The 60948-nt window shown below is 38.6% G+C and overlaps 13 protein-coding genes and 1 long non-coding RNA gene across 17 annotated transcripts in view; 7 read left to right on the forward strand and 7 right to left on the reverse strand.

Annotated features, from left to right (window-relative positions):
• LOC106399719 (probable starch synthase 4, chloroplastic/amyloplastic) overlaps positions 1–820 on the forward strand; it is a 4843-nt gene extending 4023 nt beyond the window's left edge. Inside the window, exons 4-5 of one of the 2 annotated variants that reach the window (XR_007323445.1) lie at positions 166–515; positions 600–820. The gene's annotated coding sequence lies outside the window, so the exon portion shown is untranslated. Of the gene's footprint in view, positions 1–165 lie in introns of both variants that reach the window. The other variant, XM_022703134.2, reaches the window with a different exon arrangement.
• Positions 821–1490: 670 nt separating this feature from the next.
• Positions 1491–2358, reverse strand: LOC106397119 (probable calcium-binding protein CML44). The gene has a single exon (XM_013837677.3). It carries the CDS (start codon positions 2121–2123, stop codon positions 1659–1661), a length of 465 nt encoding a protein of 154 aa, XP_013693131.1. The 5' UTR covers positions 2124–2358; the 3' UTR covers positions 1491–1658.
• A 2673-nt stretch (positions 2359–5031) lies between these two features.
• Positions 5032–5919, forward strand: LOC106408532 (glutathione S-transferase T3-like). The gene has a single exon (XM_013849284.2). It carries the CDS (start codon positions 5032–5034, stop codon positions 5917–5919), a length of 888 nt encoding a protein of 295 aa, XP_013704738.2.
• An 856-nt stretch (positions 5920–6775) lies between these two features.
• LOC106408533 lies at positions 6776–7465 on the forward strand. Its single transcript, XM_048757235.1, has one exon. It carries the CDS (start codon positions 6776–6778, stop codon positions 7463–7465), a length of 690 nt encoding a protein of 229 aa, XP_048613192.1.
• A 2969-nt stretch (positions 7466–10434) lies between these two features.
• Positions 10435–12615, forward strand: BNAC05G16880D. Its single transcript, XM_013841111.3, has 5 exons — positions 10435–10690; positions 10797–11653; positions 11742–11967; positions 12132–12220; positions 12338–12615. The coding sequence occupies exons 2-5, from the start codon at positions 10868–10870 to the stop codon at positions 12404–12406; spliced, it is 1170 nt and encodes a 389-aa protein (XP_013696565.1). The 5' UTR covers positions 10435–10690; positions 10797–10867; the 3' UTR covers positions 12407–12615.
• Positions 12616–12703: 88 nt separating this feature from the next.
• Positions 12704–20741, reverse strand: LOC106400736 (uncharacterized protein At1g21580). 2 transcript variants are annotated; one of them, XM_013841110.3, is made up of 10 exons: positions 15855–20741; positions 15350–15545; positions 15109–15259; positions 14908–15004; positions 14652–14726; positions 14204–14294; positions 13848–14121; positions 13730–13772; positions 13560–13663; positions 12704–13311 (listed from the first exon to the last, which is right to left on the reverse strand). In XM_013841110.3, the coding sequence occupies exons 1-10, from the start codon at positions 20620–20622 to the stop codon at positions 12922–12924; spliced, it is 6189 nt and encodes a 2062-aa protein (XP_013696564.1). In that variant the 5' UTR covers positions 20623–20741; the 3' UTR covers positions 12704–12921. The 2 variants fall into 2 exon arrangements, with proteins under 2 accessions (XP_013696564.1, XP_013696563.1); XM_013841109.3 differs by having other exon boundaries at positions 13839–14121.
• A 199-nt stretch (positions 20742–20940) lies between these two features.
• On the reverse strand, positions 20941–24608 carry LOC106401539 (protein kinase STUNTED). The gene is made up of 10 exons (XM_013842072.3): positions 24170–24608; positions 23990–24087; positions 23655–23904; positions 22884–23561; positions 22538–22786; positions 22292–22455; positions 22146–22225; positions 21896–22043; positions 21664–21813; positions 20941–21600 (listed from the first exon to the last, which is right to left on the reverse strand). Exons 1-10 carry the CDS (start codon positions 24321–24323, stop codon positions 21355–21357), a joined length of 2217 nt encoding a protein of 738 aa, XP_013697526.1. The 5' UTR covers positions 24324–24608; the 3' UTR covers positions 20941–21354.
• Positions 24609–28991: 4383 nt separating this feature from the next.
• On the reverse strand, positions 28992–31195 carry BNAC05G16910D (PLASTID TRANSCRIPTIONALLY ACTIVE protein 6, chloroplastic). The gene is made up of 6 exons (XM_013842138.3): positions 30639–31195; positions 30483–30551; positions 30283–30387; positions 29934–30053; positions 29540–29629; positions 28992–29425 (listed from the first exon to the last, which is right to left on the reverse strand). Exons 1-6 carry the CDS (start codon positions 31140–31142, stop codon positions 29309–29311), a joined length of 1005 nt encoding a protein of 334 aa, XP_013697592.1. The 5' UTR covers positions 31143–31195; the 3' UTR covers positions 28992–29308.
• A 336-nt stretch (positions 31196–31531) lies between these two features.
• LOC106401013 (epidermal growth factor receptor substrate 15-like 1) lies at positions 31532–38162 on the forward strand. 2 transcript variants are annotated; one of them, XM_048756792.1, is made up of 14 exons: positions 31532–32004; positions 32454–33051; positions 33115–33741; positions 34048–34266; positions 34353–34564; positions 34921–34995; positions 35070–35141; positions 35222–35320; positions 35423–35494; positions 35568–35682; positions 35953–36021; positions 36185–36467; positions 36619–36730; positions 36830–38162. In XM_048756792.1, exons 1-14 carry the CDS (start codon positions 31858–31860, stop codon positions 37802–37804), a joined length of 3675 nt encoding a protein of 1224 aa, XP_048612749.1. In that variant the 5' UTR covers positions 31532–31857; the 3' UTR covers positions 37805–38162. The 2 variants fall into 2 exon arrangements, with proteins under 2 accessions (XP_048612749.1, XP_013696886.1); XM_013841432.3 differs by having other exon boundaries at positions 32454–33741.
• Positions 38163–38586: 424 nt separating this feature from the next.
• Positions 38587–42921, forward strand: LOC106400555 (NAD kinase 2, chloroplastic). Its single transcript, XM_013840903.3, has 8 exons — positions 38587–39066; positions 39292–41115; positions 41231–41352; positions 41443–41584; positions 41678–41902; positions 42053–42127; positions 42275–42376; positions 42551–42921. Exons 1-8 carry the CDS (start codon positions 38836–38838, stop codon positions 42752–42754), a joined length of 2925 nt encoding a protein of 974 aa, XP_013696357.1. The 5' UTR covers positions 38587–38835; the 3' UTR covers positions 42755–42921.
• On the reverse strand, positions 42900–46267 carry LOC106400556. Its single transcript, XM_013840905.3, has 7 exons — positions 44538–46267; positions 44334–44389; positions 43933–44205; positions 43610–43846; positions 43391–43510; positions 43172–43300; positions 42900–43061 (listed from the first exon to the last, which is right to left on the reverse strand). The coding sequence occupies exons 1-7, from the start codon at positions 46120–46122 to the stop codon at positions 43041–43043; spliced, it is 2421 nt and encodes an 806-aa protein (XP_013696359.1). The 5' UTR covers positions 46123–46267; the 3' UTR covers positions 42900–43040.
• Positions 46268–47774: 1507 nt separating this feature from the next.
• Positions 47775–48517, reverse strand: LOC106398668. Its single transcript, XM_013839188.1, has 2 exons — positions 48180–48517; positions 47775–48057 (listed from the first exon to the last, which is right to left on the reverse strand). The coding sequence occupies exons 1-2, from the start codon at positions 48515–48517 to the stop codon at positions 47775–47777; spliced, it is 621 nt and encodes a 206-aa protein (XP_013694642.1).
• A 6166-nt stretch (positions 48518–54683) lies between these two features.
• Positions 54684–56095, reverse strand: LOC111206308. Its single transcript, XR_002658503.2, has 2 exons — positions 55226–56095; positions 54684–55127 (listed from the first exon to the last, which is right to left on the reverse strand). It is a non-coding gene; the product is annotated as an uncharacterized LOC111206308 (long non-coding RNA).
• An 832-nt stretch (positions 56096–56927) lies between these two features.
• LOC106401635 (auxilin-related protein 1) lies at positions 56928–60376 on the forward strand. Its single transcript, XM_013842176.3, has 9 exons — positions 56928–57650; positions 57723–57928; positions 58020–58210; positions 58320–58434; positions 58517–58614; positions 58962–59027; positions 59310–59399; positions 59504–59680; positions 59915–60376. Exons 1-9 carry the CDS (start codon positions 57139–57141, stop codon positions 59951–59953), a joined length of 1494 nt encoding a protein of 497 aa, XP_013697630.1. The 5' UTR covers positions 56928–57138; the 3' UTR covers positions 59954–60376.
• The last annotated feature ends 572 nt before the right edge of the window (positions 60377–60948 follow it).

Consider the following 60948-nt stretch of genomic DNA (forward strand, 5'->3'; position numbering starts at 1 on the left):
AAGTAGGGTTAGTGGGATTGTATCCTAGGTTAGTGGGGTTGTGGAAACTCTCCTCTACACGCTTAATACGTGAAAAGAGTATATACTTTTAGATATACTAAATATTCTTCTTAAACAGTTTTGTTAAGTTCACAAATTTGAATAAAATCTACCTTTTTTTTACAGGTACAATAAATCGCTGTGTTTAGCACTTTAGAAAAATCTCAAAAGCGATGAAAAGCGAGGGAAAGCGAAGGATTTATGTACCTCGCCTGGCAATGAGGTCCCTAAGCGATGAGGTCCTCGCTTTGTGGCGCTTAGCGCCTTGGCGCTAAAAGCGCTCGCTTTCTCGAACCAAGCCTTTGGTTGGTTGCATAACAAGATTAGTGCCACAGAAAGGAGTTCATCTAATCAGACATGCTATATACATAACGTTAGAGTTAGGTGGACAGTTTGTTCTCCTTGGTTCTAGTCTAGTCCCACATATTCAGTTTGTTCTCCTTCTTTTCTCATGGTCCTGCTCCTATCGATTACAGGTAATTTACTTCCTAATCTCTTTCCCATAAATCTCTTTACTGTTTCGGGTTCGTGAGTTTCATAAAAATGTAAAAGAAAAACAGTTTGGTCTTGCATGAGGAAGAGTTTCACAGGTTAGCCAACTTCACTAACGACCTTCTTGAGAACATTGAGGTATGTAAAGCTGAAGACTTTGACTAGTTTTAGACTCATACTTTGTCCCTACTTAACAATGTATTGGCTTGGAACAACATTGATTCATGTTCAGGATTACGGTGATAATGTACAGATTGATGGTTTTTATATCATATTTGTTTAAATTTTATGAAATCCGATTATTCAACTTCTAAAATAAAATTAAAAAAAAGTTTAATTTTTAAGAACCTCTTTAATGTTCTTCCATTGCACCATGTCAAATTTAATTACATAAGCAAGGGTTCTAAACTTCACAAACTACTAAATTAACTATTAAACTAATCATTAGAATCCATCATGGGCTCTAACCATTGGACATGCTCTAAGAACCGTCTCTTAGCCGAAATGTGTAAAAAAAATGTCAAATCATGAGTTAATAGCCTCCGCTAAAAAACCGGGGTTAATCACGCTATAAAAAAATTCCAATACAATCAAATGAAACAGCTGTTCAAATTATGTTATACGACAAGTCCATACATACTTGTTCGGTTGATATGCCAAGTCCTTGCCTCTTTAACAATTGTGAAAGGTATACTTTACATTTTTTTGTATACCTTATTGGTTGATCTAATTAGTTCCGAAAAACGTATCTAGTGCTATAGAATAGGTTAACTACTATATTGCATGACCCAAATTTAGAGTGTTTTCCAACTAATGTCATAAGATAACCGGATCATCTATTACCGAACTCTATAAGTCAAAGACAAAGTCAAACTTTCTACATGGCTATGCTTCTGTTTTAATGAAGGCTCGAACCCCGGATAGAATGTTACAGCACATTCGCAAGTCTTGCTTACAACTTAATCACAACCATGCAGGCTATACTTAACATATGATTATGCAAAAAAGTAACAGAGATGTATATGTTTTCACACTAACACATAACACATAAGCATATATACTTACTTTAAGGAGTTTACACATAGCACATAAAACATGTCACCGGACAATATACACATATGCAAGCATCACTGGACATGCAACATCATGTTCTTGAACTCTTCAAAATCAATAACACCATCAAGATTCTTGTCATGGGCTCGAATCATCCTCCCACAATCCCAACTCTTTGTCTCCTCCTCGAATCCGATCCGTTCCAACACCGTTCGAAGCTCCTCCGACGAAATATAACCATCTCCGTTCACGTCAAACACATTAAACGCCCCCACAATCGCATCATCATTATCAACAACACTATCGTTCTTTGTTTCCTTCCTATCTGAAACGGCGTCGTCGTAGAACCGAAGGAACTCGTCTAAGTCGAGACTCTGTTTTCCAACGAACAGTTCGAGTTCTTCGGGAGTGTGTTCGGACCAACCGAGTCTCTCTAGTATCCAATGAAGCTCGTCGAGGGTCACGAGACCGTCTTGGTTCTTGTCGAGCTTGTGGAACATTCTTTGGAGATCGTTTATGCTTATGAATGAACAATCCATATCTCTCGGTGTTTCTGTTTCTGATAGTTTTAGACCTTTTGGTTAGGGTTGGTGAAAATATGGGTACTCTGTTTCTGAATAAAGTTTCAAGCTCTATAGACTCTTCATACACACACACGGACGGGGAAGGTGTACTTGTAGACGGAAACGATTGAAGCGGGAAACTTCGGAGAAGATGGTTATGAAAATGACAATCGATTTTTTCTTCTTTCAGAATGACGTTTCTAGAAGAAAAGTCATTAAAACACGACATTTCTCTCATTGTTTTTTTTATAGAATTTATTCGTCAACTATGACATATATCTAATTGTCAATGAAAATATTTAAAGCTAATGACTCGTCTAGTTCTAATCTAATACTATTTGGTTCAGTTTATTTAATCTTGAATAATGGTGTGTCGTGTGATTATACTCGTTGATGATTTTACAATTGGAAAACTTACTAATCCAAATAAATATAATTTAAGATATTTTGATAGATTAATAGTATGTAGCAGAGTGTTATCATAACCTGATTTTGACGTATAGAATGTTCTGTAATGTTCTCGAGTTACGCGGCACTAAGACCATCCACATATAGTAGAGATTTATCACCGGCCACATACGTTACGTACGAACACATTCCAATTGATTTTTCTTTTGGAGAAACAAAAAACGACAATTTTATTGTTTTCATGTGTATAATATAAACAAAACTATAGTGTACCATCTCCAATTCCACACCATTCCATACGGTATTAAAATAAAAAAATCAACACAATAATAACACAAGGCTCTCTCAGCCCAGCTTTTAAAATCTCTAAAGAGGTGACATGTCAATAAATAAAAAAACTTAAAAGCCAATAGGAACATTTCGTAGTAACACATCAACTCCACGTATACTATACACACAAAAACTACAAATAGTCTCACTACTCTAACGTTCCAACTTCGTTTGCGAATACTTAAATGCAGTACTGGAAAATAAAATAAAGATAAACCCAATGCGCTTAGAAAGTCAACAAAAATTGAGAGGTGATTCAATCGATTTGAATGCTTTAGAGCAGTTGCAACGGGGCATGACAACGAATCCGTAAGCCCGGTCCGTTGCACTTTTTGGATTTTTTAATTAATATAAACCCAGCCCATTTGACGGATTGATCCGTAAATTGCATCTTGACGGACCCGGTCCGTGGGTGACGTGGCGGAAAGAGATTGGACGGAGGCGCGATTGTGTTTGGTATTGGCGAGAAAAAAATCGTCATTTCGACGAAAGCAAAGAAAAAAAAAACCTCTCAACTCTCTAGGGCGATTGTCGGATCCCACCTTCGCGATTCAACTCCGTCTGATCGTCAAGGTAAGTAGAAGCGTTTTTTTCTATATTAATCGAACTAGATTGTTTCCATTTATATTCAATAGAGTTGGAATCGTTTCGTATCAAAATTAGGGTTCGAAAAAAATCTGCGATTTGGGAATTTTTTATTTTCAATCGATTTGCTTTCGTTTCAATCGATTTTGTTTTGTTTCAATCGATTATTTTCCGTTTAAATCGGGTTTCGATTAGTTTTCGATCGATTTAGGGATTTGAAGACCCTTTTGGGTCTCGATCGATTTAGGGATTTGAAAACCCTTTTGGATCTCGATCGATTTAGGGATTTGAAAACCCTTTTGGGTCTCGATCGATTTAGGGATTTGAAAACCCTTTTGGGTCTCGATCGATTTAGGGATTTGAAAATTGTGCATTTTTTCCATTCGATTTAGGGTTGCGACTCTATTTAGTGTTGATATGTTCGTCTTTCTTATTGTTTTTCAAAATCAATGCTAATCTTTGCTTTTTGCTTGTCTCTTTCTTTGCAGGTTAAGGAAAATGGGAAGGTATAGCTATAGCCAGCCGTCCTCATCATCAGCGTCCATCGACATCACCTCACTTCTCGACGCTGAAGCTCAGTTGTACGCCGATGAAGCTCAGAGTAGCTTCGATAATGGAGAGCCGTTTCAGAACCAACCTCAACCTGAGGGGGATGATGGCATCCCGACGATCTGCTACTGTGGGAGTGAGCCGGTTGTTGCTACAGCCTACACGGAAAAAGATCCAGGCCGTAGGTATTTCACCTGCAACAATGTCGTTGATGGAGCCACTCACATCTGGAAGTGGTGGGATGACGCGGTCATGGAGGAGATGAGGGACTTTCAGACGGAGATAAGACGGCTTAAGGAAGCAGTTGCAGAGAGAGACAAGAAGCTGCTGCTGCTAGAGAAGACTGTGTACGACGCAGGAAAGGATACCACACGAGTTAAGCTAATGGTGTGCCTGCTAGTGGTCATAGGTTTGATAATCTTGGTTCTACATGGTAAGTTCTCGACTTATTTGGATTTCATTTTCAGTTTATGCGTTTGTATTAAAACATTTGACTGCCTAATGTTACTTGTTTGCAGGAGTAGCTTCAAAGGCTTCAATGGGGGAGTGTTCTATCACCTGTCCAATGGCCAAAAAAGTAAAGGTACTCTGCTTTTCTTTTCTATCACTTGACAATGTATATTCCGTAAAAAAAAAATCAAATAGTATTGTAGATTAATTGAATGGTTTTTGTAGGTAGATAAAAAACTAGGACTGTATTAATAAATGCTACTGATTTGCTTTATATCTTCCCAACCCGTGTGATTTGATTGGTTTTAAAGGTTCTACGTTTAAATTTCTGTAGATTAATTGAATGGTGTTTGGTTAAATAGCTGTTATAATACATAGGATTTAATTTTGCTACTGATTTTTGCCACTGATTTTGAATGGTATTTGGTTAAATTGCTTTTAGTTTGCTTCCTATCTTCCTAACTGCTCAGATTTGATAGGCTTTTATTGTATAATAAATTGGAACATGTATTACTTAAGGCTCTGTGTAACTACTTGAGTAACACAGAGCATTTTTACAGCCATGTCGGGTTATAGACACCTGCTGTACAGTCAAATGCCAGTAGATCTTGAATCACCCGAGCCTTTTTGGCTCGGGTCTCAAGCTCCTGATGATTCTCCTAGCGAAATCCCACCTGAGTGTCCTAGTCAAGTCCCTGGTCAGTCTCGTAGGCAAGTCCCTAGTCAGTCTCGTAGGCAAGTCCCTGAGGAGTCTGTTAAGACCTTTGCAGATAGAAGGAAATATTCACCCAAAGAGGATAGGATCCTTATTGGTGCTTGGCTTAACACCAGTAAGGACCCTCTCGTAGGCAACGAGCAGAGAGCTGTTGCTTTCTGGAAGCGTATTGTAGACTACTACAACACCAGCCCTCAGCTCGTTGGGGGAGTACCGCGAGAGGTTACTTCTTGTAAGCAGAGGTGGTCTAGGATCAATCATGAAGTATTCAGATTCACTGGTTGCTACAACCAGGCGCTGAGGGAGCAGAGAAGCGGCCAAAATGATGATGATGTGATCAAAGCTGCTTACGATATATTCTTCACCAAGTACGATACCAAGTTCACACTCGATCACTGCTGGAGAGAGCTCAGGCATGAGCAGAAATGGGCCTCCACTTATATGGCTAAGGATGGTGGAAAGGAAAAGCGGAGGCCAGTGGTGGATCTTGACGGACCAGAAGAAAATGTTGTTGGAGAAGATGAGGATAGACCAGTCGGGGTAAAGGCTGCGAAAGGTGCCAGTAAGAAGAAGAAGAGTGGTCGAGATGAGGAGTTGTCTAAGCTACAAGGCGTTTTGGAACTTAAGGAAAAACTGTCTAGAAATAAACTCCTTGATCGCTTGCTGGCCAAGAAAGAGCCATTGTCTGAGATCGAAACAACACTAAAAATGAAGCTTATGTCTGAAATGTTATGATGTGTACTGTGTGTTGTTTGAGGTCACTTGCAGGAAAAGTTAGTACTTGTTGTGTGATGTGTGTACTTGCTTAGTTGTTACAGCTAAACTAACCATTTTTTAAACGTGTTGTTGCAGGTAGTCACGGGAGGATAGGAGTTCTTTTGTTCCTTAGCTAATGTGGAGTTGTCACGGGTGGATTTAGAGTACTGAGAGCATTTTGGCATGTAGCTCCTGCTCATAAGTCACGGGTTTTCCCTTCTTGTAGTATAAGTACTCGGATATGTATCTCTTTCTCCTCAACATCAAAAACCTTATCATCAAAACCTTTGTAATATTTTGGAACGAAAACCATTGTAATATTTGTCTGCTACTTGCTTCTCTCAATCCTTTGTATCTATCTCATCAACATGCTTCTCGTACCATAACCATAATCAGGTTTCGCTTCTTGTTTTTTTTTTTTTCTTGTTTTTGAAAGTTATTACCATAACCATTGTAATAATAATCAGGTTTCGCTACTTGCTTCTTGTTTTTGTTTCATCATAACCATTTAGTAAAATTTAGTTTTAAAAGTTGCTAGTAAACGCTGGTTTTTTTAAAGTTATAACAAACTCCAATTGAATAGATAAAAAAAAATATATCAGATTCACTAAATAGAAGAGATTTTTCAAACTTAGAGGAAATTTGTATATTTTTAACTTATAAGGAAAAAAATAGAAGAGATTTAAAAGTAGAACAAATCTAAATATTTAAAAGTAGAAGGAAAAAAAATAGAAAAGATTCAAAAGTAGAAGAAATCTAAATATTTTTAACTTATAAGAAAAAAAAATATAAGAAACCTTCTAAGCAAATTATTATTTATCCAGCAGGATAAGCAATGTCGTCATCTTCGTCTGATGAAAATGATGAAATCGAGGAGAGATTGGATGATATTATCGAAGATTTCATTGACAAAATTTACGACGATATAGTGGAGGCCGAACCCATACCGCAAAGGACCCGTAGTTATACTGAACGACACCGCGAAGGAGGACAGCACCAGCTAAGCAATGACTACTTCAACGACGACCATTCGATATATCCGATACAAACTTTTAGACGCCGATTCCGCATGAATAAGGGATTATTCATACGTATTGTCGATGGCCTTGAACAATTCTTTCCATTCTTTCAGCAAAGAAAAGATGCAACGGGTAGGTGGGGTCTTACTGCACTACAAAAATGTACGGCAGCAATTCGTCTACTTGCTTATGGAAATTCGGCTGACACGATTGACGAATATCTCCGACTTGGTGAGAGCACTGCACTTTCTTGTTTACATCATTTCACTGATGGGATAATACAGTTATTCGGAGATGAGTATCTGCGACGACCCACAGCAGAGGATCTTCAACGACTACTCGATATGGGAGAGAAGCGAGGGTTTCCTGCGATGGTCGGGAGCATTGACTGTATGCACTGGGAGTGGAAAAATTGTCCAACCGCTTGGAAAGGACAGTACGCCCGTGGCCACGGAAAACCGACTATTGTCCTAGAGGCCGTAGCTTCACAAGATCTTTGGATTTGACACGCATTTTTTGGTCTTCCAGGTACCTTAAATGATCTTACTGTCCTCGATCGATCTCCTCTGTTTGATGACCTTTTAGAAGGTCGAGCTCCCAGGGTGAGGTACATGGTCAACAACCACATGTATAAGTTGGCATATTACCTCACAGATGGTATATATCCAAAATGGTCAACATTTATCCAAACTATCACACTCCCTCAAAGTCCTAAACAACAGTTATTTGCTCAAGTTCAAGAATCAGTCCGAAAAGATGTCGAGCGGGCTTTTGGAGTATTGCAAGCTCGGTTTGCGATTGTGAAAAACCCGGTTCGTACAATGGCCAAAGAGAAGATAAGGAAGATAATGAGAGCATGTATCATACTACACAATATGATAGTTGAAGATGAACGAGATGGTTATTCAATGCGGTACGATATTTCAGAATTTGAAGAAGGAACATCTTCCAGAACTTCGGAGGTCCTAAACGCAAACCCTACACTAAACGAAATCCCGACAATTCTCAATAATATATTTCCCAACCGAAATGATCTTCGTTATAGGCAAACTCATGAACGATTGAAGAATGATTTGATCGAAAACATTTGGAATTAATTTGGCGATGAAGATTAATAATTAGTATCTTTATATTTAAACCTTGTATCTTTTAATCCTTGTATCTTTAAATTGAATCCTTGTACCTTTTTATTTTAATTATGCAATTAATAAATTTTCAATTTCAATTTTATTTTAAAAAAATAATAATATTTTATTGTTAAAGATTCCGTCTTCGGGATCACCATTGGACGAGCTTTTTAGACTCGAATCCTTCACTGTTCAAACAAAAAAAAAAAAAAAAAAAATATATTAAACAATTGCCAAGGATCCCAATGTGGGGATGACCATTGCAGTGCTCTTATAAGCCCGAGTTGCATCACCGCTTTTATTTGCATAGTTTACAAGTCGAGTAGTGGTTTAATACTTCTATATACATTTATACATTCTTGAAGATATAAGTTATATATTATTTGTATAATTTTTCCTTTTCCAGAGCCGGGATGACATTGCTTACCAATCTCTTTATTTTTGAAAAGTGTGCATGATAGTTCTTTGTATCAGTAGATCAGACTTCCTGTGTGGTATGTTTGAGTTTACTCACAACTCTTGCCTCTTGATTATCTTTGATCATCTTTGTCAGTTTTGATTAGTTTAATAATTGCAGCTATCTATACCGAATTACTTTGTTCATGAAAAATATGACCTACACGTATGATTTGTTTAACTTATTGAATAATTTAATAATTGCAGCTATATACTGAACTACTTTGTTAATGAAAAATATATGATCTACACCTAAGGTTTGATTAATTTTGGAATGCTGTGTTTCTATTTTCACTTATGTTAACACTTTCACCATTTGGTTTGACCTCAGAATCACGTGCAGCCATTGTGATAAAAAAAAAGTATAGGAAAATGGCTCAAAAGATACCCGACTTATGTTAGCAAAAATAAAAAAAATAATGCTTGGTTTATGTCTTTTTATTCTTGGGTTATAATTGCTTTGACTATTTCCATTCTGATTAATTTGCCATCGGGAGTGTGAGATGGAAAATTATATATTTGAAAAACACGACGATTTGAAGAAGATCCGTAAATTTAGTTTGCAGCCTGCTTTGTGGACCACAAGCAAATGAATTTACGAATTTTCTCCAACATCCCAAATTTTAGTCTGAGAAACAACCAACTAGTCAACAGTGTTTGCAATATCCATGATTGACATCAAGACACAGAAAAATGAAGATCATGCACAAGATTAGAAGAGTAACTTGACTATCAAAGGTTGAAAACATTGAAAACTTTCTCTCTTTTTTTGCTTATAAATTTTGTTTGCAAGAATTAAATATTAGATTCTAACCATCAGTTTTAGATTGTAATATAACAAATTGCGAGTCAAATCGTTTACTAATAAATTTGCGGGAGATCGTTCAATGCCCGTAGTTTCACTTCCGATTTCAAGCCACATACATCTATAAAATGGTCGGTTAGTAGGAGTGGTGACTCTTACTACTACTAATCATTTCGTATTTCCAATGATTTGTCTATTATAAGCAAAACATTACGACCAAATGAAAAGCAATACATAATAATTAGTTAACAATTTATAAGTAAAACAATTTGTTAATCCAAATACAATTTGCAAGAGAAAATAAATCAAACCAAGAGGAACTATATTTTTCAAGTTTTATATATTTCAATCATATTTGTTCTAATTTATGTTGTTATTTTACACTATGAAAATGTTGCATATACCAAATTCTCCTAAAATCTCCAAAGCTAAGATGTAGAGAGTCAAAGTGATGCAGGAGGAGACTATGATGGTTCTCATGTGATAAAACCAAAAGACTCAATATCATCATCTACACTGAAGAACCCAATAACAAGATTTTAGTCCTGTTGAAAGAAAATAAAAGTCGGAGAATACCCGAAAAAGGAAAGCAGAAAAAGAAGTAGGGTTAGATAAAATATCCGTAAAATTTGATTTGATAAGAACCAAAGTATAAGGATATTTGTAACTCTATGAAACATCACATACTAATATATAAATTCGTAAAAATGAAGTAAATCACAAAACTACTGTTTTCGGAATATATATCTTGATCCATTTTATGTATATATATTTAGAGGAAATTATATGCCAAGTGAAAAAGTAGCAAATCTAAAAAAAGATCACGGAATATATTTACGAAATAGAAATTTAAGGTATTAGTAAAGAAAATTAACATGAAATCATTAGTTACATTACAAAAATAAACATTTTGGGTATTATTTTTTTTAAAGAACTGCTCTACCGCAGCGTAGCGCGGATATTTATCTAGTACTTTCAAAATTAGATAATGTTTTATGAGAGGAAATCCTAAGTTGTTTTATACAGAGAGACCGTTAAGGACAGAATCTGAGCCCATTTAAGATATTTAGGCCTACTCCTTTATTTCGGCCCAACATGAAAACATTAAAGGTTGTGTAGTAATTGAGAAGCGACAAAAGCGGAAACGCTCTCTTCTCGAGTTGGCGCTTTAACTACTGACTATCTACCTCACTGATTTTGACACTTGGAGTCCAGTGGGAGCCATGGCGAGATCTACGATGAGATCAGTGAATTGCTTTTTCTAGCCACTAAAGTTATAGTGTGAAATAGTTCTTTCTCTCCTCCTTTGATTCAACTGTTGAGAGATTTCTAGAGATGGCAATGTAAGTGATCTGTTTATAGATGCAGAAGTCCCAAATAGCTATTGAGTTTGTGTGGTCATTAACTATATATCTCCAATGTTTTCCCTCACATCTTGTTTTTTTACAGGACTGTGACATGAAGTTTTTTAGTTAATATATGTCAATTTTAAGGAATCTGATTGTGTTTGAGATTTTAAGATGAGAAACCTGAAGATGAGGCCTGTGAAGAAGGAGCCTATTGTGATTGACTTAGACAGTGATGACGATGAAGATGTTCTTTGTGGTGAAATGAATGACTGTATGATGGATATTGATGTTTCATCAGAGTCTGAAGAAGCTAATCCCTCCAACATGCAAATGACCTTTTCTTCTGCCGCTGGTGCTAGTGATGATGATGATTGCGACAACAAAATTGATGATCAGTATCTGAAGTTGTTTGATAGTCTCATGGACGATGGAAACTCATATCTGATAGATAATCCACTGAGGTGTATCAGGTATGAAGTAGATAACGGAGGATACGACAAACGCGAGTTTAAAGATAAGCACAAGAGCAGAGAAGATCAGAACACTGGTGGTCGTGCCACCAAGAAGAATGTTGTTGTGTCAAGGACTCCTCATCGTGTCCAAGCAAGTGAAAAGAAGACAAAGGAGTTTGTGTTGAAGAGAAGAGAGAGTCCTGTGAATGATAAGAGTGTTGACGCAACAAGTCATGCGAGGAGAAGCTCGCAGCACAATGTTGAAGCTCGCGAGAAGGAGATTAGGGAAGCAGAGATGGTACCTGATCAGCATTACAGATCTTATCTGACATCGTTAGTGGAGAAACGGAAGAGCTCAAGTAGTAATCCTGAGAAGGAGGTACGAGTGAAGTGTGAGGAAGATGTAATGTCACTGTCTGATTCCGACAGTATTGAGGTTGGTGATCGTCCGTTTGTTGATGAAGAAGATTCTCCGTTTGTGCCGTCAAAAAGTTATAAAGTGGTTGTAAGTATATTACCTTCATTCATCTTCGCTTTTGCCTCAAATAAAACCTTCTTTCATTTTTTTGAATCTTTTGTTGGTCTGTAATAAGGATTTGGAGGAAGAGAGCGATGATGAGGGTGACCAATGCAATTCTTGGTTTAGGAAGGAGATTATGAATGTTCTCAAACAACCATACAGTGAAAATGAGTTCAAAGAGCTTGAGCATGAAGCATCGCTGTGTAGATGGTTGATCAAATCCAAGGAACTGTTAGATGGAAGGGATTTTACTTACACAACGAATCAAAAGAAACCTTCATATCTTGATCAGTATCCAGGTTTGCTGTATACCATATCATATCTTCTTGGAAATTTATGCTTTGCTTCTAGAAACAATATGGATAAACTGATAGTGCTGAATCAAAAAGGATACCTTCTGCGTGCTTTCAATTTCAAAGATTTTGCTATGTGTTCTTTAGTTCATCTTTAGTTTTGTTCACAGAGTTCAAAAGGATGTTCGAGAAAGCTTTATATGGAGAGAATCGCCATAGAGCTCTGAACCTGTTGCGTGGCTTCATCTTTTATTTAACGGTATATGTGTGACCTGTTTATCTGTTATTTGAATCACGTTATAAAGAATAAAGATGCTTTTGTATGTGATCATCACTATACAAGGGATTTAATTGTTGGATGTTTTTGTTATCTCAGAAAGTTGCTCGCCATGATGCATTCAAACCATGGCTCGACCATGAATGTTCGAAGATCACATGTTACTGACAAAGACAAGAGTACCAGCTCTTCAACTGCATAAAACCGACTCCACTTCCAGTTCCATGCGAGACCCTTGTTTTAAATGTCATAATCTCGATTAGGCTTTGCTTTTATTGTGTAAAATTAACTTGAATCCTTTGCTTTTTTTGTGTAAAATTAACTTGAATCATTGTGTAGTAGTAGTAGTACTAGTTCATATCTCAAGTTTCTGTACTCTCCCCCTGTTTATTGGATGCAACTTCGACTTCAGATATTAAAATGTAAGTAAAAGTTTCAAGCGAACTTATAAACAACAAAAAGAGAGACCACCAAAAAACAAATGTATTCAAATTTTTGGATCGGTTTTACAAAAACATATGTACAATTCTTCTCTGTATGAAGTAGAGTATATATATAGAAGAGAACAAAAGCTAACTAACTAAAATACAAACAAACGTATCAGAAGACCGTGTAGTTTGTCTTTCTACCAGAGAAAGCTTACCTTTGTACTCGACCAAACAAAAACTGATACCTGTTTCTTCTTACCGCATCAAAGCTACTGGTCTGATTAGCTCGTATATTGAAGCAGGTTCTTCACTCTCACTGGAGATAGATTGCTCGTTGGCTTGATCATTGTTATCACCGGCTTCTTCCTCAGTAGCGCCAAGTGATATAAACTCAATGCCTTCTGTTCCAAAATCTTCACTCTCAGTGGGATGTCTATCCACTACCATTGGCTCAGACTCGGAAAAGAGTTTCTGAAGTGAGCCAAAGTAACGCCCACGGGCATTTTTCTCTGATGGTTCGCTTGGTCTTTTCCTCTTTCTTCCTTTGCCTTGGTTCTTGGGGTGGTGGAGCTTGCATTTCGATCCTTGAGAGCATGATCCAGTTGCTTCGAAATCTGGGCAGGTGTAGGAATGCTTCTTCCGACACTGTTACCATTATGTAGAGACAACAATTCGCAATCATAACTTAATCAAGTGTTTGTGAGTGGAATTCAAAGGGATAAGTAAAATAAAGCCAGAGAGGGATCTCTCTTTTCCTTATACTCCTTAATATGCTATTTTAATTCCTCAAAGACTTGTATTATAACGAGGATCGCTAAAAGATTCACTAGTAGTGCATAAGAAACGAGTATATGCTTGTAAACCGTGCAATGAATTTTAAGTTGAATCCTTACCTCGTCTCCGTCTGAACAGTATCCCTTTAAAAACCCATCACATATAGCAGCACTGGGGTTGACATGCACATGCCTGTATGGACACGCCTCATTGTTGCATAGCCCTGCATTATAGGTATTAGTACTGTGTGTACCTACGTAGGATCTTAGTACAGTGGGGACATTCTTACCTTGCAGAAAATAAGAACAATCGGGCATCCTTTCTGGAATGACCTGTGGAAGAAATAAGTCAAGCAGTTAGAGATTTCTGTGAAGAAATTTTCTGCAGCAATGACTTACTAGGACGACCTTGTGAGTCAATTTGCAATTTTCATTGGCACACAATCCATTCAAAAATTTGGTGCAAACTGCAATTTTCGAGGGGTCATGAACATAGGGACATTTTCCGTCATCTTTGTTGCATTTCCCGAATCTTGTGAAGAACTGGCAGTACTTCTTCTTCTTCTTAGCCAACCGCAACCGAACATTATGCAGGCTCCATCTGACCTTCTCATTTGCCAACGCACGGGTTCGTTTCTTTGGATCTCTGACAAGCTGGTTACCATTCCCAACACGTACATATCTGCAAAATTGAGTTCAAATGTTAGATTGAGGCTCCAGAAAGTGGAGTACAATTAGACATATTTGAATCAAGAATTACATACTCTTCATGGCCTATGACCAATCTCTTTGGGATGAACGGTCTTTTTGCGGCTTTTCCATTTTCAGTAGGTCCAGAGCACGGTGAATCAACATCTAACAAAAATCATTTCTTAACTCAGCAGAGAGATACATGAGGTCAAGACTCTCGTGCAACTAATGAAAAACTAACAGTTCCAAGCCTAGTGAGTTCCTCCGATCAAAACCTTGGTTGAGACTCATCAACCACCTAGATGGAGTGAATAAGAGCTAATACATGTGTGTGTATGTATGATCGGATCATCCATATACTACAGAATAAGAAGCTCAAGGTAACGGATCACTAACGCTGACTTTTCTGTCCCTGCTCGAGGTTTCTCTTTTCTAATTACACAGAGTTTCTCCAAATCCTATATGCTCATCTACAATATCAAACTATAGTGTTTATGAGTATTTAACTTTAGGATATCCTACCAGATATTCTCTGAAGAGTTCGCCTTGAAGGGTCCATTTTATAGCGAAGGGAACCAAACCTGAAAATGCGCTCCCCTGACGAACAGAAGTCGATAAGAAAAAAAACCTTGAGGTTTGCTGAAATAGAGGCTCAAGAAACAGCAAGAAAATAGACCCAAGATAAATGGAGGCGAAGCTTTATACGAACTGGCCAGGAGGCCTCTAAAAAGAATAGTTCGTCCAAATAACTGGCCATATCGTGAACCAACCAACTTACGTGTCAGATGGTTTCTGCTTGCCTTCCTAGTACTACTTTGTCCAGAATGCTTTTCATTTTCTTTCTTTGAAAATGCAGCCACAGCCAAAGTGGCTTCCTGTACAAACAGAGGAAAAAAAAGTTGTATACACCACTTTTTCGATTGTGCTAAAAAGGTGATTCTTCCAGACAGGCCAAAGACACTTCAGTGAAGAAACTAACCTCATTAGCTTTTCTCGAGTCTCTCTCAATGGACTTGGACCATTTTAAATGCGACCCACCAATACTTAAGACCTTGGATTTTCTAAGTGAATACCCGTTAGTTGATCTTGTGTATACAGTATGTCTCTTCCTCATCGTTGACAACTTTTGGCTGAAGATTAGAACGCCCTGTCATCAAGTTTGCAAGCACAAAAAAAAGCGTTGCAGCTCAAGGAACATGAGTACATTAGATGCTAGATACCTGGTGTTGGGAAAAGAACCATTTCGCAAAGCGGAGACTGAATTCATTAATCTTCTCCAGTATGTCACTCTTTTCCAAGGAACAAGTTGCGGCAAGATCCTCCGATAGCGCATGTGACTTGAGGGCAACCCTGACTGTGGATCATCTTGCAACCAAACCAGAGAAAATTTTGACCGCTTATATGGTCTCGTGACAGCTGCAAATAAAAAAAAGAGAGGACCAGTTACTTCAATTCTCGCATCTGGTTATGAGTGCAAAACCGCATAAAAATATGCAATATGAAAAACAGAATCTAATACGCCTGTTCGTAAGAAATCCTAGACCATGGAATGTTTATCCCTGGAAAAAGAAAAGGAATACGGCAAATGAAATCAATTATTCCTTCTCCAGGAAAAAAACATCCACTGTTCAAGATCTCCTAAGAAACATGCGTATCAGAATCAATATGAAAACAGTCCTGATAGATGCTCAAAGAGCGCTAACAGATATTTATTTCTTTACATACCAGAGTCGGAGAATGCTGAGCTAGAAGATCTTCTTTCCGAAACCATGGTTGCAGATGCTCGTGAATCTAATGCATCATCAGGTGAGTAATTGACACGGCTCTCGGAAGTCCTTACTAGCTGATTTTTATTTCGCTTGAAGTAGCCATCAGAGGTAGGAATCTGGCTCCTACTTGTACTATGAATATCTGAAGCTGCAACCAACTGATTTGCCTTCCTTTTAACATATACCGTTCTCTTCAAATCTGAAGAATCCAATTTAGGAGGAATTTTCTTCTGCTGGCAATCTGAGGCATAATCTGTCTGGATTGGCGTGTCAGATGTCTTAGATGTATCTCCACCAGAGTGCGGAGCACTAGCTTCCCCAGATGTAGCAGAATCCATGATAGACTCAGGTAAATAAGTTGTGGGGTGATCCATGCTGTAAGATAATGCACGTTTTCCTGAAGGAGCACCAATGGCATTTGATACTTTGGAGGTGCTGCTGTCTGAGGGAGGCTTTGACTGCTTCACAAGAGTGGGTATTTCTCCTGCTTTAACAAGAAAAGAAGCGTTACCTACATCAACACTACTGGCAGATCCTGTGCTTTTGTTTTCTATACGGTTTAACTGGATAGCAGATAAAGGCAGTCCAAGGGTAACACCAGGAGAATCCGAGGGTTTTCGAAGAAGGCTATTCCCTTTACGTACATAACTATTACTAGATTGGGCAGTCACTATGGGAACCTTCTGTTGTGTAGAAAAAGTAGACGATAAAGGCTTGGCAGCAACAAAAGAAGAGGCAGCAGGACTAGGCTTTCGATGCCAAGTGTGATGCTTATTGGGAGGGTTAGCATTTTTCTTAGTGTCAGATACAAAAGGCAGGGAACGGGGATAACTTTTCTGAGTAGAGTAACTGGATTTCTTTTTCCTCTTTTCTAATTCACACCTAGAGCTCAAAGATGTCTTATTCTGGGGATCCCGATCTGGCACAGATTTTGCATGATCGTTAACATGGGTCAATGCAAATTTAACATCTGCACGTGATGACAGATGAACTCCTGAATCACCAAGAATTTCAGTTCCAGAAACTTTTCGATCAGCTGACAATGCTTCACCATTAAATATATCAGTCTTAATACTGTTCTGTGAGTATTTCTCTTGACCGCCAACATCAGATGTTACATCAGCTTCCGGAGTTCTGTACTTAGAGGTTTCACCGGATGGCTTTGCTTTCTCTTTATAGTTGTTAGAGTCATCAGCCATAGAAACAACATGAGTTTCACTCTGTATCTGTCTGAACAGCTTTGGAGAGTTGGATAGAGAATCAGATGGAACTGAATCCCCACAAAAAGCAACAGTATCAGCTCCTTGAGTTCTGTACTCACTTGTACCACCAGAATGCTTGGATTTCTGTTTATCTTTGTAAGTTTCATCAACTGTAGCAGCAACATGTGTTTCACTCGGTATCTGCCCGAAGCTCTGCCCCGGTGAGCTGGATAAAGAATTACATGACAACACTGAATTCCCAGTAACAACAACAATATCAGTTTCCAGAGTTCTGCACTTCGAATTTCCACCAGAAGGGTTTGTTTTCTTCTCTTCTTGAGTATCTATAGCAATGTTCTCAGCAAAATTATTTTCCTCATGCATGATGCCACCTTGAGATGCACTGTAGTTAGTTTGAATAGATTCTTTGTTTTGTATCTGCTCATTCATTGCCATCAAGGGAGAAATATCAGATACTAAGCAAGCACTAACCCTTGAAGGATCCTCTTCCAGATTTTTCTTCACAGCGAGATTCCAGACAGAACCAAATGCACCAGATGATCCACATCCCCGACGATCTTCAGGTAAGAACTTGCTTACAGTTGAGCATGGTTGACTTTCGTGGAGACCAGATTCAGCATTAGTAACAGATTCATTAGCAGACATGCCATTAATTCCAACTGCAATGTTTGTTTCAATTACCAATGCAGGCGAGCAAGGTAAATTACCATAGAAAGTGGAATCATTTTGGCTGACGTCTCGCTGAACAAGCCCCACGCTTGAACCATCAGTAATATCTTTGTTCAGAGAAACATTTGGCTCCGGTAAACAAGCTTTCAAACTTCTATTATTTGAACCACTTAACTGATCTACAGAAGGAATCTCGGCAGGATGATGAGATGCTAAACCAAGGTCTTCATCAGGCGCAAGTCTCTCGGCACTTACATTTTCCATACACACTGCCATAGCTAAATCTGATTCATCACTGCGTGGATAGCCTTCAGTTCTCTCAACAGGCAACACAATTAATGATCCCTTTACATCAACCTCTGAAAGAGATGAAGAAGTACCTTTTACACAGGCTTTTTTACCTTCATCACTGTTCAGATTATCAGCCATTTCTGCAACACTACTGAGAGGCGTAGTTTCCACAAATTTTTTTCTGCTACCATTCTCAACTGATGGGTTGACCGTGTTTTCACAATGAGTAGGATTTTTACTTCCGCTCATATCAGGTAAGTCGACTATGGTATTGGTATGGGTACATGTACCAATGGTAAAACTGTGAGCATTAGCAAGATCCCCTGAAATATTATTATTTGCATTAGCAAGCTCCGTTGAAACACTAGGAATTTCCAGAGAGGCAGAGGAAACTAGACCCCAACGGCAGTTATTTTCAGGACACAAGGAATCTACATTCTTACTGATCCCATTGCTACCATCTTCAATACTACCAATACCTAACTTCCCCGTCGCCTGATCACCAGGGTCTTCTCTATTAAAATAGATGGATGCGTCTCGAGATGACTTTTCCAAATCTTTATCCACATAACCTAAAGATCCAACTGATGAGCCAATGAATGCACTTTCTTCAAACCCTGTATTTACCTCCTCTGTTGGTACATTCCTTGATGATGAACAATCCATATCCACATCTTCGCAAGGATGAGACTCAACACTACACATGGACTTACGAGAAAAACCAATTACTGCTTCAGAATACTCAGAGATATCAGCGGCTGTTGACAATGGTACAAGTAATTTAGTAGGAGACCTATTGGTACTCGCCTTCACAATGTCTTCCATCTCCATGACCTTCAGCGGAAGAGCCTCACCAGTATTACAACCAGTTCTGTCCAGCACATCTTGAGACTTCAGTATACTTTTGTCTCCTTCAATAAAATCTTCTTTAATGGAGCAAGCCTCCATATTGCTATCACGTTCGACATTAGAGTCATCCTTGGCCTCTTTCAAAGCCTCACAAAAATTAGAGATCTTTTCTGCAGCATGTAGAGTACTACGAACTTTTGCTTCACTATCACGAGTTAACGCTTCAGGACCTCCATCAGTGATTTTAACTTCGCAATCCTGAACGACACCGTCAACAAAGCTGACCTTGTTCATACCCCCAGCATCACTGGAAGACGGGGTTAAGTAATTATCAGGTTTCTTTTCAATTTCAGATGAAATATTTTGCCTTTTAGATGGTCTGGAGCCTTCAGAAACCGAAGCCTCATCTGAAAATTGTAATCTCAACTTTCCATTTCCTTCAGTTACAGAAGGGTTCTCACTTTTATCAGGTACCAATGCTCTTCTAGCTTTAAAAGACCGAGGTGTCACAGACCGGCTTGGGTGGATGCCTGCACTGGCAGGTGATGCTATGGTCTTAGCTACAAGAAGATTCGATTCAAATGAAACATCAAGATCCACTGGAGTTCTCTCCCTTTGCTTCTCCACCAATCCACGATCAGAACGACCCAAATGTTCTTTACCCCTAAACAAGTTCGAGTTAAATCTTTTCCCATTATAGTTACTATGATTCCGACCATTCTCTCTACCCTTCTGATGGTTTCTTGGAGTTTCAAGCCTAAGCAGAGCACTCTTCTTCTGCATTTGTTTCCTGGGAGTTCGATTCAGTTCACTGCTCTCCGCTCTCCTTCCACGATCAAAATATTGTTCAGTCTCGGAATGATAGTAGTCATCCTTTTTCCGGGGATAGAGAATCCTCCCTTCATCCCACCTCTGGTTTCTAGTCCCTTCATGACTTGCAGAAGACCTACCCATATCACGACTCACTGAAACACCATATCGATCAGTACCATAACCAACACGAGAAGCTAGACTCCTATTACCTTGACCTAGACCCCTAAAACACCTATCAGACTCTGCATTTAACTGACCACGGTCTTGATAACTCCCTTCTATTCTAGATTCTTTTCTCACATACCCAGTATTACGAAACTCATCTCTAGACCTAGAACTACCATCTAAACCACGGTTGATGCTGATAACACCAGATGAATCCCTCGACGAGCGGCTGTAGTCATACCGATAGTCACGGCTCGGACTCGGATCCAATCGGCTTCCACCAGTATACATTCGCCCCGGACCAGCGTCTGTCCATGAATCAACCCAGGGAGACTGAGAGACATCTCGAGATTCCGTGAATGGGATAGTTGAAGACGAAGGCTGCGAAGCCCTTTGAGACTCATAGCTAACTTGCTGAGGGATGTATGGTTGATGCTGTGGCGGCGGCGGCGGCGGCGGATGGTGAGGATAGTAGGAAGACGGATAATCAACTGCCGGATTGGGAGGAGGAAGATCTTGGCGATGAGAGTAGTGATGGTAATCCTGACGTTGCCCACCGTTATGACTTGATGGAACATAGAAATTAGGGCTATCGGGATGAGATTGGCGAGGAGGAGGAGGCGGCGGCGGCGGAAGGAGAGGAGCAGGAGGATGATGAGGAGAGTAAGGAGAATTCCATTGGGTATAACTCGGTTTGTAATGAGATGAATCCATTGCTGATTTTGCGCGAGAAAAGTTTGCAGATCTTTTAAAACCGCTTCTTCTTTGCTTTCTCTGCTGAAATCGCGAACGCAAGCAATCACGATAGATAACGCCGGAAATAGAATAGTACGACAAACGATTTTTTTTCCCCCGAGTCGTGGCGGTTACAATTCCTTTTCTAACTTATTGGGCCTTGGACTATATTTATTTTGGGCCCAAGATACTTGTGTCATCTATTACTGCAGAACCTTGATCGAGACTCAGTGCCACACATGTGGGTTTTGTCTTTCAGAGTTGAGATAAGTTAAGATAATCTTTAGGATTGTGATAGGCACCTATGAATGAAATAATGCATTTCAACAAGATAATGTTAGATAGTGACAGGTATGAGCAAATACATGACAAAGAAAATTCACTTTGATCCATTAGGATCAAGGAATGCACATATTGCATGTCTATTTTGCCCCCACCCAACAAAGGCAAAAGTTGTAAAACATATACCCGCATTACAATTAAAAGCTGCATTTTATAACTCTAAACCAAGGGAGTGAGGAGGGGCAGTAGAACCCACACCACAACACATCCACCACCCTATCCAAATGAAAAGAAACACCTTTTCTTTCACTATATACGCTACACTCACACTGGTACCTTGTGAGTCACATACAAGAGAGAGTCTTGACCATCTTCAGCTTGGAAAGTTTTGCCATTGTGCTTTTGTTGTTAATTATCAGTAGAACAAGCTCAGTTGAAGCTTGATGAGCGGCTTTCCCTGCCTTTAAGATAATCCTCCACGGAGATGCCTTGATCCATGCTTACCATAGAGTGCGCGTCGTCTTCCATGTCAAGGAACGCTAGGTTTAGATGTGACTGTAGATTTGACCTATGCAGTTTCTCGTCTTTGAGTAGCTTTGAATCCTCTAAACCAATACTAACTTCTTCCTTTGCCCACTTCAGCTTCTCCATGTCACCTTTAAGAAGATTTAATACCTGCATTGTCACAACACATATCTTGTCAACACGGTCTAGATGATGATACAAAAATTGACTCACCATTCCCATATCTGGCCTAGATTGAGGATTATGTCTTATACAAAGAGTGGCCGCTAACGCCATCCTCTCCATCTGGTCACCATCGTTGTCATCTAACAAACTCGGGTCCAGTAACTGAGAATAGTCTCTATCATCCAGAATTGGTTTGGCCTGCACGTGTAGATGCATCATATCTATTAACTAGCAATAGCATAGAAAGCTACAGAAAGAAGCTCGAGGAGTATCCACATACCCACATAACAAGACTCTGTCGAGCCTTTGGAGATTCACTATTTATCGGTTTTCTTCCAGAAAGAAGCTCGAGGAGTACAACACCATATGCATATACATCTATCTTATCGTTCATCTTACCATACATAAAGTACTCTGGAGCTAAGTACCTGCACCAAGAAGCGCATAACAGTTTCAAGTTTGTCATCTCTTAAAACAAATTTCATCAAAACTTCAACAGAATTTTTTTTTTTTTTTTTCTTGTTTCTCACCCAAAGGTGCCTGAGACATCGGAGCAGATTGTCTGCGTTGTAGATGCCGACGCCCACTTTGCAAGCCCAAAATCAGAAAGCTGTGAAACAAGATCTCCTTTGTTTTAGCATCTCTACTTTTTATGCAAACTGAAAAAAAAACTTACTTGTGGCTCAAAATCATCAGATAACAATATGTTTGATGACTTAACATCTCTGTGAATGACGGCTTGTGGAGCACTGTTATGCAAATAGTCCAACGCCTCAGCTATTCCCACAGCCACCTTATATCTCTCGTTCCAACCAAACGCAACCGAAACTCTCTTGTTGCCTAATTTCAAACCATTGCAATGTTAGAGAACCACAAACATTAAGAAAATCTGAAAGTGGATACAAAAGATCAGAGTCTTTACCGTGAAGATTCTCTTCAAGGCTTCCTCTTGAGAGATAATTGTATACAAGTAAGAGACTACTGTTTTCAAAGCAGTAACCTAAGAGGGAAATAACGTTCTTATGGTTTAAGGCTGTAATGATTTCAATCTCTGCCACAAAATCATTCAAGACGCCTTTGGTTTGCTTGAGAATTTTCACTGCAACCTCTCTTCCATTAGGCAGATGACCTCTATACACCTTGCTGCTTCCTCCTTTTCCGATGAAATTATCTGAAAATGACATTGCTTTTCTTAATTAGACAAAATCATATATTACAACAGTCTTAAAATGACTTTTTGTAGCTCATATGAGAGAAGAGGAACAAACCAGGACAAAAGTTGGATGTCACTGACACAAGCTCATTGTACTTAAAGGACTGGCAAGATGTGGAGACCCTCTCATGAAGCCCCTCTAATTCCTCTGGACTATTATCAGGAGAACATTTCACGATCACAGAATCATTACCATCAGGAACAATTGCTGGACCTTCAGCGTTCAAGCTAGACAACTTATTATTATCATCTTCAGATTCAGAAAAATCAAAACCAATCTGCTTAGTGTCTGAACTCCCAACAGCAGAGTTGGTCCTAGAAGGCAGCTTCAGCACCCACTGAGCAACTGGTATTCTTCTGTACGAAGAGCTTCGCGGAACATTAACTAACACATCCGAAGAAGGTACACGACAAAGCAAAGGCCAGCCTGGTCTAAACTCGGGAATCTCCTTTACCAGCAGATTGATGAATCTGGTCAAATCTCCTTTATCAGCGTTTTCTTCTTGATCAACATCATAACAGGACGATCCAGATACATTTCCACAAACAGAGCGATTCCTAAGGCAGGAAGACACTAAAGCCTGCCGTAGACTATGTCCACTGGAACGATCCTCCTCTGCTTCTTCCTCTTCCCCTCCCTCCTCCGAGTTGTTAACTACTTTTGTATTCTTTTGCAATGTGACAGGCATCTGAAAGAAGCTAGACAAAGTGTTCCTACGAGCGTTGCTTTTCCCTATGACAAACCAAGCCCAAGAAAGGAGAGAGTTTCAAACACTACTCTACGCAAACAAAATTTAGAAACTCAAAAGAGAAAAAAAGGCCAAACCTTTAGATTGGTGAATGGTCAGTGGGGAACCATCTTTCTGAAACATGACTTTCCCGTTGTCAACAGCCATAACCCAGCAGTCTTTTGCTAGTTTCCTGGCTAAGTACTTAGCCACTGAGACAGAAGAATGAATTGTATGGTAGCTTTTGGAAACTCCAACCACAACTTTGGATGCATTACACAGTTTTGCTTCTCTGACTAGAACCTTTCGAGAAGAAGAGCCCCGGCATAGCTTCAGCTTCAACTCAACCTATTAAAAAAAAGGAATCTCTTTAGAAACTGATGACTCATGAAGGAAGCAAAAGTTGTCAGCTTTTTTTGTATATTATTATTACCTGTTTTAATTTGCAGAGACCTTCATAGACTTCACGAACAGAGTCGAGAGTTTTAACAAGGGAGAGAAACGAAGAGTTGCCTGCTTGATCGGTGATCTCTACATAAAATCCAAATTCAGAAACATAAGAAACCCATTTCCAAAAATCGAAGCTTTAAGTCTTAAAAGACACAAAAAGTACCATTGGTGAGAATGTGAAGAGCGATGACGGTATCACCCGGTTCAGCAACCTTAACCAAAGCCCAATCCAGCAGCTCGCTGCTCGACGCATCCAACTTCACGCCAACTACAACAGTACAGCCTCCTCCTCCTGTAATGACGTCGTTTTCGGTCATCTCTATGTCTTTCTCTCTTGCACGCTTCTTTTTCTCAGTTTTATCAAAATGGTTTTTCTGAATTTCAGGTGAATACGTTGTATCCCTTCATCAAGTGTGATCCCTGGAGACACGAAATGATTATTAGTTGGACACGAGGAGAAACTCTTCTCTCTCTCTCTCTCTCTCTCTCTCTCGTGGCTCTTTGATTTTGGTTTTAGCAGCCTCTGAGAAAAGAGAAGAGTGAGGAGAAGCATGGAGGAGGAGCAGACATTTTAGAAATTTCATTTTGGATAAATGCATTAATTATATTTTTGGTCTTCATTCTCGACATTAGTTATATTTTTTTGGTCTTTATTCTAGCTAGCTTTTAAGTATTTTCCTTTTTTTAAAAAATATTCTTTCTTGTTTCAGTCAAAGTATTAATTTTATAAAATTTCAGATATTTCCATCCAACAAATATATTAAACTCTAAAATGAAGGAATAGAATTTATAAGTAAATTCTCGGGAAAACAGTTATTTCGTACCCAACGTATCGCGATATGTTCATTTTATACCCGATTTATATGGTCGTGCTAAAATATACCTGAACTTTCAAAAATTTCAAGTAACATATCTAATGTTTATTTTTGGCCAAATCATACTTTTGTCGCCGTATCAGCTTACACATTATTTAATTTTGCTGATCTAAATGCTACGTTAATTAATTTTGTTCAAACAAAATAATCATTTTATAAAAATATTTTTTAGAAAATGTAAAATTTATAATTTTTTATCATTTAGTAAAACTAACAAAAATTAATTAAATAATTAAATTTTAATCTTATGTAATAAATATATCCGTAAATTTTTCGATCATATCATAATATCATCATTATAAGAGTTATATATGTTGTAATGTATTAAATTTAATACTACTGTTATTTGAATTTTTTAAAAGTTCATGTATGTTTTAGCATATCTATATAAATCGGGTATGAATTGAACATATTGCAATATGTTAGATATGAAATGAATTTCCGTAAATCATGTGTGTTGAGGATATAAAATATGCATTCACTTCTTATAAATTTCACCCCCAAAAAAAAATCACTTGACCAAGATAATAAATGAAAATTAAACCCAAAAAAAAAGAAAAAAAGATGAAAACAGATGAAAACTCATTATTAATATTACCACGTGTATATAGTACCAAACCAAGCAGCAGAAAAGAAATCTACGTATTAAATACGGCATGTTCCACCGTTATCGGTTACTTTTATAGAACGTAGTGCCATGTAAATGAGTGGACAATATCAAGTAAACATATGATTTTCATAAAATATTTGTATTTATCCCTTATTTGTTTTATATGATTCACTACTTTAATTATTTTCATTGTCGTCAACGATTCATTCTTAGTCTTTTGTTTGATTCTTTTTTTTTGGTAGGGTTGACGATTCAAAGATTTAAGTATAGATAAATAATTAGCAAACAAATGGGTCACGTTGTTTCCCTTTTTTGGTTTTTGACCTCGATAGGTGAAGTTATACTAATATAAGCTTCATATACTGTACATTATTATCACGTACCTTATGGTCCTTCACCGTTAATTTAATCCCAATTTGAGTCTTTGACCAATGCTGCTTCACGACAATCAATCTTCTTTGTTGTAAATTTAACATTTCGACCCAAAAAAAAAATCTTCTTTATTGTATCCTGCAATTCCTTTTCTTATTCAATTTAATTCTTAGACATGTTTTTGTTTTTCTTCAAAAGATGAATTATTAAGCACTTTATAACGCGTTAATTTTTGTTCGATAGCATGTATATTCAATGAATTATTACCTTCATCATTTTTCAAATCTCAGTTGAATTCGATTATAACGTGTATTAATAGAATGGTTTAATAACAATATTGAACACATTCATGGTATACATGTATTAGTATCTCCAACTCCAATTTATTTTATACATAGGCTCGCCCTACATGCGAGATATATTTTACATGTGATCTAGATTATTATTTTTTGTATAATTTTGTGGTTTGTGTTTTCGGATTTTATTTGCAAGAAATATGTATGATAATGATTTTTTATCTTTTAGAAAGTTTTAGGTCAGGAAAAATTAGATGTAATAAGATATATTTTTCTTGTTTACAATACTTGTTTATATTGTCCAAAAAAATAATAAAAGTTATCTCTATGTTATAAAGTTGTAGTATTATTATACTGTAAACGATTTAAATGGTCTTCACATTGTTTCATTTTACAAAAATTTGAATCCATATTAAAGTGTACTAATGGAGGTTATGTTGTTTTCTATAATTTTAAATTAAGTTTTGGTTTCACGTGAATTTAAATATACTTTAAATATACAATGAACCAGTTACACAAATATATTATGGTAGGTAAATAAAAATTTTGTTTTGTTTTATTTATTATGAACGAACTAAAATTATTTGTACTAATATTATTTAATTTTCATAACTGAAAAATTATATTCAAGAAAGCAAGCTACACGAATAAAAGTTAATTAAACGTTAGACATGATCAAAATAGTCTTTTATCTTGTTCATTCAAATTTTTATGTAAAAAATAATTTAATGTACAACTGATTTTTTTTTAAATGAGCTTTAGAATAATTGAATTATCGTCTCCAATCTTAAAAATAAACAGGCATATAAATAGCTTTTTTGGTTTGGTGATTAAATATATTTATCAATCTAACTATATTTACATTTTTGCAAACGATAATATATATATATATATAATTTTTTGTTTTAATTTGATCAAACTGAAACGTGTAATGGAAAAAAGATTCTGGAGAAAATGTTGTGTTTTAGCATAAAACTATTTTTTATTAATCGTGTTTAATTTTATCTATATATCAAACGAATGGTGGAGAAGAATTGTCAGCACTATCTCTTTAATTTCATATATTTATTTTCCTTCTTCCCAATCTTTCTCTCTTTTCTTTTTAGATCTACTTTCTTGTGCAAAAAAAACCACCGTGAAACTCCTGGTTCCACCGCAACTGCCGCAAATCCTTGCACCCCCACTGTCTCCACATTTTTCACCGACTGCCGCAACTCCTTCATGGCCTCTGCCCCAACTTCTTGCACCGCCACTGCCGTACCTCCTTCACCGCTGCTACCGCAGCATCTTCACCGCCGCTGCCGCAACTCCTTGCACCGCCATGCCTCTTTCTTTGCATCCAGCCACCGCAACTCCTTGCACGACCACAGCTACAACTCTTTTTACCACTACTTCCATTCCGCTCACTTCTCATCTGCTATCACCACCGTTGCATCATACACCACCAATTTTATCAAATTTATTACCAACAGGAGATCCTTTCTTTCCTTTTTGATTTTTTTGTTATTGAATTTTTACATTTATTTTGCAATGAAATATATGAAGATTTTTAATATTTGTTATAATTTAATTAAAATAATTGTTTTTTGTATAAATATTTTCAGCTGCCAGAAATTAATCGGAGGTGGATTACTCAAAAAGTCATCGGTACATTCAGATGATTTTCCGACGAAAATTTCAGACAATATATGTTATCGTAACATACTGAAAATTTTCTAATAAATGGTGATTTTCTAGACCCAAAGTCCGATGAAATTAGGATTGTCGAAAAATGATAGGAAACACTCGTTCCCGATAAACTTATCTTTAATATGGTTGTCGGGTATCACTTCTTTTTCTTGTAGTGAATGAGCTTTATTAAGCAAAATATAAAACTCAATTCTAATCGAAGCCCACAGATATTGCTTACCAAATTAAATAAAACGATGTGTTTTAAAGACCGGGACACGTGGCGGCTCTAGAATGCACAAATTAGTGAGCTGGAATCATAGGTGGACACCCTCGGAGGGAAGCAATCACAACTTTATATATATAGATAGATAGATTCTAAAATAGAGTTAAAAGTAAAAATGCTCTAATGGTGATTTATTTTTCGTTCGTAAAAAATAGATTTACTCTTTGTATAGAGTAAATTGTTTTTTGTTCATCATTCTATTTTTTATTATAAAATTGAGTACCATTAAAATATATCACAATTTTATTATAAAGTGAAAATGTGGTAAATCATTGGAGATAGTCTTATAATTAGACCATCTCTAATGTGTTTTGCTATTTTCACCTCTAAAATATCAATTTTTAAATATAGAGTAAAAAAATAGAAGAATGTTGTTATTTTTTAATAGAAATTTCTATTATAGATGAAGAAATAGAGGTAAATTAGAACAATTTTACCTGTAAATGCTATTATAGAGGTGAAAATAATAATGAGTCAAAAGATGTTCGTAACGAATCCCATACATCATCGATCACGGAACTGTGGGTGTTTAATTCCTTTTTTTTTTTTGCGTATCGTCTCAAGTAATCTAGGGGTGGTGAATGAATATAGAAGTTAATGTTTGGTCACAGAATGGGCCGATGGAACCACCCACCCAACATTGAAAGCCACTGTCGGCAAACTCTGCCATGTGTCATCCCACTCACGTGAATGAAAACCAAACGATCAGACAAGACACCGTACACGTGATGTTTTACTGACGCACCATCATAAACTACATCGAGGTGAGAATAAAAGAATACCTGCCGTTTTGATGCCTTCGTATCCTAATAAACGACACGCCAGCTAAGTTTCAAAACAATCTACTATCTTGAATATCTCCTACCGGAACACTTGAATTAAACACTGTTGAAACACCTTAGTTGCAAATAATGAAACTCTTGTTAACTAACAAAATACATAAGCTAGCTTCTCTAGTCATTGAATATTTAAATTCATCAAAACTATTGCATCTGCACACACTTGTTCTAGAGTAGAGCCTATATCATCCACTAACGCACGCATTCAACTCTGCTGCTAGCTAGTAAAGTACATTATGGGGTCAGAAAACATTGTATACTATGGAACAACACATCTTTGGCCCCTCCATCTGCTCTCGTACTCCATCCCAGGAAGAATTTTTTGCTGAGTTGTCGCTTGGTTTCTTTTGGAATTTTTAGAACCAATTTGAGACACTGAAGTCTCGTAGCTTTCTGAGATGTTTCTCCATGTCTTCTCGAGTTTTAGTCCATTCTTCCCTTTCTATTACCGTTGTCGGGTCATCTCTTTCTCCCTGAAAGAAAGCAAAATATATAAACATTAATAGAATACGAGTAAATCTAGGTGAAGTAATACAAATGACTGCCCGAAGAAAAGTGTGGGGGGGAAATGGAAAGCTCAAAGCTACCGCGTGTATGATTGTAAAGGAGTTTCCATTATCGCGTATCACGAGCAAGTCATCCTTCCTATCCCTTTTTCTTCCTCCCGGAACTGTCACCTGAAACAATCCAAAACCTTAGAATATGGGAGGGACAACTGTATAAGCAGCTATGTACCACACACGGTATTTCAAGAACTAACAACTCAGCCTATGTGATTCAGAGCTAGATATGGATTATCCCATTAGAATAGACCAGCTTTGTATGATTATAGTAGCATGAGAAATGTTGTGTAAGAGAATTTATCAATCCATAAAAAAATACCCAACTGGGTACAGTCTACAGTTGAGGTTTGTGCTCAGACTCTGACTGGGAACTCGTTAATGGTGTCTAGTTAAAGTGGAAGGCAACAATCGTTCATACCAGAACTCTGGCCCTGGTGATTGACTTCGTCTTGGAGTCAATAACATAGATCTCTTCGAGGTCTAGCACAAACTCTGGGTCGTTTAACCTTCTGTTCCGATAATGCTTTGTTAAGAAAACCTGCAAAAATGAATACACACGATAAAGACAAGTTTAACTACTAATCCAAACCAATAAGTTTCGAACAGATGTCATCCTTGATGCTTTGGGATTACATATTTCTTGGTGTGTGTTTTCCAGGAATGTTCCCAAAACAAAACTAAGTGTTTCCTTGTCAAAACATGTTGCTTAAGAATCTATGCATCAAAGACAACATGAACACATATGGAACATGGTCCAAAATCTATACCTTGGATATCTCCCTCACAGATTTGTAGAGTGGATCTCTGGGAGCATCGATAGGCGGTTCGGTGACATCGTAACATCCATAGTCACTCATCGCACATCGGATATACTGTACTTGTAAACAACATTAATACAAAGCCGTTACTATCACCCATACAGACAAGACTAGTGATATCTAATTAAAACTTGGATTCGATTCCTGACCTTTTGAGGCATTGGAGCAAGAACTCTTGGAATTGAGTAAATATCTGTATCCGGAGGAGTAACATACATCTGCAACAACCACATCAAAACGCCGCCGTATACTTGAAAACAGGAGACACTCAACGTTAAAAAAGCAGAGAAACCTATTTCACAAACCTCTCTGAAGTCATAAACATCGTTATCAGGATCAGGCGGTTTCCTGATGAAGAAGTCGCAGTCCAGCAAGCTGATCTTATGGAACTCGTCTTCGTTTATCCTGTAATCAACCACCATCTCCGAGTCCCACCCCTGCGTCGATATGAAGCTCTTGCTCTGCACGAACGCGATGTCCCCGTCGCCGCCACCGCCGCTTGCGGCTGCCATCGCTGCGGCCAAGGGGTCGTACTCGACGTCGTAGTCCTTCTTGTTGTCCACTTCTTCCACTTCCTCATCGTCCATGTCGTACTCGTCCTGTCCTCCGCCGTCGGCATCGCCGTCGTCTACTTTGACGATGATTGAACGGCCGCGGCGGGGGTTCAGTGTTAGAGGCGCGAAGCCGCCGTTGGTTCTGAATGAAGGGAAAAGCCGGTGCGTGGCGGAGGCGGAGGAGAAGGAGGACGGAGGAGGCTTTGAAGTGAGTGAGAGTAGAGATAAGGAGGGAGAAGCGGCGGAAGACGCCATGGGAAGTGGATAAAGCTCTCCGAAAGAGCGTTGTAAATTGTGGATTATATATTTCGATAAATATTTTAATTCCACGGTAAAATTGCAGAGTATATTAAAAACCAGACCAGACCGGTCAATCGAACCGGTCAAACCTTATTCATTTTCTATCTGTTGTGAGCTGTGTTAAAAATCAGATTTAAATTAAACCATTAAAACCGGTTTAAAACTAGCCAAACTCACCAGAACTGCTGGTTCAATAATAAAATTCGACATTTTTTCGTTTTATTTAAAAAGACTAAAAATAAATAAAATATGGTTGATCATTAACCCAATTACCACACCGAACCAAGATCTGGACCGGTTTTTAAAATTTTGTCCGTATTATTAATTAGCTGTATCCGTATTATTATGATTTGCGCTGTTATACGATTTTTGTTAATCCATCTCAAATCCCGGATTGTTTCTCTGTTGGTCGGAGAATCACCATCGACCTCCGTTACTTCTCTCCCTCCTTCTCCTTGCCGTCGTTCTCTCTTCACCTTCACCGATCCCATCTCGCCTTCGGTTTCAATCTCGACTCGCTGCGACGTTGGTGCTCTCCCTCTCGTACTGATCTACGATTGCGATCGGTTAGACTTACGAATTAGGGGTTTTCCACGATTGGATCGCGATCTTCTTGATGCCGAAAGCTTCTGGAGACTGTCTTCGCTGCTAGATTTCGGATCAACCTCAAATGGCGGCGCCGAGGCCGACGGGGAGCCAGGATCTGTTCGATACGTATTTCAGGAGAGCAGATTTGGATGGAGACGGTCGTATCAGTGGAGCTGAGGCTGTCGGTTTCTTCCAAGGCTCCAATTTGCCTAAACCCGTCCTTGCTCAGGTTCTTATCTGCATCTATTTCCTTCTTTTGATTCTTATGAAACGATGGAGAATACTTGTCCTTCCTATAGGTTTTGGATTGGATCTTTGATCTGTGTGATCGTTGGTACAAGTGTGACGTTTATTTATCAAATTTGTTCTCTTCTGGGTGGTTGCGGGACCTCTCTCTTCATTCCCAAGCTCGTAGTCCAGTTTATGTAATTGTAATCCGTACTGCTGCCATTAGATAAGGCATTGTGTTCTAGTGGATATGTTCATATAGCATATTGAATGATACCGAAGCAATTTAGATGTATCTACTTGTCTGTGACATGCATATATGCATAGAGCTTCGCATGCAATGATGGAATACTGCATATTTTAAATAATTTAACACGTTTCTGAGCGCCTATTCTGCAACTAATCTTTGGATTGTTAATGGTGTAGCTTCTTCTATTTTCGTCCTTGTAGGTATGGTCCTACGCAGATGCAAAAAAGGCTGGTTACCTTGGTCGAGCGGAGTTTTACAATGCTCTAAAGTTGGTGACTGTCGCACAAAGTAGACGGGAATTGACTCCTGAGATAGTCAAGGCTGCAATCTATAGTCCTGCTTCAGCCAATATTCCTGCTCCCAAAATAAATCTTGCTGCAACACCTTCTCCACAGCCCAGGGGACCTGTTACACAAACTCCGGGAGTTACATCAGTGGCAGCTGGGGTGAGAGGACCTCAAATGGGTGGAAACATAAGCACTAGTAACCAGCAAGTAGTCTCCGGCCAGCAGAACCAATTTACTGGGCCACCTCCATCTCAACCACCGCAAAATTTTCAAAGCCATGGTATGCCAGCTGGAGGGACTAGTGCGCCTCGTACTGCAAACCAACCTATGCCATCTGATTGGCTTAGTGGCAGAAGTGTTGGACCCTCTGGGCAAGTGAATTCACAAATTCCTTCGAGTCAAAGTGGATCTGGTTTGACAGCACCTAACTCAATTGCCAACAATATACCAAAACCTCATATGACACCTGCAGTAATAAGCTCTACAACAACCAGACCGCAAGTACCAGTGCCTGCATCTTCTCCTTTAGATGCTCCATCCAATCAATTGGTAGCCAAGGATCCCAAGGAACTGGCTGCATCAGGAAACGGTTTTCCCTCTGACTCAATTTTCGGAGATGTGTTTTCAGTTGCTTCCACGCAGCCAAAACAACATACTACTGGAACTACGTCGACAATGGGCATCTCATCTGTTTCTACTGGAACTGTTGTGGCTCCCGAAGTTGCACAGTCTGTAGCTAGGCAAAGTTCAATCCCACAGCGTGGTTCATTGAGCCAGCATCCTGTTGGTGTTCAGAATCAGCTTACTGGAAATTTAGGGCAGTCATTTGTTCCCGCCGGTGCAGCTTCTGGTACAACTGGCTCTACTGTTGGAGTTGGGATTTCAGCTTCCAGTCAGTTGACCCAGCGTCAGTCTCAGCCATCCCAGCCCCAACCTCAACACCAACCGCAGCCCCAACCTCGCCACCAACCCCATCCCCAGCCCCAACCTCAGCATCATCCCCGGCCCCAACCCCACCACCAACCCCAGCCCCGACCCCAACACCAACCCCACTACCAGCCCCAATCCCCCTGGCCGAAAATGACTCCAGCTGATGTCCAGAAATATACCAAGGTTTTTGTGCAAGTTGACACAGATAGGGACGGAAAGATCACCGGGCACCAGGCTCGGATTCTGTTCTTAAGTTGGAAGCTCCCGCGAGGTAGGCTACATTTACTTTTTTGCTGCTTCATCCGTTAAGCACTAGTTTAGTTTCAATTTGAGCTTGTTTTTATAATGGTAAACATGCATGATAATTAAGTGGCACTTCTCTAGTTATGTATATTTGTTTGTATAGCACTGATCAACTACCAGTGTAGGTGCATTTTTAGTTTTCTTGTTTTGTTCCATGTGTTGGCTATACGTGGATAATTATATTTATGTTGTCTCAAGCAGAAACTGTTATACTTTACCTGGGGAGTATAGACCGTTTTATGTGTGTTTTCAATGTTATTTCCTGGTATTACAGAGGCTTTGAAGCAGGTATGGGATTTATCCGATCAAGATAATGATAGCATGCTCTCCTTGAGGGAGTTCTGTATTGCTGTTTACCTAATGGAGCGTTACAGAGAAGGCCGACCTCTTCCCCCAGTGTTCCCAAGCACTATAATATCTAGTGAGAGCATGTTTGCTTCTCCTGGTCAATCTGTGGCACCACATGGCAATGCATCCTGGGGACATCCACATGGTATTGCATCACACTAACCTTTTTTCTGTATTACTTCCATTATTATTCTGAAGTAGGCAGATTCATTCTTGGACCAAATATTGTAGGTCAAGTTCATGGGGGCTCGAGGCCACCAGCAATTCCCAAAGGAAAGCCTCCAAGGCCGGTTCCTCTCTCTCCTAGTGATGGATTGGTCCAGCCCACTCAGCCAAAGCGTAAAATGCCTGAGTTGGAAAAACCTCTAGTGGATCAACTTAGCAAAGAGGAACAAGATGCACTCAACTCGAAATTTGAAGAAGCTACTGCTGTTGATAAAAAGGCACTCTCTGATTTCTCTCTGATTTTAATGTGCTAATGTGGTGAATTTATTTGGTTAGCGTGAGACACTTTTCTTCATATGGGAAGGTCACTAATATGATTAATTGTAGATTTTGGTAGTCATATTCCAGATTCTAAGTTTCCAAGTCCTTTATGAATGGAATAAACAAACAGCCTCTGAGAACTATGCATAGTTCTTATTTTACTTCTAAACCTGTTTGAAGCTAATTACTACAATTTGTGTGCTTTTCTTGCATACGTGATCAGTTGTCCATGTAGTCTTTATTGACGTAACCTATAATTTCATTTGACTGCCGTTTCTTTTTTTTTCTCAATTTCCTGTATTTTGCTATTCAGGTGGATGACCTTGAAAAAGAAATAGCTGATTCCAAGCAGAAAATTGAGTTCTTCCATGCTAAGATGCAGGAACTTGTAAGTATAACTTCTCATTATTATTACCAACTATCAGTTTCTATAACCTTCTCCATTTGGTCCTTGGGTGACAGGTTTTATACAAGAGCAGATGTGACAACCGGTACAATGAGATTACGGAGAGAGTCTCGGGTGATAAACGTGAGGTATAGAGTTTCTGTTGCACCGTCTATAATTGTATCGGAGATCCAATTTCATTACCTAACAAAAACTACCTGTAAATCAGCTTGAATCTCTAGCAAAAAAATATGAGGAGAAATACAAGAAGTCTGGCAATGTAGGCTCTAAATTGACTATTGAAGAGGCCACATTCCGAGATATACAGGTAGTTTGGAAGTATCATCTCAGGAGCATGGTGTATTTTGAATTGTCTGTAAGCTGGATGTCGCCTTCAAAAATATGATAAACTTCCCTTTTTGAAATGCAGGAGAAGAAAATGGAATTGTACCAGGCTATAGTCAAATTTGAAGAAGGCAAGCTTGATGATAATATTGTTAAGGTAAACCCAACGTGCTATCTAGCTGGTTTAATGTGATATTGGTAGTTCTATTTTACTGAATGTTGTCTTGTAGGAGCGTACTGAACACATCCAATCGGGACTTGAGGAACTGATTAAAAATTTGAATGAGCGCTGCAAGCAATATGGAGTGCGTGGCAAACCCACTTCTCTGGTGGAGCTTCCTTTTGGTATAAGATTTACCCCTTCTCCTTTCAGGTTCATCTTTAGTATTATATTTTCTTGATCAGTGGTGAAAGGTTTCCATTCTGGCTGTTAATTTAAAATTTAGTAATTTTATCATTCAAGAATTTTATTAAACGTTGATGCTTTTGTACAACACGAAACTCAGTATATTTGGCCCTTTATGTATTGTTGCCAGAAAGACTTCTATCTATACAACTTTATACCGGTTGTATCTTCCTTTCGATATATTCATGGGATTTCCTCACGTTTTACAGGTTGGCAGCCTGGAATCCAAGAAGTTGCTGCTGATTGGGATGAAGATTGGGATAAGCTAGAGGAGGAAGGTGAGATTATGGAGGAAGCATGGTTTTAGATGTTTAATCAAAATTCTTTTTTTTTTCTTTATAATTTTGGTTTTTGCTTTTGGGTTATCTGTCTTCCAAAACAGGGTATGCATTTTGAAGTTGAACACTTGAACTTTGCCTACTAATTTTTCTCTATTTCCAGGGTTTACCTTCGTCAAAGAGCTTACACTTGATGTCCAGAATGTCATTGCCCCACCGAAGGAAAAATCATCTGCTTGGAAGAAGGAACTTAATGTCTCTTCAAATGAAAGTGCAGACGTTTCATCCTCAGATGTCGAGTCTAAAACAGAGAAAAAGCCAAGCAGTGGTGAAGAGGCATCTGAACATTCAGATGGTAAAACAGATAGAAACGGATCTCTGGATGATTCTAATATTAGAGAGAGTATTGAAGCTGACGGTTCACCCCGTACCAAAGATACGAGGAGGTATGCTTTTTGTTTTAGACCGTGTGTGTTATGGATTGCATCGTTCTTAACTGTGGATTTTATGTGCTTTCATAAAATGAGGAAAATAGAGTGTTATATGTTCTTCGGGTGACTAACATTTGTCTTCATTTTACTCAAATTTTTTTATCAGTGAAAATGGCCATGATGATGGTGAATCTACTGCTTCTGCTGGCAAAACTGTAAACTATGACTCTCACGATGAGACAGATTCAGTTTCAAGCTTCAACCCTGACAACGGAAAGGTATAATGTGGTCACGTGCTCTATGTTATCATTTTGGCATTAATATTTGATGCTTTGTAATCTTAATTTAACTGTTTTGAATGTTGTGTGTTTACGCAGGACAAGGATCATGAGAAGCGTGATAATGACTTTGGATTTGGGTTCGGATTCGATGACTTCAGCATCAAGCCTATAAAAACTGGCTCCACCCTATCAAGTGACTTCCTCCCTCCTAAGCTATCTATATTTTCTGATTCTGTCCCAAGCCCCCCGGCTAATGCAAACGACGGTTTCACTGTAAAACCTTCCTTGTTCGATGGTTCTGTCCCGAGCACTCCAGCAACAACCACTGCCTCTTACTCAGGCAATAAATCATACTTTGATGAGTCTGTTCCAAGCACTCCTGCTTACCCAGGAAACTTATTCTCCGAGAAGAAATCATTCTTCGACTCGGTTCCAAGCACTCCTGCTTATCCTGGAAGCTCGTTTCCTGAAAAGAAATCATTCTTCGATGACTCAGTTCCAAGCACCCCTGCTTATCCTGGAAGCGTGTTTCCTGAAAAGAAATCATTCTTCGACGACTCTGTCCCAAGCACTCCTGCTTATAGCACGTCTGATTTTGGTGGGAAACCGTTTGCGTCAGAGACACCTCGTTCAGACAGCTTGTTCCCAGGAAGAAGTCCCTTCATGTTCGACTCTGTCCCAAGCACACCCGCTGCACACGACGACTTCTCTTCCAACAGATTCTCCCGTTTCGATTCATTCAACAGCAACACCAACGACGCTTTCTCTCTATCCCGCTCAGACTCGATGCGCAGCACAAGCGAGCCAGACCCATTCGCATCCAGGTTTGATTCTTTCAATTATCAAAGATATGATTCCTTCAATGCACAAAACTACGACAACAACAACGCATCCGAGACACCTAAAGCCTCATTGTCGAGATTCGACTCGATTGGAAGCACCAGAGACTCTGATTACAGTCACGGGTTTGGGTTCGATGACCATGACCCGTTCGGTTCTACTGGGCCGTTCAAAATAACTACAACAACAGCTGAGACACCTCGGAGCAATGATCATTGGAATGCCTTCTAGCCCCCACAAGCCCCACGTGTGATACGAATATGATCACATATCATATAGTTTGCTGTCTTTTTACAGTTCGAGCTTACCAAGTCGGAAGAGTTCTATGTATTTGTTTTGTTTGCCATCTGCTTGCTTCATTTTTATTGTTCATATATAATAGTTCTTTTGCCATTTTTAAAGGATTTTTTTTTGACGAGTGTCCTTTGGTAGCGTTTCTTTCTTTGCTCTTTCTGTTGATGATGAATAATGAAATTTCATGTGTCCCTGTGAAAACGAAATCTATATTGTATTTTTGTAATCATCTGATATGTGTGGATGGATTATTTTCAGATACTTTTATATTAGAATATCATTTTTTTGTGGAATAGTTCGTATTTATCAACAATTTTATTTTCTTTTCTTTTAATCTATCTTTTATAAAGTGTTGGTAAGTTTCTTATTCTGAAAACAAGAGGAACGAATAGAAGAGAAACATAAAGGAATAAAATTGCAGGAATGAAAATGAATAATTGTTCTTTTTCAAATTTAATAAATAATATTTTTGTTCTTTATTTCTCTATAAAAAAAAGAAATGGTATGGAACGAAAAAAAAAAATTATTATTCCTAGCCGTTCCCTGGTCACCCTTGATAATTATTAGTGTATGTCACAGTTTTGTTAAATTTCATTTTATGCAAATAATAGATGTGATCATTTTCAGTGTGGTGAAGCTGTTCAAAATGATTTATTTACAAGTATATGTCTTGCCCACGGTAGTATAACAAAACGAAGAAATGAATGAGGAAATGAAATGCAAGTTGCATCTCTCTGGTCATAAATCTCTAAAACAGACACGTTGTCGCGTGGAGACCACTCGCTATCTCAAGTGTCAATCCAGTCACGATCAAAGTGGAAAGAGCAGAGTTGTTACTGAAAACTCCTTCGGCCATGAAGAGGACGAAACCACGAGGTCCACCAAATTTCTGCAAAACTCCAAAACATTATCCGCCACTGCGGTGAAGCGGCTCCCTCGTCGTTATTGCGTGTACGCCACTCTCTCCCATGCTCCTATGCTTCTGCCCTTGCCACACACCTCACTTCCTCATGAGTCGGTTATCTCCGGCCACCGGAATCTCTCCCCGCCTCCACTGCTCCGTTGATCGTGGCTCCACGGATGGACGATTCAGATTCGGATTCCGGAGAAACGAGGTTCCGTTTAAACGCCGCTTGAGATTCGTAATCAAGGCGGAGCTCTCTGAGGCCTTTTCTCCCGATTTAGGTTTGGATTCTCAGGTTATTTCGCTTCTCTCCGACTTTCCTTCTTCATTTTCGATCAATTTAAAGAATCGAATCCCGTCTATGCTTTCACTTTGTTTGCTGGTTAGGATTCGATGTTCTTCTTTAGCGTAGATCTTGAGATGAATCATTTGCTGATCATAGTTGCTTATATGCTAAGCTAGTTTGTTCTTTGATATGAACTGTTCGCGTCTAACATCATTCACTTTGGATCTTTTGAAGGCTGTGAAATCTCGCGATACCTCAAACTTGCCTTGGATCGGTCCAGTTCCAGGGGACATTGCTGAGGTTGAAGCATACTGCAGAATCTTTAGATCAGCTGAGCGACTCCATGGAGCTTTGATGGAGACGCTATGCAACCCTGTTACTGGTGAATGTCGAGTACCGTATGATTTCTCACCCGAGGAAAAGCCGTTGTTGGAGGACAAGATAGTATCGGTGCTTGGTTGTATACTATCTCTTTTGAACAAAGGAAGGAAAGAGATTCTCTCTGGGAGGTCATCTTCTATGAACTCGTTTAGTTTGGATGATGTTGGGGTTGCGGAGGACACACTTCCACCGCTTGCCGTTTTCAGGGGTGAAATGAAACGGTGTTGCGAGAGCTTACACATTGCTCTCGAGAATTATCTGACGCCTGATGATGAAAGAAGTGGGATTGTTTGGAGGAAGTTACAGAAGCTTAAGAATGTCTGCTACGACGCAGGTTTTCCTCGCAGCGATAGTTACCCTTGTCAGACGCTATTCGCGAATTGGGACCCTATTTACTCGTCAAATATGAAAGAGGACACTGACTCCTACGAGTCTGAGATTGCTTTTTGGAGGGGAGGACAAGTAACCCAAGAAGGATTGAAGTGGCTACTTGAAAAAGGGTTTAAAACGATTGTTGACCTGAGAGCTGAAAACGTTAAGGATACTTTCTATCAGGCGGCACTTGATGATGCGATCTCAACCGGGAAAATTACATTGGTGAAAATTCCAATTGAAGTCAGGATGGCTCCTTTAGCTCAGCAGGTCGAGCTTTTTGCTTCTGTTGTATCAGACTCCAGCAAAAGGCCGATCTATGTTCACAGTAAAGAAGGTGTTTGGAGAACGTCTGCGATGGTCTCCAGGTGGAAGCAGTACATTACACGTCCGAAAGAAATACCAGTTTCAAAAGAGTCGAAGCGTCAGGAGGTTTCTGAAACTAAGGTGAGACTGAATGTTGATAAGGAAGTGCCTGATCAGCAGACTGATAGAGTCTCTGAAATCAATGAGATTGATAGTAGCTCCACTTCGAATCAGAGCCAAGAATCTGGTAGCAATGAGGGTGATACACCTGAATTTAATATGGTGAGTGATCCTCTTAAAGCTCAAGTTCCAACGGGAAATATCTTTTCAAGAAAAGAAATGTCTAAATTCCTGAGGAACAAAGGTATTGCTCCGGCTGGTTATCTTAGTAATCAGTCCAAAAAACTGGGAATAGTTCCGAGTCCGCAAATCTCATATACGGGAGTTACAAGCGGATACCAGATTGCTGATTCTGTAAGAGGACTTGCCGAGACAGGAAACTCCAATGGAACCCTTCTACCTGCAAGTTCTCAAATTTTAGATGTCGCCAATGGGAAGTTTTCAAATGGAAATGTGCATGCTTCTGATAACACCAATACAAGTGTATCGGATAACGGGGGAAATGGCTTCTCTGCAGGGCCTATTGTTGTGCCCCCAAGTGATAACTTGAGTCGCACTGTAGTTTCCCAAACTGTTCGAGATTCTAAAAGAAACAATAATGCTTCTTCGTCGGATTCCAGTGATGACGAAGCTGGAGCTATTGAGGGAAATATGTGCGCTTCATCCACTGGTGTGGTAAGGGTGCAGTCGAGAAAGAAAGCAGAGATGTTCTTAGTACGAACTGATGGAATCTCTTGTACAAGGGAAAAGGTTACAGAATCCTCGCTAGCCTTCACACATCCGAGTACTCAACAACAAATGCTTCTTTGGAAAACTACCCCAAAAACTGTCTTACTGCTTAAGAAGCTTGGGCTAGAACTCATGGAGGAAGCTAAAGAGGTTACCGCTTTTCTTTTCAGTTCTAAAAGATTATATAATTCCCTGTTGTGTATTGAAGTCGCATGTAACTTAGGAAACCCGTGAAAAAATGTTGTTCTTTCGAATTTGGTTTCAGGCTGCATCTTTCTTGTATCACCAAGAAAAGATGACTGTTCTTGTTGAACCCGAGGTGCATGATGTATTTGCCAGGATTCCAGGGTTTGGCTTTGTCCAGACCTTTTACATTCAGGACACAAGGTACGAGAATAAGTTAAGTGAACATAAGCTAGACTAACGATCAACGGCTTGATTATGACCGACTGTGTTTTGCATTTGTTTGGATATCAGCGATCTCCATGAAAGGGTTGATTTTGTGGCATGCTTAGGAGGGGATGGGGTGATATTACATGCATCAAATTTGTTCAAAGGAGCTGTCCCTCCCGTTGTATCATTTAACCTGGGGTCCCTTGGATTTCTCACTTCACATCCAGTAAGCCTTTCGACATGTTTCTGTTTCTTGACTGTGTCGTAATACTCTTTTTCCATCGACAGCCTTCTTATTGTTTTATATTTTTCCATTTAGTTTGAGGATTTCAGGCAAGACCTCAAACGGGTAATTCATGGGAACAACACGCTAGATGGGGTGTATATAACTCTTCGAATGCGTCTTCGTTGTGAAATCTATCGTAAAGGAAAAGCAATGCCTGGCAAAGTGTTTGATGTTCTGAACGAGATTGTTGTTGATCGAGGATCCAACCCATACCTTTCTAAGATTGAATGTTATGAACACGACCGTCTTATCACCAAGGTTTGTACCCATTTAGTTCCTTTTTCTTACCGTATATACAAAATCGGCTAAATCTTTAAGCAAGTGAAAATAAGTGCATGTTGTAAAAAAAGTAATTCCCTTCACTGTTAAAGCTTTACTCTTGTGTGTTGACGAGTAATGTTATAATAGGTACAAGGTGATGGAGTTATAGTAGCGACTCCCACAGGAAGTACTGCTTATTCTACAGCAGCTGGAGGTTCCATGGTAAGCTTTACAACTTAAAGTGACGTTCAACTCTGCATTACATACCAAAAAGATAAATTAATCTCATTGGCATCTCTGAATAGTATCTTGCCGTTCATAATAAAATTGTAGTGAGTTTGATATTTTATAAAAATCCGAAAATTGCAGGTGCATCCAAACGTCCCTTGCATGTTGTTTACTCCGATCTGCCCACATTCCCTCTCGTTCAGACCAGTCATTCTTCCAGATTCTGCAAAGCTTGAACTGAAGGTCAGACGTTAGATCTTTATAGCAACACACTTTAAAAAGTTATAAATTTTAGCTTTAAAACCATCCAAGAAACTCTATAAGCTCATATATTAATCAAGACCACGGTATGAAAAACTATGTCCTTTCATATTAGCTGTATGAAATTGCTCACAAACTCTCTCTGAACAAAAACAGATTCCAGATGATGCTCGAAGCAATGCATGGGTTTCGTTTGATGGAAAGAGAAGGCAACAACTTTCAAGGGGAGATTCGGTGAGAATATACATGAGCCAACATCCACTCCCGACAGTCAACAAGTCTGATCAGACCGGTGATTGGTTTAGAAGCTTGATCCGTTGCTTAAACTGGAACGAGCGCCTTGATCAAAAGGCTCTTTGATGATTGATTCACTTCATTCATCAACACATACATAAACATAGAAGGGTACAAAGTTCTATTTGTTTCACCCATCCCTCCTTTACTGTACAGATTCACATTCTCTATAATTCTCACTACTATTGATCATTTGATATCAGTTCTAAAAGAAATAAGAAAACTTTGAATTACATGTACTGCATATCAACAAATATGTACACGCGTGATTATTATTTAGATATTACACATCATCTTCTCACGAGATTGGAATCTTCAGGAACAAGATGAGAAACAGAAACTGAAGTTTTTGTTAACGTCCGCTATAATATACCTGGAAATTTCAGACAAAACACTTTTGTTACAAACCATTCTCAACAACAGAACAGAGGTTTTCATTAACGCAAAAGAAGAAACATGATTTGAAAGTGAGTGGCTATCAACCTTGATGCTTTTATCCGCAAACCCTGCAAAGAGCTTGCCTTCCCAATATAACAAAGATGTGACTACTGAAGAACCCGGGATCGATCCCACGTGAGTACACTCTAGAGATATCTCATCCCCAGATAATTCCTACAAAACAGTGTTTAGATGTTAGGAGGAAAAACCCAGGCTCAAGTTCAGAACAGCTAATAAGGTCTGTGTATCATCAGGATTACCTACCTGAATATTGACAGTTTTGTCCCAACCTCCGGTGAATAGCCATTTACCATTCAGGGCAACGGTGAGAATTGCACTACTTTGTATTTGCATAGACTTCATCGATGTGTCATCCCTCCATATCTGATATAAGAATAAGAAGAGAATCTGTTTAGAAACCGAATAAGACATAATCGAAGCAAGCCGAGCAAAATGTTTTTTTTTTTAAGAACAGATAAAAACCTGTATATCTCCGTTTTGATAAGCTGCCACTAAGGTGCCTTCATCTGCAGCAAGAGACAGAATAGACTTTACAATACCTTGAGTCTCTTCCCCCAACACCGTCAAAAAACTGTGGTCACTTAGACTCCACAACCGAACAGTGCCATCCCAACTCCCACTGTATAGTACTCCATTTAGCACAACAAGCGCTGATACTACAGATTTATGACCAGTCATTGTGCAAACAAGCTTTCCATCCTGAGAAAAACAATCGATCTCTTCAATAATATGATTCAAGATCTTATCAGGACAAGCTTTACAATGTACAGGAAAACTAAACATACTTGCAGTGACCAAGCTTTGACGGTGTTATCTCCACTGCCACTATACACATACCCATCTTCTGAGTATGCCAACGCGTGAATGCCAGAATATCGCCAGTCTTTTGGCTCGTACCACTTTCTTAGCGGCTGTTCTTCCAGAGGGAAACTTGTGCTCCATACAAATATACCTCCTCCACCATCGCCACTGACACATACTGATTCTGCTCCGTTGATGTATATCAAAGCCATTACTTTATCCTGGTGACCTTTAAATGTATGCACATGGGAGAAGTCCTGCATATAATATGAAGATTCATATAGCTAGAAATTACTTACTAGTACTACACAGTACACATCATAGGGAGAAAACTAAGCCGCGGAAACAAGTCAAACAGAGAACTATAAAGGATGATGACATGTACCTTCAGAGACCATATATGGATATTTTTATCAAGCGAGGAGCTGAACAGGAACCCATCTGCACATAGAAAATAGGAACAAAATACAATCTGAGCATATAAAGTAACGGAATTTAAAACAACTCTTGGAAGGAAAAAAGTGTAGTTTTTATCATTCATCCAGCAAGAGAGAGAGAAAAAAAAAAAGAATCAAAGTATAAGGTGTACCTCCAACCGCTAAACCTGTGATACTGTCTTGGTGTCCCCGCAGGTCCTTAGATTTTATTTTACCTACTGAGAGTCTCCCAACAAAGTCCTTGTCAAACTCTCCCTCCTCTGTTAAGTCCTCTTCTACTTCTTTGGATCCCACTACTACCAGGCGGCATAATTCACCTAGAACCAAACAAAACTCTTTCCTTTTCTTTGGTTTCTTCTTTTCCAATGCAAACATAGAACTTAATCTATGATTCATGATCAGCTCCCTGTTGCATTTCCACAGATCAGTTAAAACTGGACGTGCCTGTGGATCAAGACAGCAACACTGGCGGAGAATTCCAACCATTGATTTAAACTTCCCACTAAGTTTAGATTCCAGAATAGAACTTAGTTTCTCCATAAGACCTGTGTACAGCACCAAGAGATCCTCAATTTTCCCTTCGCATTCTTTTGCATCCACTCCAGTTACACTTTCAGTCAGCTCCTCAGAAAACTGTTTCCCACCAAGAAGCATGAGGAGAAGAAAACAAACAGGCCAGACATCGGAACTACACGAAACCAGACATTCTGAGCTGGCCTGTGTTATCAACAAGTTCTGCCTTTTCAACAGTTCAAACAACACCTCGAAGCTCATGAAAACACCATTCTTCACTAATCTCTTCAAAACCAATCCCATCTCCAGAGCACCAACTGGTTTTCTGCAAGTTTCTTCAGATATGAGTCCATACACGTTCCTTCCAGTTTCCAGCAACTCGATCAAATCAACAAAAGCATTTCCAAATTCGTCGAACTTCACACAAGAAACGCTCAAACACCCTGCGTTTACCCCTTCCTTATTCAAACTGAGAAGTGCCTCACATAATTGCATCCCCATCACTGCCAAACACGACGAATCATCAAACTCCTCCCACGAGAAATCAGAAAGCTTCTCACCCACTAAATACAAAACCCCATTCTTCAAATCACCCCACAAGCCTAAAACTTTAGAGACACCTCTCTCTTTAACACACATGATCACATCAAGCTCGTCTCTTTCCTCCTCTTCCATCTCCCACAGACAACTAATCATCCTCAGGACATAACCAAACTCGAAAACAGAATCACAACCATCATCACGACGCTGGAACGAACCAACCCGCAAAAGACTAACTTTCGAATCACCATCACCATCACCCTCCTTCAGACATCCAGACAAACGCGAGGACGAAGCAGATTCAGTACTACCTTGGCTCTCCACGGAGACGGCGTCGAGAAGCAAAACCCGATCTTTCCAAGCGGCGTGGAACTCGTCGGGCCATGACCGAGCGACGAATTCAAAGGAGGATTTTTTCGAGTTGCGGGTGGAGTCCGGCGTGAGGTTTGAGATCGAAGGGAATAATCTGAGGAGGTCGATGTTTTTGGGGAGAGCCGATGGGCCCTGAGGTGGGAACTTGACGAGGACGGTGCACGCCGGGCATCGGATTGTGTCAGGGAACTTCTTGGGGATGTTCGTTAGACATTCTTCGCACGCCGTGTGCCCGCAGGAGAGCACGCGTGGAAGTGTGGATTCGCCGTCGTATGATTGTAGACAGACCGGACACTCCGGTTGCTCCTCCATCACGACCAATTCGACTAATCGAACCTCCGATAAAACAACTGAGTCAACACGACGACGTTTTAGCTGTTAAACAAAAGCCCGGGCGTAAGGGTATTTTCGTAATAACAACGATAAAGATTGGGGTTTGTGGTCATTTTAAGTGTCAGATTCGCAATTCTAATCGAAAACCTCTGATTTATAATACGACAACGTTTCAGCTCTTTAACAAAACTCGGACGTAAGAGCATCCCATTGGTGAACCCCATCTTGGGGTTGTTAGAAAATTTTTAATATATTTTTGGTGGGACAATGAATAGTGATGAATCTGTATATATTTTGCTAGTCCATTGGTGAACTAAAAGATGGGGTTCATAAAAATAAAATAAAAAATATATTTTTTTTTTAGTTTTTATTCAATACAATTAGAATTCATGAACATACAAAGTTTTAAATTATTTTTTGAGCAAATAACAAATTCAGAGTTAAAACATACAAACATACAATTAGGAAAAAAAATTTTTGTAGAACAAATTTAAACATACAAAGACTCTTTTTTCAGAACAAATAATACAAAGATTATTCATCATGATTACCACGTTTTTCCCATACATTTTCAACTAAATCAGCTTCCAAACGATTATGTATCTGTGGATCCCGAATTTGATTCCGAATCTCAAGCATATTAGGGATATTCACACTTTATCTCCTTTTCACCTTCAAACTTGTGCTTGACTCTCCTGCTTCGAAGTCGGATGTATCATAGTGAGTGTATCCGCCGCGTTCGTTCTCTACTATCATATTGTGCAGTATGACACAGGTTCTCGTAATCCTTGCTATCTTTTCCTTATCCCATAGTTTCGTTGGGGTTTTAACTATTGCAAACCTCGATTGCAGTACTCCAAAAGCACGTTCGACATCTTTTCTGACGGATTCTTGACGTTCAGCAAATAGCTTTGCTTTAGGACCTTGAGAAAGTGGAATGGATTGGATAAATGTTGACCATTTGAGAATTTGGGAATTTGGTTAAGCGTAAAAGGCAAAGTGTTTGGAAATTTGGTTAAGTGTAAAAGGTTAAGTGTTTGGAAAAAGTTTGTAGACTCAAGAGAGACAATTTGAAGAGGTAGAGAGACAATTTGAAGAAGTACAGAGACATTTGTAAGAGAAGAAGTTCAGTTTGTTGCACATTTGAGCAACAAAAGAAAGACATAGTTTATATAGAGCATTCCATTACATAGCCGTGAATGAAAAAAAAGTGTAGAAACAAACAAAATTCTACACTTTGCCCGTGAAACAAAGATACAGAAACATAAGTTCGGAACAATACAAGAGGACAGAAAAACCCGTGACCAAGTACACAAGTAGACAGAAACATAAAGACAGTAGCTAGGTAGAACCCGTGACCTGCAGAACCAACCAGTAGACAAGTACAACCCGTGACCTGCAAAACAAAACAAATCAAAGCATTTCCGGTAAGTTAAAAAGTGTAGAAACAAACACAAGTAAACAAGTAAACAAGTACTCAAGTAAACAAGTAAAGAAGCAACATCAACAAGTTAACAAGCAAATGAAGCAAGAAAACAAGTTAACAAGCAACTAAACATTGTCTCGCACAAGTTAAACAAGTTGTAAATTCAAAAAATAAAGCCACTGACCAGATCAAAGCATTTCTGAAACTAGTTTGTTTTCAGTGACACTTCTATATCAGATAGTGTATCTTTTTTGGCAAGGAGACGATCAAGGAGTTTCTGTTTGGATATCTTCTGTTTCACAGCTAGCATGCTCTGTAATTGATCATAGACTGCTTCTTTCCCATGCTTCTTGTGTTTCGCTGCTTTGCAAGCCTTAACACCATGAGGCATAACCTCTTCCAAGTCAGGCACCATCTCCGCAGGTTCCTTCCTTTTGTCCTTTGCACCATCTTTGCAAACACAGTTTGATCTCCATTTTTGATCAAACCTAAGTTCATTCAGTCATTGAAGAAGATGTCATGGGCAGTCTTCATGAAATCATTATCATTTTCGCCACTAGCTTCCGCCTTCAAAGCGGCCTCATAGCTTCCGACAAACTTGCACACCTACTCATTCACTCTTCCCCACCTCTGCTTACAGTGACTTGCCTCTCTTGGAGAGAAGCCACTGAGCTGAGGGCTTGAATTGAAATACTCCCCTATTCTCTTCCAAAACGCAACTTCCTTCTGCTCATTACTCACTATGAGATCCTTGCTGGTGTTCAACCAAGCACTGATGAGCACAATGTCTTCTTTTTGTGTCCACTTTCTCCTTTCCACTGGTTTGGGAGATTCAGAGCTCTGGCTACTAAACCTAGGAACCTCAGAAGACTCTACTTCTATTGTTTGACTGCTCTGGGAAGTTAACAGGTTAACAAACCCGGGAGAGTTTAGGGAAAAATGATCCATTTTAGTTTTGGTTGGTGTTTTTAAGTTGGTTTGTGTTTTCAGAATTGGATTCCCTATGTTTTTAAACTAGATTTTGCGTTGATAGGAAAGAAAAATTAAACATACTCTAACTACCAAACATTCGTTATACTTAGTACGATAATACTTAATTAAACAACAACTAGTCCACAGTGAGCATTCATTACACATCAAATCAGTTGAAAAACTCAAACATTCATCACAACAACCAACCAACACAGAGTTAATGAAAAATTTAAGTTCAGTTTACTTGTTCTAGTTCAGTTCTATTAGTTCCGTTAGTTCATTTTAAGTATATTTCCTCAAAACGTGTATGTTTTCATATTAAGTTCAGTTCAGTTTTGTTTAGTTTTGTTCAGTCTAGTTCTACTTCTAGTTCATCATTCACACGTCTTCTACTTCTAATTCATCATTCAAGTTCAGTTTAGTTCAGTCTAGTTCTACAGCATGCACCGTATAACATAACAACCACAAGTAGTTCAGGTCTAGTTCTACTTCTAGTTCATCATTCTAGTTCAGTTGAGTTTACCTTTAGTTTTCATTCGAAGCAGATACTCTCCAGGTCAGCGACCTGCACAGTGAGGTTTTTAACCTGTGCCTGGAGATGAAACGGCAATGACACTATGTTAGTGACTTAACTATTGATACACTAACTATACAAATATTTAACTACGTTAAAGAACATAATTGATACACTAGCAGAGTATACTTAACTAACCTCCAGTATCTCAATCTTTTTATTGAGATTCGGCACCCCCTTGATCACCTTCTAAGCCTCCTCGACCCGCTTAGTCAGGCATGCGATCTCTTCTTGGACACCAATCACCCAAGGCTGACGATAATGTAACCCATCATCCTTGTTTACAAAAAAAACACAACTCAGAATTGCGTTGCAACATAATTTATACAAGTATGCCAATTCAGACTTACCTCGTAGTTTTTGCAGGTGAAGAAGCGCTTTCCAGGAAGAGTGTCGTAGTCCTCCTTCCCCCGAACCTCGTTAATGATTCTCCCACCACACGGACACCTTGTCGGAATCCCGTATTGTGAATCGGCCACATATCCAAGCATGTTGATGTACTCATGTTGCCTCTTTCTCTCTCTTCTCTTTTCTGCGGGATCCATCTGTACCAGAATTCGACATGATTATAACATAAAGACGAAACAAATAACATGCAACGGACCCTAAATCGAACCATCATGACGATTTAGAACCCTTACTCGAAACCCCCAAAAAAATTTAGAACCCTTACTCGAAACCCCCAAATTGATTTAGAAACCCCCATAAACGAACCCTAAATCAAACCCGCATGACGAATTACCACCAAAAATCGAAACCCCCAAATCGATTTAGAACCCTACCTCGAAACCCCCAAATCGATTTCGAATCGAATCCCCGAGACCATGAATCTACTTGATTTCGAATCCCCTAAACTGTGATTCTACTCGATACTGACCTGAGCTCGTGATAGTCTGTCGTCGATTAGATGAAGAAAATCTTCGGAAGTCGGCGTCGCTAGAGAAATCGCCTCTCTCTGCAAGAAACCCTAGCTTTTTCGGAGAGGAGAGAAAATGAAGTGAAACACGCTCAACCTGTGTTTCTTCGTCGTCTATCCGAAAAGGTGTGGCCAATGGGTGATTGACACGTCGCTTGAACCCGTATCATACGGGTTCACTCGTTAGAACCGGTTCACCGAAATTAACCCATTTTCTCTTTTTTTTTCTTTTTCGGGCCTATGAACCCGAGCCCATGAACCCCTTTACAACCGCTAATGCGGATGCTCTAAGGGAATTTCTGAACTAATACGACGACGTTTTTATCTGTCTTATTGCTTCATTGCTTCATTGCGATTTACCGTGGAAGTGAGGACGTGACAAGAGGGGCGAAGATCCGATCTGCTACTGTGTTTCAAAGGTAATCAATCTCATTCGAAAATCACGCATACGTTTCTGCTTTAGATTTTGATGTTTGATTATATCGAATGCGAAGTCTTTTAGCGTTTCCTGACGCGATCGATTATTTCCCGATGCGTGTTTAGAAGAAGAATCAATGGCGGGAGTTGGGACATCAATGCTTGGATCTGTTCTCCTGTTTACAGTGGTGCTCTCGCTCCAAGAAGTGTACAGAGAGAAATTAGCTTCCTCTGAGCTGTACACGATCCTTGGAGGCTTCACTCGCTCCCTCCTCTTTCTCTTCTCTCTCTCACTGTAAAGCTCCCTTATCTGCAACTACCGTTTTTGATGACTTAAAACTCTCCCCCGTAGTCTTATTTCACAAACTTGATCCGATTTACAAATTTGAGATCTTTGGTCCTGACTCTTTCGAATCAAAGTGGTTTCTGTGTGTTTTGGTTTATTAAATCTGTGTCAATGCGTTCACTTACTTTTTGCAGTTCGTTGGAAATCTCCAAGAGTCTTCTGGCATGAAGAGTGGCTGGGGTGCATGTAGGTTTCTCCACTGAACCAGTTTCTAGAACCTGGAATGTTGTTAGCAGCTGTCTTTTGTCAATTCACTGGCATGCCATAAAGTTTGTTTGTTTGTTTGTTGATACATGTAGTAAGTTCTGCTAGTTATTAAAATCATTGTTCTCTCGTTTTATTCACGGCAGTGGTTTTTTCGGAAATCATAGCTCTTGTTGCTGCTAGCACGGTGCATCGAGTGTGCATTACGACCTGGTAACAACATTAGTTATGCTTAATATATAACCATCATTTCATAACTCTATGGCTAAAAGCCTACTCTGTTGTTCGATTTGTTTTGTGTTGCAGTTTCTTGTTCTCTGATGGGCTGTTATACGAGATGAGCAAGATCTCATGATACATGCTCGGCAGGGCTGAGTCCAAATCTAAAAGACACTGAATCAGACAAGGGGATTAATAAGTTACATGACGTTCTCGAATTTGATATCTGGTTTAGCACTTAAAAGTCTCAAGGATACTTTACAACTATTAAATTTAGGCTTTTCCGCTCATATTTTGTTTGACTTGGTCGGTCGATGTCGCAGTTGTGTGTTATGACTTTGTGTTCTGCGTTCTTATAGAAACTAAGACAAATGGTCTTCATATCCAATGCCCACATCTCTATAAAATTAGGCCCGTAAACCCCATAATGGTGAAATAAAATAGACATAGACATGTAATTTGGAATTATAAAATAGAGGTAAGTTGGTCAAAAACCATAAAAGCCCATGAAATTAACTAAATACCTACAACAATGTAAAAGTGGATTTTGTCGTAGATAAGGTATGTGCAAAATGACATTTAAAACCCTGTTTGTGAGATATCAGTTGGCGATGGATTTCCACCGTGTTTGTGTTGTAGGTTATATAGCTGGCAAATAGATTTTGTGAGATATCAAAAAGATTTGCAAAGATATGTCCTAGATTTTTTGTGTTCTCGAGAAGGGTTAAGAGTTATAGTAACATTGAGAGATTACTTCCCAATTCACACATTTACTATCATAAACGGTGGAACTCAATATCAAATCCTTTGAATGATTTAGTTTCCATACATACAAATATTTGTGCAAAGGAGAGAGAAGAGACAATGGCTATGAAAAAATGTGGAGTTTTCGATATATCTTCCTCCTTCGTTTCAATCTCTGATAAGATTTTGTCAAAAATGATGGTGGGATCCTTAGCGACGGAGATGTACATGTCGTTGCACGTTGTGCACTTTGTTTCTTCTCATAAATCTTGAGCATGTCGACCTATGCCGGAATCAGATTGGAAGCAATCAAAATCCGAACCAGATGTTGTATGATTTCGATTAACGATGTCATCTACTTCACCAGCTTATGTGTGATTCGTGTGATTCTTCCTACGTTCGAAGAGTGCCGAGCTGTCACAACGATCCTCTTAACCAGTGTCGGTCCGGGTTCCTACGGCGCCTAAAGCGCATCAATTAATTGATTCCATGTAACAAAAAAAATTTAAACGAAACCATTCTAAAAAAAAAAAAAAAACATCCTTGTTACTTGAGAATACTGTGAGTTCCGGGTTACATCAATTTGTCTACTTAGCTGAGTTCTTACTTTGTTTCCAGCAACACTTTCTACAAATGCATGAAAATTAAAATAAGTTCACATTTACTTAAAGTGAAAAAAGCAATACATAATTGGTAAATACAACAACACAAGACAACGATCTAAGTGAAATCTGTTTAGTTTGTAAATTTTACTGAATTTTTCAATTGTCAAAGCATGAGAGAGTCTAAGAGAGTATTTAAACCCAACAGGAAATATTTCATATTTGTTTTTGTTTTTAAGATATTTGGGTGAAACAGAAGATAATTAGTAGAAGGAGAAGAAGCACATACATGAATAAGATAACAAAACGGTGAAGATCGACCATGAAAGAAGGAAATCCAGAAATTGTTGAAACTCTGCTATTTAGAAAAATAAATTAGTTTTTTAGTTGATTTGTTTTTGTCTTATAGGGGTTACAGCATTTGATAAAATATATAAAACGGAAAGTAAGATAGCCAATAAAGGAATCTAAATCTGTCGGATTATTATACTTATTACCAATTAAAATAAAAAAGAAGAAACAAGGCTCGAACCTGCGTTCATCCAGCGAATGAAAACATAACACAAACCACTATACCTACAAGCATATATTGTCTTTTTTTGGCGCCCCTAGACTATATACACATTTTGGCGCCTAAAGCCCAAACTTTACGGGCTTGACCCCAGGGTCTGCTCTTAGCTTTCCTGTGTGAATCGGTGAACGAGATTTATCAATCAAAACCTTGGCATGCTAAACGCTCTGGAACAATGAACCACATGAAAGCAATTCTTTTTATTATTTTGAAATTGTTAGCTATATGTGTAAAAATAATATTACCCGAACAACAGTTTTGGTACCGCAGGTACAATATATATTAGCCAGACAACAGTTTTGAAAACTTGTCACCACAATGACTTTACTTTAGGATGTGAAAAGGTAGAAAAAATAGAGATAAAAGAAAAAAAATGCAGCACAAAAAGATATACATGTATTTCAGTCAGATATGTTACATCAGTTTTTATTGTTTGCAGCATATGCAAAGTGATAGGCCACAACAAAGTCACCTGCAAACAACCCATCTATAAGATATGTAGTAGAAGGGGGATGGGAGGCGATTGAGGTGGTGTGCTGAGCGATTTGGAATGCCATGTCTTCAAAAATGATAATGCTTATCTAATATGTGATGTCTATGTAAAAAGCTTTCAAGAAACATCAACAAAGTTAGTAACATGATCAGATCATATGACTTAGGTGCATGTTTTTAAAGGATAAACATCATAATAACACTTTTTGTATAGCTAAATGTCGATGGCAGCAGATGTATCAAAGTTTATTTACAGCACGAAGACAACTAATATTGTCATTACATATCACATTGATAAAGGAACAATAGGCTGGGACATTTCACATATAATATGAAAACTCGCAAGTAAAATAAATATCTGTAAATTATTCAAATTTACGGTTATACAATTTAGAAAACAAGCACGGGAGCTACTACATATCCTAAGGATATGTTAATTGTTTCGATTTAATAACATGGGCTAAACAATAAGTGTCACCTACAATAATTAGATGTCAAATATCTACAAAGATAACCAGCTAATCTAATAAGTTTCCGTTTCCGATGTGTCTTAACCGTTTAATCTAATAAGTCTATGTATCCGATGCTTTGTAAGCAGCTAATCTAATAAGTTTCCGCATCCGATGCATCTTAACCGGTTAATCTAATAAGTCTATGTATCTGATGCTTTGTAGCCGGCTAATCAAATAATTTTATGAATCTGATGTGTTGCAACCGGCTAATCCAATAAGTTTATGTATCGAATGTATAGTATTAAGCTAATATAAAGGTTCATACAAGATTATGTATACATACAATAAAACTTTGAAAAACAGGGAATTGATGATTATATATGGTTTGAGATATTTGAGTTGAATTGAGTAGCATGAGACGTTTTAGACCGATAGAGTTCAATCGTTTGTGGCTTTAGATGTCCTGGACCATTCTGGAATATGGTGTATGTACGATTTGTTACCACATTCAAGGCAATAGCGATAGATATGGCAACTAGATGTCTCATATGTACTAAGACAACCGGCTAATATAATTGGGTTACCTATACTAAGTATCATATATATCTAAATGTAAAGGACTGATTGATATAATATTAGTTATATGGCTAAATACATTTAATTACAAATGTATTCGCCAGGAAAATCCAAGTGCGTACATACTACACCACTAAGTGATTGGAAAAAATATTCAGGTCAGACAACACTGAAATATCAGTTGAAACAACATCGATGGAAATTGATACACACATCCAAGAAACAAAACAAGACACTAGATAGAAGTCATAAACCAGAGCTTACGAGTTCAAGACATAATAAAGACAAAATGATATTTTCCAAAGAGATATGACATTAATCCTATTAAATTTCAGCGTGATAATAGTGACAGAGGTGGCGACAATAAACCCTCCCCAAGACAAAATAAAAACAATTTCAGTATGCTACTTGTCGTAGCATTTTTCCCCTTTCCAGTGACTTCATTACTTTATTTTGCAGCTTCTTTTCCTCCTCTGTAAGTTTACACCACAAGATAATAAAATCAAGAACTGTACGTGAACACGACGATGGGTCTTGAGGAAAGAGATCAGAGAAAAAGAGAAATATCAACTTTGAATTTGTATGAGACCGTAGGGTTTGTGGTACAGTGTTGTGACCTTCACTCCAACTGGTTCTTCTCTAGCCGCAAAATTTCTCTCCAGAATTGAATAGTGGTGGCTGAGGCGTTATTCTCAATTTCTAAGATTTCCCCTAGAGCAATTCCTAGGGTTGTTATTTGGAAATTGAAAGAAAAAACTATCGGAAGAGATAAGAGATTAAAAATGTGAGAGATGAAAGATGAAGAGAGACGAGAAGTTTGAAATTTTGAAATAGTGATAAAGAAATGTGATATCAATATTTTCATCTGACAAGAGAAGATTTGAAAAAGATAAAGACAGTAAATCAGATCGTACAGAAGATTTTGCCTACGTATACGATTTGTGCATTTGTTTAGATATAGGGGTATCAGAGTCATAAACGATTATATACAGTGGGTAAATAGTGTTAAATAGTAGATAGCTAAATAGACTTAAAATGTTTTGGTAGGAGTCATAATTTCTCTATAAAATATTGGAGTATTATGAGTTGACCAAAAAAAATTATGATAAATATAATAAGAATATTAAGAGCTTTTCAAGTTTTTTTTCAAGCTTTTCAAGTTCATGCCAAACGAAGTTGTAAATGTTTGTAGGTGTGGTTTGGTACATGTGAAGCTTGGTTTTCTTTTAGCCTAAATTTTCTCATTAGCTAGGACCTAGCTGCCAGGTGGTATATCTAGGCCTGGGCAAAATAACCGAAACCGAACCGAAATATCCGAAATCGGACCAATACCTTCAAATATCCGAACAGTTCCTATATTTTTATTTCCGAAATAACCAAAACGAACAGATACATGAATATATAAAAATATTAATTATATATACATATAATATAACTAAATATATATTTTTAATTTAAAATTCTATTAAAAGTATCTAAAAATAGTTAAAGATAACTAAATTATTATAAAGTATCTGAACTATCCGAAAGTATTCGAAAGTATTTGAAACTATATGGATAGGTTTATCTGAAATATCCAAAGTAATCCAAAATATTCAATTTTTTTTTTATCTAAATCATCCTAATTATTTGATATTTTACCTTAAATAACCGATATTTTATCCAAATTATCCGAACTACCCCAACTATCCGAACCGGATCCAAATAAGAACTGATTTTTTCCGGATATTTTCCGGTTCCTACATTTACTATCCGAACCGAACGGAACCCGAAAATATGTCAATTAGTAAATTGATCCTTTAGCCTCCTATCCAAATTACCCGAAACATGAAATAGCCGAACCGAACCGATACCCGAAATGACCAAGCCTAGGTATATCTAAAATTCTAAATGAATTGTCCACCGTAAAATTGAATTTGTGTGTTATTAATATTGTATCAGATGAAAATAGAATTGCTAAAGTCCGATTACTCTTATCTGTTTTTTTTGGGGGGGGGGGGGGGGGGGTCAAACTCTTATAACAGGAGTTTATAATACAGGAGTAGAGAGGGTGTACCAATTATGTCAGATTGTTCTGTAAAGCGACTGTAATATCACAATTTAAGCTAAAAATAAAATGGAAAAAGATGATTTATTTTAGTGGAATCTTTTTGTGTGTTGGAAAAAAAGAAGAAAATAGTATGGGGATATAAAAAGGGAAGGTGGGAATTTAAAAAAAAAGGAAAGCCATCTGTCTCGGACCCACACCAACCCATTGATTCATTTGTGTGTGTGGGGTAATCAATCGTCATCGTCGTCGGTGCCTTCCTTGTCATTCGTAGAGAGAAAAAAAGGAGACGACGATTGTTTCCTTTCCATCTTTCTATATTCTCTCGGTTAATCCATTATTCAGAGATTCTCTCTCTCCCATCTTCATCATAGGATCCCTGATTTTCACGGGATCGATCCGGACTGAATCTGTATTTCTCAGATTAATCGGCTACAATGGACGAGTTCGGTGTCCTTACGGAGCGTTATGGGATCAAGCCCCAAGGCAAATCTGCTCCAATGGCTGCCTCCAAGCGTTCTCACAGCACTCCCAATCCTCAGACCTGGAAATCGTACGCTTCTTCTTCCAATAAGGTATCTGGTAACGGATCTTCGTATAACGGTGACGACATTTTCTTCACCTCGAGCTCGAGTACTACCATGAACGGCGCGAGTTCTGGTGGATTCGATGTTTTCGGTGGGATGAACAATAAGAATAGCAAGTCAGCGCATGGTTTTCATGCTGATGACTTGTTTGGTGCTCCCAATAGCGTTGGAAATGATGATGTATTTGGATCATTCTCTTCCTCTACGAAGCAATACGCTCCGGTTGATGATCTGCTGGGTGATATGGCTGGATTTGGTCTTGAATCCAAGGGCTTGAACCTGAACAATTCAGCCCGTTTTGGAAAGAATGGTTTTGATGAATTGATACCTGGTTTTGGTGCTACTTCTCACGCCACTAGAAGGTTTGTGATCACTCTTTTGGAATGATCACCTTTGGAGATTAAATCATTTTTTTTGTTTGTTGATTGTTTCAGCAAGACTACGGCATCGAACTTTGTTGATGCTGACCCTTTTGTGGTTCTGGAATCAACTATGTCCCGCGCACATTCTTCTTCCGGTATGTTCGTGGATCCACTAGATGCGTTTGCTGCTTCAGTCAGCTCTCAGGGGCACAAACCATCTTATAATGCTTCTACAAAACTCAAGCCTCCTCCTAAACCAACGCAAAAAGTTAACAGAGGTTAGTAGTAGTCTCTTTGATGATCCGGAAACTATCTTGAATTGGAGCTTTTTCGCGTATTGTTTTCTTTGGTATCTAATTATTTCCACAGCTAAGAGTTCAGTAGACGAACTTGACCACTTTGCCATGGGTACCATGCGCCGTAGTGCCTCGGCCTCTGACGCTGCTAGTAAATGTAGAGAAGCTGAGGAGACGAAACAGTTTGGTGTTGATGACCTTGACTCCTTTTTCAGCTCTGGGCCTCGCTCCAGCAGTGTGCCAAAATCACGGACAGCAACTCAAGTAAGAACGAACGACCTTTGAAATGTTTCTATATTCCACTTTACAAGTTTTTCGATTAAAGAAAATGTGGTCTACATGTGTCTCCTTATTCTTTCTTTCTGATGCAAAGGCACCTCGCAAGCCAGCTGTCAACGTGCCAAAAAAGACGGCTAATGGGGTTTCTAGTGCAAAGAAGCCTCCTGCTCCCGCAAATCTGGTGGATGACTTTTCTGCGCTTTTTGGAGGTATGTCTTGTGAAAACATGTCCTTTTCCATCAAATGGTTACTCTGGTCTAACTTTCTTATAAATGTTTTCTCTGTTTACAGAGGATCCTTTATTTAAAGAATTTGAGGAAATCCCAGGGGAGACCGAAGAACGAAGAAAGGCCAGATGGGATCGTGAACAGAGAACAAAGAGCCGTGTGGTATGTGTCATTTTTATTTTCTTTTGAATCTTCTTGTGCAATCTTTACTCTTTTCTGCCTATGATGATATCTAATTAAGTTAAATACTGGTACTAAAACCTATGTTGAATTTTATTTGTGCTTGAAATTACCCCTTCTCGTTTAAAAGATTGGGTTAAGTTCCTCGGAGAATGTGTTGAATCATTTGAAAGTTTTTGCTTATTTTATTTGTGCTTGATATTATTGTGAATTCTGCAACGAAATTATACGTTCGATTTTGCTATATGCTCATCAATGTTTAGCTTGTACTTGATCGAATAGTTTTGTTATAGATGGTTTTACACTATTCAGTGGCTTTGAAAATGTAGGCACAAGCTGTAGCTGATATGAACAACCGTGATCATCAATCTCGGATTGAACAAGAACAGAGAACTGTAAGTTATGCTTTTCTTGACATTTATGTCTTAGTCTTCCTTATCATAATGCTTGTCTATGTACATTGACCTTTTTGGATTTATCAGTCTTCATTATGACAATGCTGTCTGTCTATGAGCAATGACATTTTGGATTTGTTAATCTTCACTAAGATAATGCTGCTTTTGAAATATTTTACATTTCCTTTTCTTTTCTAAATCTACTTAGAGTCTCTTTGTTCGTGTGTTTAAATACCATTACCAAATACCAACGTTGGTTTCCTTGTTAAACTTGCTTTTCAGAGAATTTCTGAGACTGCTGATGCTGAGATAAAGCGTTGGGCAACTGGAAAAGAAGGAAACATGCGTGCCCTGTTATCTTCCTTGCAAATCGTGAGTTTTAAAAAAAAATTAAGTTATAAATAAATGTATTGCTACAGCTGTTTATTCTTTTGGTCCTCCAAATTTCACTGAGTTCTGGTTTTGGCTGGTGACAGGTACTCTGGCCTGGATGTGGTTGGGAGGCTGTTTCGCTAACAGATTTGATCACTTCTTCAGCAGTCAAGAAAGTCTATAGAAAGGCAACGCTGTATGTCCATCCCGATAAAGTTCAGCAGAAAGGAGCCACCCTTGAACAGAAGTATATTGCCGAAAAGGTTTTCGACATTTTGAAGGTATTTTCTCACTAGATCTGCACGAGCAGCTCTCTTTCTAGAGTCTATTGTATACAAAAGTTGACAGAAGCTTAGTAGCTGGACCACTCTCTCTGTTAGTAATTTGAAGGAATCTTGGTTTCTTGTATCTTGCAAAGATCCACAAAGCTTACACTCAGCTTTAAGCAAATTGCCTTATAGCAGAGTGTTTGAATGATGTTGCTGCTTAACTTCATAAAAATGTGCAATGAACAGGAAGCTTGGAACAAGTTCAACAAAGAGGAGCTCTCGTAAGCCCATATATGTTTCGGATCTAGTTTCCCCCAGAGTTCTTCGTTTCAGGTTTGAGAACAGTTTCCTTCCAGTTGAGCTTGAATCAGGACAGAGTACGTCTAGCAATGGTTGAGTAAGAGGTAGAGACACTTAACGAGACTTGGTAACTGCTTTTTTGTGTCTCTATGTATCTTTACCCAAAATCGTCTGCGAGTCTCCTTGAGTCTTGTCTCTCTCTCTCTCTCTCTCTCTCTCTCTCTCTCTCTCTCTCTCTCTCTCTCTCTCTCTCTCTCTCTCTCTCTTATTCTTTAACAGTAACCTGGTACTTTTCATCTTTATGTTACACCATTTTTTTTTAAAAAGACCATGGGGATATTGTATAGCCCCAAAAAAACAATAGATTTACTTTTATATGAATATATATGTTGAATGTTCTTAACAGCATAGAGATAGTTATGTTACTATTCATCATCATACCCTAAAGATTGCATCACGTATAAAGTGAAGTAGAAAAACGGCATTATTATGAACACAAGCGATGCCGAATGGTAATTCTCAGTGGCGGTTTCAGAAAATATTTAATGGGGTCATAATTTAAATAAAATATTATTATATATTTAATATAATAAATTTCAAAAATTCATATTATTTTCACACTTTAAATAGTGATATAATCAATAAAACAAACATACAAAAGTTCATTGTCGAATATATATATATATATATATTTATAACGTCTTTCTTATTAATCAATGAGAGTTTACATAATCATTATGTAGATCCGATGTAATAGAGGGAGGTACATAATAATGAAAGTAGAAGGAGAAGTCAAAAGGAATTTGTTGCTTCGCCATCTTATCTGCAGCTTTGTTACTCTCTGTTCGTCCATGTAAACTCCACTTCATTGAACTTCTGTTTCCACCATAAAGCATATCTTATCCAGTTATGACCATCAAAATGTAAGCACCGATGATTCGGTGTATCTATCACTTTTTTGCAATCACTCTCAAAGATTA

The sequence above is a fragment of the Brassica napus genome, chromosome C5 (assembly GCF_020379485.1).
Source record: "Brassica napus cultivar Da-Ae chromosome C5, Da-Ae, whole genome shotgun sequence".
NCBI lineage: Eukaryota > Viridiplantae > Streptophyta > Magnoliopsida > Brassicales > Brassicaceae > Brassica > Brassica napus.

What these genes read in the sequence shown, in the direction of transcription:
- LOC106401635 (XM_013842176.3), top strand. Translation starts at nt 57,139, where the DNA reads ATGGACGAGTTCGGTGTCCTTACGGAGCGTTATGGGATCAAGCCCCAA. An exon ending in AGAGAACAAAGAGCCGTGTG is followed by an intron (nt 58,615 to 58,961) that starts GTATGTGTCATT and finishes TTGAAAATGTAG; the next exon opens with GCACAAGCTGTAGCTGATAT. An exon ending in TTGAACAAGAACAGAGAACT is followed by an intron (nt 59,028 to 59,309) that starts GTAAGTTATGCT and finishes CTTGCTTTTCAG; the next exon opens with AGAATTTCTGAGACTGCTGA.
- LOC106408533 (XM_048757235.1), top strand. Translation starts at nt 6,776, where the DNA reads ATGTCGTCATCTTCGTCTGATGAAAATGATGAAATCGAGGAGAGATTG.
- BNAC05G16910D (XM_013842138.3), bottom strand. Translation starts at nt 31,142, where the DNA reads ATGGCGTCTTCCGCCGCTTCTCCCTCCTTATCTCTACTCTCACTCACT. An exon ending in TTGCTCCAATGCCTCAAAAG is followed by an intron (nt 30,388 to 30,482) that starts GTCAGGAATCGA and finishes TTACAAGTACAG; the next exon opens with TATATCCGATGTGCGATGAG. An exon ending in CCTTTACAATCATACACGCG is followed by an intron (nt 29,426 to 29,539) that starts GTAGCTTTGAGC and finishes GCTTTCTTTCAG; the next exon opens with GGAGAAAGAGATGACCCGAC.
- LOC106400736 (XM_013841109.3), bottom strand. Translation starts at nt 20,622, where the DNA reads ATGGATTCATCTCATTACAAACCGAGTTATACCCAATGGAATTCTCCT. An exon ending in CTCAGCATTCTCCGACTCTG is followed by an intron (nt 15,546 to 15,854) that starts GTATGTAAAGAA and finishes TTTTATTTGCAG; the next exon opens with CTGTCACGAGACCATATAAG. An exon ending in TTGGTCATAGGCCATGAAGA is followed by an intron (nt 14,122 to 14,203) that starts GTATGTAATTCT and finishes TCAATTTTGCAG; the next exon opens with ATATGTACGTGTTGGGAATG.
- LOC106401013 (XM_013841432.3), top strand. Translation starts at nt 31,858, where the DNA reads ATGGCGGCGCCGAGGCCGACGGGGAGCCAGGATCTGTTCGATACGTAT. An exon ending in ATGCTAAGATGCAGGAACTT is followed by an intron (nt 34,996 to 35,069) that starts GTAAGTATAACT and finishes CTTGGGTGACAG; the next exon opens with GTTTTATACAAGAGCAGATG. An exon ending in TCTCGGGTGATAAACGTGAG is followed by an intron (nt 35,142 to 35,221) that starts GTATAGAGTTTC and finishes CCTGTAAATCAG; the next exon opens with CTTGAATCTCTAGCAAAAAA.
- BNAC05G16880D (XM_013841111.3), top strand. Translation starts at nt 10,868, where the DNA reads ATGAGAAACCTGAAGATGAGGCCTGTGAAGAAGGAGCCTATTGTGATT. An exon ending in CAAAAAGTTATAAAGTGGTT is followed by an intron (nt 11,654 to 11,741) that starts GTAAGTATATTA and finishes GTCTGTAATAAG; the next exon opens with GATTTGGAGGAAGAGAGCGA. An exon ending in GCTTCATCTTTTATTTAACG is followed by an intron (nt 12,221 to 12,337) that starts GTATATGTGTGA and finishes TTGTTATCTCAG; the next exon opens with AAAGTTGCTCGCCATGATGC.
- LOC106408532 (XM_013849284.2), top strand. Translation starts at nt 5,032, where the DNA reads ATGTCGGGTTATAGACACCTGCTGTACAGTCAAATGCCAGTAGATCTT.
- LOC106400556 (XM_013840905.3), bottom strand. Translation starts at nt 46,122, where the DNA reads ATGGAGGAGCAACCGGAGTGTCCGGTCTGTCTACAATCATACGACGGC. An exon ending in TCCATATATGGTCTCTGAAG is followed by an intron (nt 44,206 to 44,333) that starts GTACATGTCATC and finishes TATTATATGCAG; the next exon opens with GACTTCTCCCATGTGCATAC. An exon ending in TCAAAGCTTGGTCACTGCAA is followed by an intron (nt 43,847 to 43,932) that starts GTATGTTTAGTT and finishes TGTTTTTCTCAG; the next exon opens with GATGGAAAGCTTGTTTGCAC.
- LOC106398668 (XM_013839188.1), bottom strand. Translation starts at nt 48,517, where the DNA reads ATGGATCATTTTTCCCTAAACTCTCCCGGGTTTGTTAACCTGTTAACT. An exon ending in AGGTGGGGAAGAGTGAATGA is followed by an intron (nt 48,058 to 48,179) that starts GTAGGTGTGCAA and finishes GAATGAACTTAG; the next exon opens with GTTTGATCAAAAATGGAGAT.
- LOC106400555 (XM_013840903.3), top strand. Translation starts at nt 38,836, where the DNA reads ATGCTCCTATGCTTCTGCCCTTGCCACACACCTCACTTCCTCATGAGT. An exon ending in ACGACCGTCTTATCACCAAG is followed by an intron (nt 41,903 to 42,052) that starts GTTTGTACCCAT and finishes ATGTTATAATAG; the next exon opens with GTACAAGGTGATGGAGTTAT. An exon ending in CTGCAAAGCTTGAACTGAAG is followed by an intron (nt 42,377 to 42,550) that starts GTCAGACGTTAG and finishes GAACAAAAACAG; the next exon opens with ATTCCAGATGATGCTCGAAG.
- LOC106401539 (XM_013842072.3), bottom strand. Translation starts at nt 24,323, where the DNA reads ATGACCGAAAACGACGTCATTACAGGAGGAGGAGGCTGTACTGTTGTA. An exon ending in GTCTCTGCAAATTAAAACAG is followed by an intron (nt 23,905 to 23,989) that starts GTAATAATAATA and finishes TTTTTTTAATAG; the next exon opens with GTTGAGTTGAAGCTGAAGCT. An exon ending in CTGATGATTTTGAGCCACAA is followed by an intron (nt 22,226 to 22,291) that starts GTAAGTTTTTTT and finishes CTTGTTTCACAG; the next exon opens with CTTTCTGATTTTGGGCTTGC.
- LOC106397119 (XM_013837677.3), bottom strand. Translation starts at nt 2,123, where the DNA reads ATGGATTGTTCATTCATAAGCATAAACGATCTCCAAAGAATGTTCCAC.